Consider the following 72,089-nt stretch of genomic DNA (forward strand, 5'->3'; position numbering starts at 1 on the left):
TGGGGACACACTTTTTATGAATGAACTTTATAAGGTTCTACAGGCTGTATAAATTTCTACGGTCCGTAGAGTTGGCCGTAGACCCTAACGGGCAGTTAATTTTAGGGTATTCTGGATTTTTTTTCATTTTTTTAATATTGAAACCATGTCATTTTTGGACTACTTTTGGATGATCTATAAATATCCAAACCCGTTAAACAAACCCTATTCCCTCTGATTCACCTAAAATTCTCTAAAGATCACAATAATTTCTCTCTCAAGCTTTTCTTAAAGTCAAAGCTAGGATTTCAAGAACTCAAGTCTCTTTTTTCAGTCTAATAGCTAAGGATCATCGAGGTATGTGAGAATTTCATCCATGAAGTCCAAAAGATTTCTCCCTTTTTCTATCAATTTTAATTCAATGATTCTAGGATTTTGATGATTTAGTATTGAGTTCATTCAATTATGATTTTACTCATCTTTAATGATCTTATTATGCATGAATTGATGTTAATATCATGTTTTCAAGGATTTGTACATGAACTCATGCATTATGACTATTTTATGTCTATGAGCTATGATTTGAGCTTATGCATGCATCATGAACTTATGAATTAAGATTTAAGGATGCTTGTAGATGAAATATAAATATGAATTTTTTTCAAAGCTTATCATGATCTTGATGCTTTAGATAAGTATCTTTATGAATATATTATGACGTCATGGTATGTTGAAGGAGCTATTCTTATGATTTTCAAATATTTATGATGAACTTGATATTACTAAATTCTTACCATCTTCAAAGCTTATGATATATTACGTACGATATTCCGTTGAGAGTTGACCTAGCACCGAGTGGACCTTGGGATAAAGGTTCACTTGTTAGTAAAAGCGGAATTCTTTAAAAATAATCCCATTGTTCCATTACTACATGCCACCGTTGAGAAAGGACCACCTATTTGTATATGCTTGACTTAAAAAGGGTTAAGCATTAGTTAAGGCTTGATTCCTTAGTAGCCTAGTGGATCCATTTTGGTGATGTTACGGTTCTTACCTTGGCACCTATGAGCCCTCTCTTTTCAGTATATGAGGAAAACATCGTACTCCATGTTATAGCTCACATTGATTATGTCGGTTAATAGTATATCTCACAAAGACTTATGACTCTCATCATGGCTTATGATTCTCTCATTATGTTACATTTGACTTATCATTTTATTACAAGTTTGCAATGATCATTTATTATGTTTCACATGATGTTTTAAAGGTTCTTAACTATGTTTAGCTTGGTCATTGCATTATCATGATTCACGATATGCACTGTATATTCTTCATACTTATTAAAAGTATGAATGTATGTTTTTGCCTATATTTTCTCATAATGTAAGATCCGACTCTTATCCTGTCGCACATGGTTAGTTGGTGATCTACCCAGAGTTAGCTTTTGGTGAGTACTCAATATTCTAGGGCGAACTCGTTATGTGATTTCCATATTTTCAAATTTATGTTCTTTCATTATGTTTGGTGAGCTAGGAACTTGTCCTATGCCTCGTTTAAGTTTAGTAGAGACATTGTCAGACTACAGTAGTATGAATCAATCATGTTGACTATTATATTTGAATACTCTTTATTTCAAGATTTTCATGTAAAGACTATCTTCCCATTTATGTCTACTCTTGATTTCATATTGTTTATGTCATGCTATGTATGTTAAGATGCTTGGTTGGAGTCCCTCGAAATATTAATCATCGTGTTATACCTAGGGCCTAGTTTGAGTCATTTTTAACTTGGTATCAGAGCACAAAGTTCAAGTGTTCTAAGGTGTCTGGCATGCCATGTCAAGTAGAATCTTATTCATGGGTTTAAAGCGCACCACATTTATGAATAAGAGGCTATGAGTCTTTTAGAAAACTTCATTTCTTTTATCACTCTTGAGTCATGTAATAGAATTGAGTTCCATAAGGGTTTTTTTATTAACTATTATTCTTTGTGATTAGAGAATCATGCCTCCTCCAAGAGTCTATGTTCGAAGGAATGCAAAAGCTAATGTAAATGAGGAGCGTCAAGCTCTCCAAGTTCCTAATGATTCCCTAGCCGAGCAAGTTTCTAACATCGAGTTTAGAGCGGCTTTCCAAGTCCTTTTCCAAGCCGTGGTCACATAAGCTAATCGAGAAGTTGTTGCTTCAGTAAACCCAAATATGGGTATGATGGCTAGTAGAATTTGTGAATTCACTCGTATGAACCCTTTGGAGTTTCATGGTTTTAAGATGGATGAGGATCCAACAGATTTCATAGAGGGTATTCGCAAAACAGTTGACATCATGAGAGTTATCGCGATTGAGAAGATGAACTTAGCCACTTACAATTTGAAAGGTGTGGCCCAAATAGTAAGAGCTAGGGAGGCAAGTCTTTTAGATTGAGAAGAATTCAAGGGTGCGTTTTTAGATAGATTATTTTCCCTTGAGTTGAGAGAGACTAAGGTTCAAATGTTTATAAACTTAAAACAAAGATGTATGAGTATGAGATAGTATATTTTAAAGTTCACCCAATTGTATAATTATGCTCTGTTCATGGTTGCCGACTCTAGCGCTCGTATGAGTAAGTTTGTTTTGGACTTGGTGGTCAAAGAGTGTAAAACCGCCATGTTGATAAATAAGATAGATATCTCAAGGTTTATGACACATGCCGAACAAATTGAGGAATAAAAGCTTAAGGAGAATGCTAGGAAGATTAAGAGGGCTCGAACCAATAATGATTCATCTTTTGCTAGTGCTACGGTGCCTAAGTTAGTCAAAGATAGATGCCCCTTCCCCAATAACAACAACAACAACAAACCCATTATAGTCCAACCATGTGGGGTGTAGGGAGGATAGAGTGTACGTAGACCTAACCCCTACCTTGAAAGGTAGAGCGACTGTTTTCGAAAGACCCTTTAGTCAAGAGAGGAAAATAAGATAAAGGGTCAGATAGGGACAAGCATATCGAAAATAAGATAAAAATAAGAAATAACAAAAGTGAGAAAGTCATGATAGAATAGTACGTAAAGAAAGAGGCATTTACTACTATAAATAAATAATATAATCAAAGTACAATGACCCCGCACCTATAAATAACAATACAATGCAGAAATTAAATGACAATAAATATTGAGCAAAACTACAACTACTATGGTGTAAGAATAAGTCACCTAATATTTTATCATAATTTGTGTCCTCCACAAAATAAATTATAGTGTGCTACTATGCCTACGCATAGGAAAGTAACAGGACTATTTACTAACCTTCTACCCTAATGTGGGTCCTCCACACCCTCCTATCTAAGGTCATGCCCTCGGTAAGCTATAACTGCGCCAGGTCCTGTCTAATCACCTTTCCCCAATATTTATTCGGCCTACCCCTACCTCTTCTAAAACCATCCATGGACAACCTCTCACACCTCCTCACTAGGGCATCTGCGTCTCTCCTCTTCACATGCCCAAACCATCTTAGTCGCATTTCCCGCATCTTGTCTTCCACCAAGGCCACTCCTACCTTGTCCCGGATAACCTCATTTCTAATCCTGTCGCTCCTGGTATGACCACACATCCATCTTAACATTCTCATCTTGACTACTTTCATTTTTTAAATATGAGAGACCTTAACTGGCCAACACTCCACCCCATATAACATAGATGGTCTAACCACCACTATGTAGAACTTGCCCTTAAGTTGTGGTGGTACTTTCTTATCACAGAGCATACCGGAAGCGAGCCTCCATTTCAATCTCCCTGCTGCCTTGCATGATAGAACCAAGGTACTTGAAACTACTTTTCTTTTGGATGGCCTGGTCACCAAGCCTAACTTCTGCGCCAGCCTCCTGAGGTGTCTCACTGAACTTGCACTCTAAGTACTTTGTCTTGGTCCTACTCAGATTAAACCCTTTAGACTCCAAGGTATGTCTCCAATCCTCCAGCTTAGCGTTAACTCCACTACGAGTCTCATCGATCAGGACTATGTCATCCGCAAAAAGCATACACTATGGCACCTAACCTTGAATTTATCACGTCAATCCATCCATCACCAAGGCAAATAAAAATGGACTAATTGTTGATCCTTGATGCAACTCCATCACAACTGGGAAGTACTCTGAGTCTTATCTTACTATCATTATCCTGGTTTTGGCACCCTCATACATATCCTTTATCACCCTAATATACGCTATAAGTACACTTTTAGCCTTCAGACATCTCCATAGTATCTCTCGTGGAACTCTATCGTAAGCCTTTTCTAGATCGATGAATACCACTTGTCTAAAATATGATAAGAATCACCTAGGTAAAGAGAATGCTAGGGAGTATGCTTTAAAATTCACCTAATTGTCTAATTATGCTCTATTCATGGTTGTCGATTCTAGAGCTCGTATGAGCAAGTTTGTTTTGGATGTTTTGGACTTGGTGGTTAAAGAGTGTAGAACCGCCATGTCGATCAAGAAGATAGATATCTCAAGGTTTATGATACATGCCGAACAAATTGAGGGAAAAAAGCTTAAGGAGAATGCTAGGAATATTAAGAGGTCCCGAACCAATAATGGTTCATCTTTTGCTAGTGCTATGGTGCTTAAGTTAGACAAAGATAGATGTCCCTTCCTCACTTGTCCAAAATATGGTAAAAATCACCTAGGAGAGTGCATGTCCAGCAAGGATGATTGCTATGGGTGTGGTGAGGTTGGATATAAGATGAGGAATTATCCTGCGGCTTCTAGGAAAGGTAGAGAGATGGCTAGGTATACTTCTTTAGGTCGTCCGACTCATTTAAGAATGCTTCTAGATGAAATATAAATATTAAATTTATGCAAAGCTTATCATGATCTTGATGCTTTAGATAAGTATCTTTATGAATATGTTAGGATGTCATGGTATGTTGAAGGAGCTAATCTTATGATTTTCAAGTATTTATGATAAATTGGGTATTACTAGATTCTTGCAATCTTCAAAGCTTATGATATATTACGTACAATATTCCATTAAGAGTTGACCTAGTACCGAGTGGACCTTGGGATAAATTCTCACCCGTTAGTAGAGGTGGAGTTCTTTAAAAACAATTTCATTGTCCCATAACTAAGTGCTACTGTAGGAGAAAGGATCCCCCGTTAGTAGATGCTTGATTCCTTAAAAAGGGTCATCCGTTAGTTGAGGCTTGATTCCTTAGTAGCTTAATGGTTCCACTTAGGTGATGTTATGGTTTTTACCTTGGCAAGTATGGACCCTTTTTTTCTGTGTTAGGAAAATACTGGAGTTCATGTTATAGCTCACATGGTTTATGTCAGTTAATGGTACTTTTCACAAAGGCTTATGACACTCATTATGTCTTATGATTGTCTCACTATGTTGCATTTGACTTATGATTTTCTTACAAGTTTGCATTGACCATGTATTATGTTTCACATGATGTTTTAAAGGTTTTAAACTATGTTTAGTTTGGTCATTGCATTATCATGATTTACGACATGCATTGCATATTTTCAATACGTAGTACATTCCATGTATTAACGCATACTTTTACATATATTATCTCATAATGTAGGATCCGACCCTCATCCTCCTCCACTTGGCTAGTTGGTGATCTACTCATAGTTAACTTTTAGAGATTCCTCATTATTCGAGGGCAAACTCATCATGTTATTTTCATATTTTTAGATTTATGTTCTTTCATTATGTTCGGTGAGCTAGGAGCTTGCCCTATGCCCCGTCTAAGTTAAGTAAAAGCATTGTAAGACTACAGTAGCATGGGTCATTCATGTTGACTATTATGTTTGAATTCTAATTAACTCGAGATCCGATGTTCGAAAGACAACCAATCCTTGTCCAGTAACCATTCTGAGTGGGAGTGAGATTTTTATTATGAGACTAGCTTTTGTATTTATGTCTACTCTAAATTTCATATTGTTTATATCATGCTATGTTTGCTAAGAGGCTTGATTGAAATTCATTGGGATTTTAATCTCCTTGTCACGCCTATGGCCTAACTTGGATCGTGACATAAATTTTGCATGTTCTGATAAAATTACTTAAGTGTATGAAAACTCAGCTTTTTAACTATTTTAAAATTATTTACACTTATCTAAATGCTTGTTTTGTGTTAATAACTTTTGTAATTAGGTTGGTATTGGTTCTTCCATCAGAAGATTGTATGGGTGCCACTCACGATGAGAATGTTATCAGAGTTATAGGTTCATTAATCTCGTTGTACCAAGATGAGTCTAGTCGAGTCTTATAAAAATGTACGGAGATGTTTGTACTCTCTTTCGAGAGGCTACATGACTTTAGAAAATCTCCCAGTCTTCTTTCTCTTACTATAACTTGATTTCAATTGGTATTTATCGATTTAAATTGATATCTAATTTCTTTCACTATTATATCTGTATATTCTTAATATTCATCGCAATGGTGCATGGACAGTAGCACCGAAAGATGAGCCGGCAACGAATCCAACTGCGAGAGAACGTAGTAGAAGACGAGAAAGGACAACACACGACAAGAATGAAGCTCAGACTATGGAGGTACCAAGGGAAGCGACTCCATCCCCTACCCAGGCTGATGTGGAAGAGAATGTTGAGATTGAACTGAGAGGTGGCTCAACAAGTATTGTCTTTTTTGAGTGGGTTAGTTGGTATTGAGGTCACTCCCACTGTGAAAATTGCTCAAGTCCCAGCTACTCATCCTGCTGTTACTATGGTTCTAAGATGGATGAAGCATTGGGAATTAATGCCTTTTTCATCCACTTTTGGTCCCTTTGATGAGTGGCATTGAGCACGAGATGCTTACTAAGTTCTTAAAGAAACCTCAAGTGTTTCATGGTTTTGAGAATGAGGATGCTTATTAATTCATCTTGAACTACAGTAAAAAACTTCACAAGTTGGGTATTGCGCGTCAATATAGGGCTGGGTTCGTGATCTTTCATCTTTTGGTGAGACAAAATAGTGGTGGATAGCCTTTGTGGCATGTCGATCATTAGTCTTGTCTTTATTCATTAGGACCCAATTCCATGCCTTGTTTATAGTGAAACATGTGCCCCAAACTTTGAGGGATCGGAAAAAGAATGAGTTCATGGCTCTTGAGCAAGGTAGCATGACTGTAGCCGTCTATGAGGCTAAGTTTCATGCTATGTTCCATTATGCTATGCAGTTGGTAAGCACTGAGGAAGAGAGGATTCATTGGTTTGAATTCTGATCTGCAAGTTTTGTCTGTACACACGACTTCTGCAGGTAGGAGTTTCAATGAGGTGACTGACTTTGTTAAGAAGGTGGAAGGAATTCAGCGAGATGGCTTTGGCTAAGAAGTTATTGTGTTGAGATGTCCCGGGTTGAATTCGGTATACAATTTATTGTGTCGACATTGCATCTCATGCACATTGATTTATCGTTTCAATGCCAAAAATCGCACTATCTAGGGTTCTAAAACGAATAAAAACAAGAAACTAAATTAGGCTTCAACTCTTTGAGATCAATTTTTTAAAATAATTTCACTTACCTCATTCTATATCGATAAACCTAATATCTTCTAACAAGATTCCTTGGTGTTCAAAAGGTCAATAAAGGCGAAACAAATTCATGATTGCATTGCACTTTTTCTAGCTCATCATCTTTCACTTGTTTACGAAGTCTATTTGAAAAATGTTTTTTCCTATTGTTTAGTGCTTATAAAATGAGCGCTGACGTGCTTAAATATGTCAAAGCAAAAACACCTTTAGGATTGGGACTAAAAATGGTCTTAAAAATTCATTTGTAATATGTATAGAGAGTAATAAGTCGTTCAATTAGTTTAACTGTGTAAATAATTTATTGAGACAATTATAAAATGCCATTTATGATTTTCCCCAAATTAAAACAAAAGAGTGAGGTGATGGTGCATGATGTTGGGAGCACATGCATGCCCACTGTAAAGTATATTCTAAATCAGTAAAAAAATAAAATTAAAAAAACTCAAGTCTCATTCATAAACGTCAAACTCCATATCTAAGTTTATAAAAAGCAACTATCAACAACATCTATCATCTTAGTCAAATTTCTGCCAAAAAAGGTTTATGTAAGAACCACCTGCTCTACTGTTTCCTTTGACTTAAAGATATGACTAAACAATACTAATAAATAAATTAATTTCTTTTGTTAATGTAACATAATGTTATATATAGTGGAGAGACCCTTATAAACTCAAACAATGGAAACTAACCCAATTCTCCTTGGGACGGATTATTTCGAGTGAGAGAGAAAATATTTTTATTAAGGGGATTGAAAATAAAAAAAATTAAACACACAAAAAAATTGAAGAAGATTTAACATTTATTATATATATATATAAAAAAACAACTTAATCCAAATTAGAAGAAAGAATAATATGTGAAATAGATAAAATTGTCACCCGTTTATAGTTTGGTTCAAAAAGGTCATTGTCGTCAATACTTTGATCCAAATATGCTCTTATTGTTATTTAATGGATCAAAAATATCCTTTTTTCAAATAAATATATTATTTATTTTCTTTTTAATATACATTCTTATTTTAATAATATATTTTATTAGCAAATGTTTATCTTACTTTGATTGAAATAAATAAATACAAATATTTTTTATTTTATTATAATTGTTTTCTTACCATTATCTAAATACAAATTAATGATGGGCTTACTATGATCTTATACATATGATATATATCATGCTGGTACAAAAGTTATTCTATTTTAACTGATAAAGTGAGATTAAGAAGAAAAAATTATTTTCTACATTTTTATTAGTTAATTGATATTAAAAGAAAGAAAACAAAAATTGGGTCCCTTAAAAGTAATGTTTTTATTAGCAGGAAAATAAGTTTAAAAAGAAAAGAAATAATATATTTATTCAAAAACGGATGTTTTTGGATCAAATTATTGACGGTGAAATTTTTTTTGAACAAAATTATAAACAAATGACATTTTTGTTCATTTGTACGTAATTTAAGAATATTTTTGATCATTTTTCGAATTTTATACAATTTTTTTTTTATTGTCTATCGTCTGAAATTTATTGACTCAACTGATTTAAGATTTGGACCATAGAAAGTCATTTACATGAGATTTTAACATTTGTTTACTAACAAAATTTCATTTTCATAGTTGATGAAACCCAAAATTTTTAATTAATGATAAGGAAATCTTTATACTATTTCATAACACGCTATAATGATTGTTGGACATAAATTTATCTTATTTATAGCTAGGTCATGACTCTCATGGGTTCACTTGCAGTTCAATCAATTAGATGAAAGTTGAACTGGTTAAAAAATCAGTTTCAACGAGCACAATCCCTCCGATATTGTATTATTTTGATGATTAAATTTATTTATTTTATTATTTTTATTATAAAATTAATTATACATGCCCCTTTTTTTAGAGATATAAAATTAAATTACAATATAGAAACAAAAAATTACTTTTAAATTAGAATATAGCTGAAAAAATAATATTAATTTTTTTTCTCTTTTTTCTATTCACACTTTTTTTATTTCTCTTATATTTACACCAAAGAATGAAAAATAAAAATTAAAAAAGAATTAAAAACTCAAATAATGATAATCAAAGAAGTTAAAAAATAATCCATGCGTGAAAAAAATTATATATACCCCTAAACTTTGCTAAAAAAAAATCATACATGGCTTTATATATATATATATATATATATATATATATTTATTTATTTTTACTTTCTCAAAAAATATATATACCCTGTCCCTCCCCCCCCTCCCGCATACATGAATTATTTTTAAAATTAAAAAATCAAAAATTATTTTTTCACTTTCTTAAGATAAAAATGGTATATGTAAGCTATTTTTGTAATAGTGGAGGTATATATGAGCAACTTTTGTAATTAGTGGGGTATATGTGAGTCATTTGTGTAACAATAAGGGTATATATGAGATATTTTACTAACGAAAGTATACTAAGATAAAATTGAAAGATATATCAGGAATTTTTCCTTTTAAAAAAAATATTCCAAGACCTTTTTTGTTTCAAACTCCAAAATATAGTAGGTGGAAAAAAAGAAAGGACTGGCTGGCAACTTCATCTTTCATCATCATTATGTTAGTACTTAGTACTACTAATTTGTGTAGTATTTTTTGGTACTTTTATAAAAGCTACTGGGAGGCCTCGTGGGAAAAAACCCTGAATTTTCTCCCCAAAAGCAGCTCAAATTGAACAAAAATATCTCCACCTAATGCTTAATTAAAATAAAATTACACTTTCCTATAAAGATACCATTAGGTACTACTACTTTTAATTATTTTTATTTTTTTAGATAAATATATTAATAATTAATCATAATTGAAGGTGATTATTTACGTTTCAAAATTTCATTCAATGATCCAACTCAATTTAAACAACTGATTTATAATCAAGGGAATATATTAACTTATTTAAAAAGTAAGGGGAATATTATTTCTCAAACTAGAAAAATTAAGGAGATTTTAGCCAAAAAAAAATTAAGGAGATTATGGTTGTTTAGTACGAAGGAAAATGTTTTCTTGAAAAACAAGTTGGTTTCTAACTTATTTTCTTATTTTTGGTTGGTGAGTGAAAAATATTTTCTATTGTTTGATTGGTGAACGAAAAATATTTTGCAAAAAATATCTTTTATTATTGATTAGAGAGTAGAAAATATTTTTTTTAAAAAATAATTTTTGACATGAAAATCAACTCATTAATCAATTTGGGACCTAATCCGGACACACCCGAATCGGAATTCGGCCTTGATGATCAATTCGAGATCCAACCTCGATAATCGATCTGAAATTCGACCCCAATCCAACTTGGGAGATGACTCGACTCTCCATCCATCGATCCTAACTTTCAAATCGGAATTTGATTTTTTCAAAAATATTTTTTAATTTTTTGTTTTGTGGGGGAGGGGGGTGATAGGGTAGTCGGAGTAGAGGTGAGGTAAGAAAAATGAATTTTCTTTAAAATTTGAAATATTTTTCAAAAATAATTTCTAATTTTTTTCTTGTGTGGAGAAGGGGAGGGTCCTGGTGGTAGGGGTGGTCAAGGATAGAGGGGGGGGGGTTGTTTGGGGTAGGGGTGCCAGAGGTAAGGGTAAAAAAAATTCGAATTTTCTTTTAAAATAAATTAAAATTTTTATTTTTTTTAGATGGATAGGGTCGGGGTGCGGATAGGGTAAGAAAAAAAATTGTAATTTCAAATTGAAGGGGAGCTTTGGAAAATGTTTTCCTTAAATTTTGGAGGAAATTCATTTTTCTTAAATTTAAGGAAAATAAGTTGATTTGAAAAATATTTTCTAAAATATTTAAGTCAACCAAATATAAAAAAATAGAAAAATATTTTTCTTTCAAACCAAACACACCCTAAGTGAAATTTACTGATTATTTTACCTTAAATGTTGTAAACAAGTTTTCCCCCCTTTAAAACTGCCGCAATTCTTGTGATATGAAATGATAAAAAATCCAGACAGTAAGAAAAGGTACATGTGAAAGTTACTGTGTGAGTTTATGCAATCTAATTTTGCCACTTTATTTTAAAGAAATTTCAAAATATCTCATTGGATTTTTTTTGCTTAAACCCATATGGAAATTGATGACTTTATTAAAATAAAAAGTTGTTTCTTAATCTCGTTTGAATTTTCTGCGTTTAATATGCGGAATTATTTTTTTATTACTTTTCAAACGTTTATTAAATTGATCCTTGAAATTACTTGCTACATTTAAAAGGGCTTTATTTCGTGCTAAAAGAAATGGACTTTGTGCTTATCTAAATTCTAAAAGTTAGTTCAAAAGGAGGATTTTCGAAACATATTATAGAAATTACTCATTTCATAAAGGGGCGATGTGGATTTTTTACCAACACCCTCCCCTTCATGCTTAGGATCGGACATTTGGTGATAGGTGTGTATGTAATTTAATTAATTTAATATGGAGCTCAATATCAAAAATGAGAATTGAAATATGTCCACCATAAAAGCTAGTTCAAAATTGAAGATTGTCGAAGCCTTACTAAAGAGATCACTTATTCTGTAAACAATCATTGTGGGACTATGAACAACTCGGAACATCCCTCCTCCCCACCCTTACATCTAAGACTGGACATCTACATTGTGGACAATTTATTATAAAGCCCTAATATCATAAAACAATAATTGGGATGAGTCTTGTTCAGATAATAGAGGCACTTATTCAAGAATTAAACTATACGAGTTCAACATTTAAGACTTTTAAATTAACTTTGAACATGTTATATTTTAAAAATCATGAGTTCCAACCGTAATTAATATAATTTTATTGAATTTTTACCTATAAATTTATAATATATATTAAAAGTGATGGATTCAGATAAATTCAGTGCAATAATGTTGAATACACCTTTGTCTGATACATGTTAAAAAAAATGAATTTTATATCGATCTCAATCTTAAAAGTCAGCTCCAGAAATGAGAATTGCTCAAACCAAATTAAAAAGACCATTCACTTCTTAAAAAATCGATGTGAGACGACTCTTCACATTTTGAAGAAAAATAAAATAGTTTTAATTTATTATTATTTTTTTAAAAAAAAAAAATCACTTTAACAAGTTGAGTATAATGAGTAGAGTGAAAAATCATAACAATAAAAATAAGATGAATAGTTCGTAATTTGTCGTATTAAAAACAGTGAGACTTTAGAGAAGACGACATTTAATTGTAACGGCAACATACAAAATCAACGTGGGTCTGTATATTTGTGTGCCAACCTAACATAAGCAGCAAAATGTTTTCACGTGAATTTTCTTACGTAAAACAAGAATGTATTATTATGGTTAATAATATTTATATTTACGATAACTTCAAGTTTTTTTAGTCACACATGAATCATAATGATGCTGTACAAAATATCTAGTATGCTTGGCATGATTATATTTCTTCATTTTAATAGGACCCATTACAACCATTTGTGTTTTTATCGTACTTAAAAATTATTAGTGATTACCTGAACAGAAAACTAATATCTCCAAGTGCCAAATTATTGACTACTGTAACAATTCGATCCTTCATTTTGGAGATTTAATGCTTAATTTTGTGTTTGAAAGTTTGGTTCAAGTCATATTTACTATATAGAATCTTCAATAAGCATATTTTATTTGTTGATGAATTTGTGCCTGTAACTATAACCCTAAATAATTTTACAAGCAAATTTTGATGAAGCTCTCATGGATGATAGTACGTATGATACAAGCAATGTAAGAAGAACTTCATTAATTCGAATAAAATTAAAAATGCATCATAATTTCTAAACCTACAAATCATCATTAAAGAAATTCAATAGGTATTCAGAAACAAGTCGAATGAAGATAGAAAAGTAGTAAAAAAATAAAGCTCGACTTGTGGGCTAGGGCTATTCACGATAAGAAGGTATCGATCACAATGAATTATTTGCATCAATAACCAGGTTAGAATCTATCTGAACTCTCCTTTCCTATGTTCCCTTCAAAGGTTTCGAGTTATTCTAGATAAACATTAAAAGTGAATTTTTAAATGGCTTTATTAATGAGAAGATTTACATAAATCTTATCATATTTTTAAGTTGACTAAAACATTATATGATCTTAAACAAGTTCCTATGGCTTCGTATGAAAGACTTCAGGCTTAAAAGTTGGTCAAATTTATTTTTAAATTTGAAAGTATTAAACAAATATAAAATAAGTTAAAATAAGTTAAAAATCAAAAGTAGACCTCTCCCTACTTTTTATTTTTTGACTTAAAAATCATTTATATTTAACTTTTTTATTTTTAACTAAAAAACTATTTTTTTTTAAATCAATCCAAACGGGCTCTTAGTCAATCATGAATTTTGGAGAGATAAAGTTTTTACCACTTTGTTTATTAAGACATCCTCATCAAATAATTTTATTACTCAAAAATATGTTGATGATATTAAATAAGAATTTTATACAAGGGATTTTCCTCCCTTATGAACATGAAGGGGAACTTACTTTCTTCCTTAGCCTACAAAACAACCAAATAATAATAATATTTATTTATCAAATCAAATACACTAAGGAATTTCATTCAAAAGTTTGAAAAGAATGAAGTGAAAATTATTTGCATTTGACCAAAACAAGTTATAATTCGCCCCTTCTTATTCTTTCTGTTACTATTTGCATTTGGAAATTATTTTTTATAGGCAAGTGAAAAGAACATGAATACCTTAATCGAATCATATAAAATGATCAGTATATATAATCTCATATATTCGTCTATTCTCTATAAAAAATTTAATTTATCATCAAAAAGAACGAAAACCTACATTTAAGAAGAATATAAAAAAGTTGATTAAATTAGGTCCATCTATATTATTAGTACAGCTTTTAATAGTGATAATATTCAATCAATTACCCAAAGCAAATAATTAAAGCTTAGGTTCCTGAGGTTTTGTCAAAATGGCAAAGGGAAGATCTCAAATTTTAAAAATTTCTTGTTCAAGTCTTATTGATACTAGAATAGCTTAATGTTTAAGTATCATATTTAGCTTCTTTCCTTCTATAATTAAGAGTAATTTTACATTTTTTTAGGATCATTTAAATAACTTGTAAAATATATGAAGTAGGAGTGGGAATAATTTGGCTAAACCCTAAAGTCAAATATATGTGTTTAATTTATAAAAATTATTTCATTTCAAATTCCTAAGGTAGAAAACTTAAAATTAGAACTCCTAATAAACCTAAAAAACATATATAATACGTAAACAATATATTTAGGGTACAAAATAAAAATTAATGAAAAAAGTCTAAATTCTTAAAGATGATCATAATGAGTTGAAAGGAGTCTTTGGGACATGTTTAGTTCTAAAGCTCTCCTTATATAATTAGGATTCATGGAATTTTTCATTATTCTAGGATACCTTAATAAACAAAATCTTCTATTTAGGAGTTGGCCAATTATTTTAGGATTTATATTATAGTTCATATTTAATATCATTAAAATAATAATATAATAATAGAAGAAAAATGTTAAAAGACGATTTTATCTAAAGAGAAATCTTTTATGAAGGGCAAAAAGTTTAAATAATATTATTAAGAACGTTCGTTCTTTTAATATAGTATAGAGTACTAAATTCAATGTGTTCAAAATTTATTACTTTTCAAGATGACTAGTTTTTTTTATTTTCTAATTGTCAACATATTCTATGTATGACATGGTTTTACTATGTTGGATTTGTTAATTCATAGAAACTTATCAAAGCTTCTGTTACATTTCCTTAGTAACGGTTTCATTGCTTGTCTGAATACTTTATTTAGATGATTGTGATAGCAATGAAGAACTATTAAGATAATTTGACATAAATATTTTATTTGGATATTTATTTTTATTAAAAAAACAACTCAAATTATAGATCAAAACTGAAAAGTCAATTGTATCCAAATTGATTAATTCAAAGTTGAACTGCAAAAAAATCAATCCAATTTAAATTTATTTGAATCAAAATTGAATTACATTTTGCAAATTCCATAAACCAAAATATAAAACTGATTATTCTAAAATTCCATAACCCAAAATTACGAAGAATGTGAAAATCAAAATAATTACATTATTAATTTTAGAAAGGTCAACATGAGAATGATCACTTGTAAAACGTGTGACCAATAAATGTAAGAATTTTAAGGTGAGTAGATGAAAATGAAGGTAATATATTAATTAATTGTCAAAGGATATGGTACAGTAGATAAAGTTTTTTTTTTAAAATTAAATATCTCAATTTTGAATCTTGAGCATGAAAAAAGATTTGACAGAAAATATTTTTTCCGAATAAACTATAACCAATATAAATTTAAATTAATCAAATTTTAATATAAATATCAAATATCGAATAAAAAGAGAAGATTAAGATGTCCTAGAAGGTGGTAGGTGTCTTTTCCATAAAGAAGGAATGCAGAATTATAAGTTCTGGATCTGGAGATACAATTTAATGAATGTCTCATGTGACCAAAACAACTTTCCGTGAATCTCACCCGTTGAATTATTTGGTCCCTGCAAACATATTTTTAGGAATAACAACTCCTTTTTTCTTCTTTTTCCCCCCTCATTTGCATGGGGGAATCAAAAAAATTTATTTTTTTAAAAAAGAAAGAAACTGATAATTTAACTCACACTTATTTTATAAATAAAAAAAACTTTTCAATAGTACTAGTAGTTTATAAATAAGATAATCTCTCGAAAAACAATGATATTATTATTATTATTATTTTGGAAGACAAATAGTATTTTTGCTGCATTTTTCTTAAATATTTTTAAGTATTATATTATGACACATTGTTACATTCTAGACCTATTATCTCTTTATGTCTCAGTTTATATGACATATTTTTTTTAATCTGTCTCAAATAAAATATTATGTTTAACTGATAATTTAACTCACACTTGTTTTATATAAAAAAAACTTTTCAATAATAATACTAGTTTATAAATTTGGATGGTAAAATGTGTTGTTTTTTTTGAAAAAAAAAACCTTTAATGAGAAGTGTAGAAAACTGTTTTTCCAAAAAATTATGATACACATTTTAAACATTCTTAGTAGTAGAAGAAACTCTATGGTCTCAAAATACAGGAATTTAGACCGTTCAAATTGAAAAAAGTTCCTTTTATATCCACAGTTTGTTGGCACTTAGAAAATAAATAAAATAATCTCTCGAAAACAATAATAATAAAAATAATAATAATAATAATAATAATAATATTATTTTTGAAGACAAACAGTATTTTTTTAAAATATTTTTACATATTATATTATGACACATTGTTACATTCTAGACCTATTATCTCTTTTGTCTCAATTTATATAACCTATTTTCTTTGATCTGTATCAAATAAAATCTTATATTTTCTTATTCAAAAATAATTTGACTTTAAAAGAGTTGTACTTAAAAAAAATAGAATAAAAATTTATTTGAAAATATGAGAGAGTGATGATAAAAGTAACATGCAAAGGCTTTGGGTGTATATAACACATTAAGAAGTCATATTTGTACATGAGTTATGATTTGTGAAAAAGATACTGCAAACAGAGTTGTACTTTTTTGGCTAAAAGTACCACCAATCACACTTTTGTGGGGCCCATTAGTGTTGTACTTTGTCGCATTGTTATTATTTTTATTTATATATTTTTCGTATACACCCCTTATTTAATTAGATTTCCTTTATCATACTTGCTTATTTCTGCAACTTTCCACTTCATTTAATTAGTACTACAATAAATTATATTATCTTACACAAAAATGAGATCTTATTTTCTACTTTCTTTTTTTTTTAAGTCCGAAGGAGAAGAAAGAAAAACAATTAGACAGTACGTCTAATGCTTAAGAGATTAATTACTAGAATCAATTCATAATGCTGTAATTTATTTCGACATTTTAATTATTTAATTATCCTGTTATACCTTTTTAGTTTTCTTTAAAAAATAATATTTTTCAAAAAATAAAGAATTAAATCTCAGTAAAATACTTATTTAATGACATTAAGGATATTCTATCACTTACAACACTTAGTCAATGACAAGTGCCTTAGGGGGGGGGGGGGGGGGGGGGAAGGCCTCCTACAACAGGTCGACAAGCAAACAATGGGTGTAGGTCTCGCTCCTAGCTCGAATTCTGACTAGAAGTATTCGATTTTAATTTAACACACGATTGCACCACTAACTTTATAACCAATTGTGTGATTATTCTTATACTAGGTTGATTTATTATTACTACATTGTCTCAATAAGATACAATTAACATGTCTCGCAACAATTTAACCTATGCGTAGGGAAATTTTGTAAAGAAAATATCATGTTGTTTTACAAAAAAATCTAAGTTATATCTAGCACTAAATATAAAATATAATAGTTGCTATAATAAGTAAAAGTGATCTAATATCAAAAGTTCCTTCCACTAACGATGTAGGTAACTTAAAACTTCTTAAAAGTATTCATATGTAACTATACATAATAAATAATAATAACATACTAAAATATTTATATAAAACTATATTCACAAGTATTTTTTTCCTTCTTTTTGTAATGTATGTTATATAAAAGAGTAGAGAAAATGGTGTCAAAGTGTCAACGCCGTTAGATTTTTTGGATATAAAAAAAGTGGTAACTTGTCTCCATCACTCATCACATGCTCTCTGTAGAAATATTATCAGTACATTAATATTGCTACTATTTACATTCATGGATCTGCCTTTCCCCACTATACCCAATTATGCTACCCCTACACCTGGCTACCCCAATACTCTATTCTTTCTTAATTCTTATTCATAAAATTTAATCAATATTTAATTAGGACACACTAGATTGTTTTAAATACTCTATATTCTATAGGAAAATAGGCAAACTCTAAATTCCATCCAATCAAACTACACAACATAATTAGTATATCTTAATAAATCAATATTTAAAATGGAAAAGGAATTACTCTCTACTTTTCATTGCATATATATTTTATATAATTAAGTAGAAGCACTTCCTATAGCATCATATAATAGAATATTTTTCATATTAAATTTATTTTTGAGAGGGAGAGATAAGAGAGTGGATCCAACTAAGTTTTCATCCATATTCCATAATAATGAAAATGAATAGATTTATGTAGGACATGTACCCCACCATAATAGGCTCCCCTCCATTATTTCACTAACAAAATGGAGGACACTATAATAACTTTAAAAGAGCAGAAGCAGCAGAGATGATCAATTGTTTTAAACTATCACATACTAGTGAAAAGGACTAAAAGAAAAGCTTCATCATTGGGCATGGTCACACATCTTAAACTGATACTAATACATTTCCTCATATAGATCAATAAGAAGAATGTAAAAGAGATTTAGATTTTCTTCCAATTTTATTTCCTTTGCTCTTCTTGATAAAAGATATATAAAACATATACAAACATGAGACAACCATAATCCCCAACTTACAACATTCCATATTGTCCCTCCTCTCTCTCTTCTAAAGACTTCATATACCATTAAACTCTATCATGAAACCCCCTAATCTAATCTTAGCATTAAAAAAAAGGTACTTAAGAAAGAAAAATAAAGCTAAGGTAAGGTTCAAAGGGAAAATTAATCTCCTTTGTATATATTATGGCATTAAAGACTAAGAAAGTCATTAGACTATGATGAATGCACAGCAGCAGCCACCATCCATCTTAAAGAGGCCTCACATCACACTGCAGCTGTTGGTGTTTTCATCACTGAAGAAGGTGCTGTAGTTATCACTTGGAGGTGGTGGATGACCGTAGTAATACGGGTTGTAAGGCGGTGGTGGTGGCATGTAATTCACAGCTGGAGGTGGTCGAGCATACATCATTGGTTGAAACCTTTCGTTCCCGTTGGCACGCTGCTGCTGCTGCAACATAGCTGCCATTTGTTGCTGCTGGAAGTAAGGATTGCCAGCCATAACTTCAGAACCAGCACCTTGGAAGTAGCCACCACCATTACCACCACCGCCGCCACCCATTGACGCTCCTGCTGGTAGGCCTTGGACTGCCGAAACATGGCTCATCTGACCCACTGGATTACCCATTTGACCCATTGGTAGACCACCCATATGGCCCACTGGAAGACCACCCATTTGTTGCCCCATTTGCCCCATTGGATTAGGCATGTTTCCCAACAGGCCCATGTTTCCACCTCCACTCATAGCCATCATCTTGTTTGGCATGCCTTGCATCCCATCATTTCCTCCACCTCCTTTTTTGGCCCCATTGCCATTCATGTTAGGATTGCCAGCACCACCTCCACCGCCGCCACCACTGCCACCAACATTCTTGTTCTGGCCACCACCATTGCCGCTGCCACCACCGCCATTTGGTGGCGGCCCTCCGCCATTCTTGCCGCCACCCTTTTGAGCAGATCCTCCGCCTTGATTTGGATTTCCCCCATTACCACCACCTTTCTTACCACCGTTATTTCCGCCCATGTTAATCGGAACAGGGACATTTCCACCACCATTACCACCACCTTTTTTCCCATTACCACCACCAGCATTGGCTCCATTGTTACCGCCATTTCCACCCTTCATAAGACCATTCATCATCATCATATTAGGCATCTGACCTCCTCCTCCATTTCCACCCATCATTGGCTTCATCATCTGAGCACCAGGATTACCACCCATCATTGGCTTCATCTGAGCTCCTCCTCCATTACCACCCATCATGGGGAGCTTCATCTGAGCACCACCAGGATTAGCCCCCGCGCCCCCCATCATCCCTTTCATCTTATTCAAGGGGATATCATCCATTTCATCATCCAACTCATCCTCATCAAATTCATCATCCTCATCATCACTCAAATCATCCTCATCAAACTCATCATCAGTCAAATCATCCTCAGGCATGGTAAACTTGACAGCCTTTGGATTCATGTCTTTGCCCATTGGGGGAAGTTTCAGGTCCTTGAATTGTGGGGGCATCTTCAGATCTTGAAGTGCCTTCAACTGTTGTTGCTGCTGCTGCTGATTTGGCATTTGAGCTCCTCCTCCTCCACCACCTTTTGGCTGATTGTTCCCACCTTTCTGAACTTGCCCTTGGCCTTGGCCCTTGTTATTGCCACCTTTACCATTATTAAGCTGATTTTGTTGGTTGTTACCAGCCTTGGGAGCACCCCATACCTCTGCATGTTTCCCACTCTTGGCTAATTTCTTGATCAGTGTAGCAGGGTCTACATTTCCAGAAACAGTCACTTTTCCTTGTTCTGAATCTATGCTTGTCTTATAAACCCCTGGATATTTTTTTTTTAAAAAAAAACCAACAGAGAATCAGAAAAAAAGAGTATAAAACAAGCCATATATTCAGATAATAAAAATTGAGTCTTGGAAAAATACCTTCAATCTTTTGCAAGATTTTCTTTACTTTATGCTTACACCCATCACAGTGTATATTGACTTTAAGGACACAAGTCTGCATGCACAAGCAAAGCCAGCCAACAGAGAACAGAGTAAAGTAATTAACTTTCTCAGAAACGTCCAACATTCAAACACAAGAGAAACAACACACACAAAAGTAGAACAAGAACAAACCCATAACAAGTTTTCATCTTAGATTCAAACAGATTCTAATTAAATCATAAAAATGGGAACTGAGGATCTTGCGTTAGAAACTAAAGCAACCCAATTTTATTTTTTTATATCCGCACATTATTGGAATGAGTCAATTGAGAAAAGAAGCAAGTACCTGGATCTTCAAGAACTCTTCTTTACTCATATCTCCAAGCTAACCAAACAAAAGGGGTAATCTTTAAATGAGAAAAGGTGGGATTTTTATAGCTAATAGATCTGGAAAGACACCAAAGACAACTAAAAATTAACACAGAAATGGTGAATTTACACAAACACTAAAAAACTCAAAACACCCTCTTTCTCCATTCTTTTTCTGTTTTCCTCAAATGGGGTTCTGCCAAACAAACACAAAGAGCAAAATGTAAGGAAAAAAACCAATCTTTATTGAAAAGAAAAGAAAATTGAAGTGATTTAGAGAAGGGAAAAAAGGAAGAAAAAGAGAAGTTTTTCAGGGGCAGTGGGTAGTAGACATTGTAACTTCTCTGCTTCCTCTATTTCAGAGTTAAAGAAAAGAGAGAGAGAGAGAGAGAGAGAGAGAGAGAGAGAGAAATAGCTAACACTCAACAAAGAGCAGACTGGCACAAAGAGTGAGAGAAAAGAGGAGAAGGGTGGCCTATAAATGTTCTCACTCACACTTCTTTGTTTTTGCCCTTAATTTTATACAGTAATTTTATTAGATTTATGGCTTTCTTGGAATTTAACATCACTATTAGCCAAAGAAGAAAACTCTTTTGGCTTTTTCCTTTCTCTATTTATTTTCTTTTACTTCTTTTGGTTTAGGGGGTTTTGATGACTTACTTGGCTTGGCTTGGCTTAATGGCTTGTTGTGAGTTGGTTGTAAGTTGGTCAGCAAAGTATAAATAAAACTCATTAAGTGAACAAACTGATCCAAAATATATATATATATATATATATATATATATATATATATTAATTACTCGGCAGAAATGAATAAACTCTTGTCAGATTTTATCCCAATAGGGTAATAATGTAATAAATGAGGTAGGAAGCAAATATTACTCTCAAATTTTGGACCATATACAGCAAATTACTGTCATTTCTCATCCTTAAAATGTCAATTCTCAAACTTCCTTTGATTTTATTTTATGTTTTTCACACCGTGATTTAATCCATTGATAAAATTTTTGATTATTGTGTATTTATATCAAATTAATAACTATAAAATATATTTTATATATTTATGTGTGGTTAATAAATTATGTGTATTTTAATTTTTTGATAATATTTTGCCGTTGCCGTAAAACAAAATATGGATAATAAGTTAACAGAAGACGTTTTGAGTGTTAAACTTATTATATACCGCGCATGTAAATTGGATTGAGAATATCTTGCTAAAATATAATCCTTTTAGGACATAGTTAAAGTGAATACAAGTACTAATTTTCGACTATACCTTATTTAGCATCCCAAAATTAGGGATCTCACTCTGTTATTAGGCTAGTAATTAGAAGATAACTAGACTTCTTTCTTTCGTGCATAGCGGGAGATTAAGTGCACCGGACTGCCCTTTAGACTTCTTTCTTTGTATAAATTGGATGTATATCATACAGTTCTGATTATTGAACTATACTGCAATTCTTTCATTTTATATATATTGTACTGGATATCTCTCTTTATTTAACTAATCGATTTTTTATATTATATTTTCATAATTAGACATGGTGAAATACGTCGATTCAGACATAATATAGAAGTATGTTTGTTGTATGCATGCCCTAAAATCATTTGGCTACAAAGGCTATTATCAAATGAAATTTGGTATCAAAATAGATGGATCAACCACATTAATGGAGATAACACAAGTACAATATACTAGCAACCAACCCCGTTCATCATGAAAATATCGAGCACATTGACATAAACTCATTACATTGGAGAATTAGTTAAATATAAGAGAATTAATCTAATATATATATCATGTAAAGATCAACTAACTAATTTGTTCACAAAAGTCACGGCAAGAAGTCGACACAACATTAGTTTGAGGGAGAGTATTGACTATACCTTATTTAGTATCCTAAAATCACGTATCTCCCCTTGTCATTAAGCTAGTAATTAGGACTCATTTCTTTGTATAAACTTGATGTATATCCAACAGTTCTGGTTTATATTAAAATAAACTACAATTATTTTATCTTGTATTATTCTAGATCTCTCTTTATTCAACTTTAATGAAATGATGGCGCTTAATCCTAGTTTTATCTTTACGTGTGATAAATAAAACAATATAGGAAAAATCTAATTTTCTTTCCCTCTATTTTCATTCTTCTTAAAAGTAATTTAATTGACCTTGTCGACTATATAGAAGCCACTTTAATATATAAAATGGAGAAAAAGAAACAAACTAATCAACTGCATATTTTCCCTTTTTATATAACTTATATTAGTTCTTTCATTGACTACAATATAATATTGTGTCTTTGTAATAACAACTTATGTCACTATCAAGATCTACTATCGTCAATCCATCAAATAATACAAAATTGCTTCAAGCCTAACTTAGATTTGTTCATTTATCTAATTAATTCCCTTCATAATACATAACAATATAACATAATGCAATGAAACTTCAAGAAATTGAAAGGTAATATGAAGGGACTATAGTTGCTAAACTACTTTACCAATAGCTAATAAATGTAGGGAATTAAAAGAAAACAACAATAAACTATTGAAATAACCACTCCTTTTTGAGAGGATTTTTTTTTCTTTTTTCTCTAAATGAAGTAGTGCATGACATCTTTTTTGTTTACATACTTAAATCTTACAAAATAAAAATTACTTTCTTCATGAACTTGAAGTTCTACACATTTTGTCTGGCAGATCATCGATGAAAGACTTAATTTCAACTATTTAATTTGACAATTAGCTAGCTTGTAATTGTGACTCTGATTTTGTGTTGCATTAATTCGAAAGTTGGAGGGAAATATTCTTTCAAAATGAAAAAAAACCTTTGAAGTTAAATTTGTCGGGTAATGATGAAAAATTGTGTTGGAGAGTAACATTAAATCAAGTTGAATGAGTAATAAAAGATATTTATGATGAATAAAATTCCACGACGGAGATGGATGGGTACTTGAACTCTTAATATGGCATGGACATTAATCCTTTCCTCTTGATCTAGCTTTTGTTATTGAGTTAAATTCAAGTGTAAGTCAAGCCTCGGATAGATTATCCACGGGACAATGTTTGGGCGTACGTGCGGGATTAATGATGAATAATGAAGTCCCATATAAGACATATAGATGGGTTTCTTGAACTATTAACATGACTTTGGCAATTCTCCCCTTTTAAACTAATTTTTAGAGCTAGGTTGAACTCAAGTTCAATTTAACAATTTATGTCATGTTAAATTTCATTCACTATATATGACATTGTAAAATGAGAATGTTGATATTAATTGGCACTACATAAACTAAAATTTAAGCTTAGAAATTAGCTATATAAATATGTTTAATTTAATTTGTGCTAAAGGAAAAATATTTAGTGATCAAATTAAAGACCACAATTTTAATAGTTATACACGAATCTAATTGAATTCTTTTAGCCATTTTTAACTATGTGAAAAAATAATTATATTCTTTTGTTACTTTTGAATGCATGCACTTCTTGTTGTTGGATCGGTAATCATTAGGTTTATTCTTTTTTCTATAACTTTTGTGCATAATTTAGGGTATGCATGAAAAGTGGTTTAATTTTATTACCATACATAGACCAATTAGTTGATGATGCTTTGAACAGAATTCAAGATTTGCTCACATGTATGATGCTCCTATCCTATTTTATTTACATAGACTTAATCTTTCGTGTGACCTTAGTCAAAGTATATCACTAATTTTCCGCGTCTCTGTCACATTATAATATGGTCTCAAGCCAATTTTTTTATTTTAAAAAAGGTCAAACTTCTATTATTAAATAATAGTAATAACTATAAGAAACTCAATATAGGTTGATCAAATATTTGATTCAAATTCAGTATAGTATCTATATATACATAAGTATCTTCTAGTAGATCTTTCTTGATTTTTTTTCTTGTATATTTTATATTTTTTTCGATTTTAAAATAAGAAATAAGTGTCAAAAACAATCTAAGTTTAGATGTGTTTTTGACACTTATCTCTTACCTAGCAGCATCCCTATCTATAATAGTAAGAAGCTAAATTAAATTAGAAAACTTATTCCTATATGAACTAGGACAAACAACTCTTAATTAGATATTAATTAAATAAATACAAAAAATAACAAATCTTAAACAACTTAGGATTCCTACTCCAACTTTGAATTATTATTTCAACATTCACCTATAATTCAAAGTTGTATACTCTTGTCTTTTTCTTCTTGTTATTGTTGTTGTATTGGAAAACACTTTTCTTCAATCTTCAATTTATTTTTTTCTTTGGTTTTATTGGAGCACTTTCTCTTCAACTTCCAAGTGATGCAATACATAATGTTGTCCCGTAGGTACGGTCTACCCGGCCAGTAGGCTCAGTCTACCCGGCCCGTAGGCTCAGTCTACCCGGCCCCATAGGCTTGATCTACCCGGCCCCGTAGGCTCGATCTACCCGGCCCTTAGGCTCGATCTACCTAGCTGTCACGACCCAAAAACTGAGGTCATGATTGCATACATCTCAAAATCCAATCTGATGTGTAACCCTAAAAATAAAACTCATACAAGACTCTCAAAGGGGAAAGTGATGCCACAATTTAAATAAAAAGAAAAAAACAATGAAGAAATTATCCCAAAACCTGATGTCATAAGTATAAAGAGCATCTAATACAAGGTTCGAATCTGAAGATACAACATAAGTCTCTGAATGGTACAAAAGACTGAAAAATAAAGATAGACTAGTGACGATCCGAATTCTGGGACCTCACCACTAATCTGAGAATACACAATCCGCTAGAATATTAACTACCACGTGGGGTACCTCGACTAGTATCTGCATCAAAAAAGGACACAGAAGTAGGGGTGAGTACAATTCACATGTACTCAGTAGGTTTTAGCTGACTGAGTATAAGAAATTAATCAAACCTATGAAATAAACTAAGGAACGCTTCCACCTACATACAGAAAAGTCCCACTTCGACATCGGTGCCGCCATTTTATATATATAGTGGCACGAGTAAAGTAAACCCATAATAACAACTCATAATCACAATTAATCAAATAATTCAAGCAGCACAAATGTCAATGCAATGCAATATGATGATGTAATGATGTGGTGGTACGGTGGAATCAAGATTATCGCACAGCCTGTCGTATACACCTGCCGAGCTGTGCTACCAAGCAGGATCCATGGGGGTCTCGCAGACCATATACCTAAATCACAATATCTCATTATCCTTGTCCCCTCCTCGTGGTCAAGGGATCACAATGCATCCACTATCCTGCCGGAAAACTGCCTCGGTCAGGGACCCAAGATACAAAGGTTAGGATCACAATGCATCTACTATCCTGCCGGAAAACTGTCTCGGTTAGGGACTCAAGATACAAAGGTTGGGATCACAATGCATCCACTACCCTGCCGAAAAACTGCCTCGGTCAGGGACTCAAGATACAAAGGTTTAAAGGTGTTTCATTTTCTTTCTCAAAAAGAATTTCCATATTTCTCAACTTCCCATGTTTCATGATATTATGAATGAGGATGAATGCATCAAAACACATATGCATGGAAGTAATAATCAACTCACATGTGGTATAAGGTTCAAAGTTCTCAAAAACTTAACCTACACATGATATTCACCCTCAATAAATAGTAACGGGAAGAACACACTTTCATTTAAATATTCACCCCTTTCTCAATAACATTTCAATACTCAAGTATGCTCAAAACCCCCAACTCAATCTCTCAAGCGGCATCACAAGTCAAATAATATACTCAAGCCTCTCTCTTAGGCAAATCATAATTCACATGCTCTCAAAGCAAATAAGATAACAAATAAGGCCCCCACACGGGCTATGTAATACAAATAAACCTCGTCACAGTAACACATTAATAAATAAGCCTCCACACGGACATCACAATATATATAACATTCTCAACTCATACTACAACCCTATCCCAAAGTCTATAACATATGAATGACTAATTACCCCATCTCAATCTATCTCAATTGCCGAAACCGCACTCGAATACCTCCACCGGACAAGCATCATTCGAATTCAGCGCTCAGAATGACAACCCACTATCAACAATGAAACATACACGTCACAAGGAGTCCAATGACACCCATATTGATAGGTTTCGGAATCGGGGGTAAAATGGTCCAAAAATTAACTATTTTCGAAAAGGGTCAAATCTAGAAATTTGTTGAACAATACCATTCTATTGGTAATAAGAAACTCATGGTTGAAAACCCATAAAAATAGAGCTCAAAACGAGTTGAAAATCACAATTTTCCTTAAATTCGGATTAGTGAAGAAACAAAGATTTTTGGGGTTTGAAACTAAAATTTAAGAGTTAAAATCGTCAAAAACTTAATGAAAAAGGAAGGTTTTAGGTCAAAAATCACTTACCCAACACTTTGCCTCAAAAATCTCTTCTCAAATCACCTCAAGGAGTTCAAGAACTCAAATAAATGATGAAAAATATTGAAATGGGAAGAAAGGGGCATTTTCTGCCCAAAAAGTTACTGTTCACGCGTGTTACTGTTCACACGTGTTTTGTACAAATTTTCGAAAATCACCCTCAAGTACATTACACTAGCCCTTAGGCTCGGTTTATCCATCTTGTAGACTCGGTCTACCCAACCCATAAGCTCGTTCTATCCGGCCCGTAGGTCCGATCTACCCGGCCCATAGGCTTAGTCTATTTGTCTCCAACTCACAATATTTTTTCTCTTGGTTGTGTTGGAGCACTTCTGTTCAACTTTCAAGTGTTGGGGGACTTTGTCTCCAACTCCCATTGATGCCCTTCCCACCAATTATTTTTTTTTTAACTTTCTCCAACTTTTAATTAGAGAAATATTTCTTCGTCTTGTGTTATGTTTGCTTGCATTTCTTTAACTCTGCAATATTTTTGTAAGTCCTTTCTTCTAGTATGATGTTTTCATGCATATATCATTCATCTGACGCTTGTCATCATGATCATTGGTCAGACGGACAACATATATGAGTCATAGCCGCCCGCCAACTATGAAAATTCTTTAATTCCTTACCAGGATGGTAGAACAGTAAAAGCTCTAATACCAATTTGAAGAAAAATATTTTATTCATAAACTCAAAATCTCTTGTATCTTACTACAAGATCTCTGTTGATCTTTCTTTCTTGTATATTTTGTATTTTTCTGTATTTTAAAATATCCTAGCAACATCCTTATTTATGCTAAATTAAATTAGGATTAGAAAATCTATTCCTATAGGAATTAGAACAAACAACTCCTGATTAGACATTATTAATTAAATAAATACCAAAAATAACAAAATCTTAAACAACTTAGAATTCCTACTCCGACTTTGAATTATTATTCCAACATAAATAGATTCGATCACAATTTCAAATATGGAATTCAAAGATATCAACAACAAAGCAATCCCCTTAACCAACTCCGAAAAATTATCATATTCTTTTCCATTTTACATAACATAGTGTAAGGGGTCCGACCAAAATGGTCTATTGTACGCAGCCTTATCTTGCATTTCTGCCAGAAACTGTTTTCAATGCTTGAACCCCTGACCTCCTGATCACATGGCATCAACTTTACGAGTTACTCTAAAGGCTCTCCTTCTTACATAACATAGTGTAAAGGTGTAAACTATATTTTTAGTAACATTTTTTTATTACTTTAGAATGTAAAATCATAATTTATGTGTTTAGTGGCAGAGTGTTGGCCAACCAAGAACTCTCATATTTAAAAGATGAGGATTATGAAAATGAGGATACTGAGTAGATGTGTGGGCATAGTAGGAGGAATAAGATTAGGACTGAGAACATCGGGATATGGTTGGACTTAAGAGTGGTCTCCACAGTGAATAAGATGACGGAAGTGAGAGTGAGATGGTTAGGTAATATAAAGAGGCTTCCCTAATTAAAGAGATGTGAGAGGTTGATGATTGTGCGTTCAGAAGGGGTAGAAGTAGTAAGGAGATGTGATTAGACAGGATATGACATGACACATCTTCAGCTCACCGTGGACATGATCTTAGATAAGAGGATTTGCAATTCGCTGATTAGGGTCAACGGCTAGTAGATAGTTGAGAGTTGTCTCGCTTTTTTATGGGTAGACTTGCTGTAACTTTGTCATCCCGTACCTATTTCTCCTTTATACCGATAATATTAGCAGTTTTATTAGTTTGATATTTTGTGATTTATGTTGCTATTGATTGTGTTTTGGTTATCGCATTACTTTGTTGTTATTATTACTTTCTTTTTATTGTATGTATGCTATGTGATGTTTTCTCTAGTACTTGTTATATCTCTTTTCTTTAGCATAATATTTGATATACGTTACTTGAGTGGGGATATTTGGAAATAATCTTTCTATCTTCTATCTTCATAAGACAGGAATTATAGGATATGTGTACACTTTACCCTCTCTAGAGTACTCCATCGAACTTGTTATCCTTCCCTCTCTTTCTCTCGGGATTATACATGCCACCAACTGCTATGAATATCCCTATTTCAAGATGAATACTTTTTTCTAGGATTGGTATTGCTGGCTATAATCTTCTGGGCCTTAGAATGAATGGATAAGAGTTGGCTCCTTTGATTAGACTATCCCAAGATTTATCTGGAAGGGTGCCACTCTAGAATCTCGCTCTGGACTACATTAGGGTTTGTTATTATTGTTATAGGATGTCTATTGAAGAGTGTTATGCTATTACGAAATTCCATCGATTTGACTATTAAAAAATAAAAATGGCAACACAATCTTTTCAAAAGCAAATAAAATAAAAAACCTTATATTAGCATTAACATGTAAAACATACATTTTTGTAATATAATTTTCTCAATCATATGTAAACTTTTCAATTTAATTTTTTTATTTTGATGTTTTATCTTGACATACTTTATATTATTGTTTCTTCATACTCATATTTTTGTGGATGTTCTTCACACTCATAATATTACGTTATTGTTGGATTTTGCAAAAGAAATTAAAATTATACTTTTGAAGATATGAAGAATTAAACAACTAGATAAAAGAGAAGAGATGGATTAAAAGCAAGAAATGAGTAATTTGCATTTGGAAAGAAGATATAAACCCCTTTCTCTTTGATCATGTGTTACACTTGCACCTTTCACTTTTAGGAAGAAATTATTTGAAAAAGCTAGCCAATCCCATAATTAAATTAGTGTACCATAAGATATTGATGAACAAATTAGCCTTTCTCTACTTCTTTTTTAAAAACTAGTACTATACTACAGTTTTTTTCTTCTTAAAAGGCTAACTAATGATGAGACCCCATTGTAATTTTGTCCTCAGTTATATTCAATTTATTTTAACGCCTTTCGAGATCCTTCCCCATATATACCTGGAAAGTAAATTAAACTGTACTAATTTATTTGTGAGCTACAAGCACGTAAAAAGAAAATTTCTTATTTTATATTACCATATGTATATAAATAACAGCTAGAAAACTTTTAAATATAATATAGATATCTTTTTCACAATAAGAAATAAATCAATAAATTTACCACAATTTCACCCAAAAAAATAAAATCACATTTCAATGATATGATTAGTTTCAATTTTCAAACTTATTGAACAAATATAGTAGTAATTGCCATGAATATTGCTTGTACGTTACTCTAACAGAATGACTTTCTTTCTAACTTTTCACTTTCTGATCACATATTCACACCCTACTACGTACGATCTAGTAAAAAAGATTAAGAGGTCGCAATAAATATAGTTGCATAATTAATATTCAAATCACCATTCATTCTCTAATTCACTCTAAAAGTAATCAAGTAATGTTATTTACCAAGTAACAAAATTTAAACAATTTCTGCATCAAAACAAGGATGATTTTTTATTTAACTAATAAAATAACTACAAGTAATAAAGAAATAAAAATAGGTAAGTAATAAATAAAGGGGTGTGTTCCATGAGTAAAAAAAATATCTATGATGATGATTTGTGGAAATAATTTCTAATAATCTTTGAGTTTTCCACTTTCCACTTGTATCTTCCCATTAAAAGCAATAATTTTCTAGACACCTTCAATTGAGATCACTTCAATTTAATACAGACAAATTGTAATTGAATTACAGTAAAATAAACCCTATCAAAATGATTCACCCAATAGTTGATTTCATCAAAATCCTAGATGACAAGTGTAGCTACTCATGTTCACTGATCAATTTCACTTATTTAAAAACACACCAAAGTAAGGAGTAATTAAAATGCATTAAATGATATGTCAAAGTATCACAATTATCACTTTTCTTGCTAATTAAACCTTGCATGCCATTCTTAGTTAAGGGCATTATATTAGGGAAAAAGTGGTGATGTTCTTAAAATTGAACATAATAACTATTCATTTTTGGAACTTTTTTCCTCTCAAGTTATGTCTTTCTAGAAAATGATCAACCTTCTTCCTTTGGTAATCTAACCATCTTCGTATGCCAGCAATAATATTGCTGTAATATGTTGGAGCATATATAGGAGTTTTAGTACATTAACAACGTGTTAAGAAATTTACAAAATATGTATAAATATTAAATTCTGAATCCAATCTATAAATTTCGTACCTAATTTCATGTTTTCTAGTAGTACGTCTTGTCACTACTTGTTTAGAGAAGACACATGAAAAGTTTGGATTTGAATTTGAATTTGAAATTTGAAGTTGTGTTTGTCTTTATCGTTTTATAGGGAAATTAATTAAAGGGAAATATATAAATGAGTATTCATATAAAGAGAGATTGTGATTGATGAGAAGCTAATGAATATATTGGGTAACATATTACTGCAAGAGATGTATACTTGCATCCCATGCTTAAACATTCTTTTGTAATCAAAACATTCAATACTCATCACATGGCCTTTCACAGTCCCCTTTTGCTATAATCAATTCATCACCAAAGTGGCATCTTCTTTTACTGCTCCAAGGAACATTGATAATATTCATACTAGTTTCAAATGTGCCTATACTTGCATTAGTGTTTCTTATGCATGCTACTAGAGTCAACACTCAACACTAGCTAGGCAAAGAGGACCCCGATCGATAGGAAAGTGAACCAAGGTGTGTCTTAGGGTGTACTTTCTTTTTCTTTTTGTCGGATATTCATATCCAAGTCAGACTAAATTTGGATTCGTACCGAAAATTATCACATTAGCAGTAAAGCGATCTCTAAAGAAACTCTATACCTGACCTATGAATCGAACTCGAGACATTTGATAAAGAATGAATTATTCCACTACAATCCTTGTTAGTGTGTGTGTAGGGGGGGTCATTTTCGATGAGCAAAAAAAAGACATACTGTAAGAGTGAAAACATTAAATATTTGTTGAGTAACTCCTTTTTGGGTTATAAAATAAAATCGGGTGACTTTTTAAGAGAATTGCCCTTAATCGAGTGATCATCTGAGATATTATCTCTATCGATCAATCCTTCCATAACTAGAAATGTCAAGCTAATATTAAATTTCATTTTGATTGATTAAATACCTAAAGTTTAATTTTTCTCTATTGGTCTAGGGTGTGGGTTGGTGAGAATCGAATATTTCATCCTTCATGCGTTCTACCAACTAAATTACTATCCAAATTCTATTCAAGAATATCTTATAATTCAAGAATCCAAACTATTAGTTAGTCCTATTTTTTGTTTCTCATTTGAAGGGATGACGAGACTGTTTTGTTGTGTGTTGAGCCTAGCGTCACAATTTCTATACCATAAAAATAAGAGCAAGATCTACGTATATCTTATATTCTCCAGCCCCCATATAATTTAAATCTGTCACACATATAACACATATATCGAAAATATCTTGATTGATATACTCATATTATTACCATAGGTTTCTATGTATATATATATTACCTTTTTCTTTAGTGGGAATATTGGATTCATGTAAATTTAACAAGAAAGGATGTATAACACTAGTAGCCAAAATAGTGGTAAAGTTGTATAATTTGAGGGGGTCCTACATAATATATATAGGAGTATGTAATATGGCAGTATATACATCCAAGATGGGTAAAGACTTGTGTAAGTGAAACTCCCCCAGAATGTTTACACATAAACTTCAACAATATTTTAGAAAAGATATTAAAGCTAAAAGTCAAAAACAGATATGAATTTTATTGCAGGCAGAAAAGGAATCTGTAAGGATGAAAAATAATTGGCAGCACAAAAAAAGAGGGAGAGTGGGGGGAGTAGGGGCTGGTCCAATTCTCTCTGTAGGTCAAGTGATCCCTTCAGTTATCTGTCAACTTTCAAATAGTTGGCATTTTGGATGTCACTACTACATTATTTTTATTAACCTCCCTACTCATCTATTATATATTATGCTTTAGTATGATTGAGAAAAAACATCAAATGCATTCGGAATTTGTTCGAAAAATCAATTACACGCTCAAATTATTGTGACTATCCATAGCCGGAGCGGCAATGAGTACACCATCACAATACGCAATAGCCTATTGATTGGTGGAAGAAGATTAATTTAAAACAAAACATAAAATGTGCACGCTATAAATTAAAACATATACATTTCAAACTAATTAAGTACTAGTTCTAATTTACAAGACCTTTAGAACATTTAGACGGAAAAAAACACATTTAGAGATTTCACTTTTATTTACCTCAATTTGCTTTTCTTCCCAAATATAAGCTCTACAATTGACCAAATAACTTAGCTTGTGGGGAGTTAAATCCTTTTCCAACTTCGATTTTTAACTTCCTTAGCGCCTATATCCATCTAACTTAGTTTGAAATCTAAAGTGTATGCAAATATGGTTTCTACCTCAGAGGTAGAGCTATTATTTCGATAGACTCTCTGCTAAGATAAAATAATCTAGAAAAAAGAAGTAATGGAAATTAAAGAAAAGATAGACAGCAATAAAACAACAGATAGTATCGGGATAATACTACAACAAAAAAAAACTATAATCAAACTAACAACATATAACAACAGAAATCGAAGAATAAGAAACAAGAGTAATACTACTAGAATGGACAAGTTTATACACATCTATCTATTAGTATGGACACACGTCTACCTACTACACTTCTACCTTAATATGTGTCCTCCACACTTTCGTATCTAAAATCATATTCTCAATGAGCTGTAACTACATCATGTCATGTCTAATCTTAAATGATATGGTGTCCTCAAAGATGTAAATTTGTGGGATTGTACAGTATATCACTCAAAGGACAATAGAATTTTGTCCAAGGAATATGATGAAATTATCACTATGTCACTATATAGTTGCAGGCAAAAGAAATTGTACTAGTTACTAGGAGAATTTTCCAGCTTTCACACACAAACCAAACCAACAATCACACTCCCCACCTCACTCCTTCATATGAGCAAAACCATAGTAAATTTTGAGAATAAATTTGACCCAGGATCTTTTAAAATCTTTAGTAGGTTTTGGTGCTCCTTTATTATTTAGGCGTAAACGTTACATATAAATTAATTTCTTAAAAGGATTATTTTGGCCAAAGGATATATATCAGTTGACATAATTAGATTTTTTAAAAGAAAAGGTCTATATAGGCTTTTAAGAAGAAATAACAAGTTGAAAGACATCAAACATATGGTGAAAAAGATTGTCATGGGATGTGATATCTCCATAGTGTTTCCTCCATAAAACAAAATAGAGTGCATGGCACTACCAAACAGCATAATGAAGTGCATTAAATCTCAAAAAGAAGGTACAAATGTAGATGATTTGATCCATCGTAGTCTCTCTATTTCAATTTGTTTTTTTTAAGAAAGTAAAGAAATTTTTTTGAATTTTGTGATCTTAAATTAAAAATCTGTAGATTATATCAATATATTTTTTAATCTTGTGATATTAAACATGTGAGGGTGAAAAGTTAGAAGTAAAGAATTGTTAAAAAAAGAAGGCATTCTTTGTGAAAGAAATTAAAAATGAAAGTAAGACAAATAAATTAAAACAACCAGAGTAATAAAGAAAGGGAAATGAATGAAATGATTGAAACAACCGACTTGAAATTTCTCCAACTTGAGCTTCAAAATGTATGATATGATGTATGAAAGATAAAAATGAGGAAAAAAGAAATGAAAACACAATCAATGATGCAGAAGTGTCATCTTCAAGACTCAAAACACTGAATCAAGCAGGCAGAGAAGTGTAATCTTCAAGACTCAAAAAACTATGTATGGTCCCCAAAGAGAAAAGCCAGCGCATATGTACAAAGTTTGTAACTAAGATACAAAAAAGCTATAAATGTTACGGTTCATCTTCTCACTTTCAGACATTTTGGGGATGCTGCTCAAGTTTGTCTTGCTTACTGCTAACTTCCATGCCAAATATTCTCCCACAGACCACCCTTTTTGGCTGTTTGTAAGAGTAAAAGAAAAAAGTAAAATAAAATAAAATTGTGTCTAGAATGTTCAAAGTTATTCTTGTGACCCTATCTAGAGCTACTCTTTGTTGATTTTGAATAGCCATCTTTGGTGATCTTGACCAAGGAAAAAGGTTACCAAATAACTGAATCTGCAAGCAATGGATTCAAAAGTAGGACATTTGGAAAGGTAAGCAATAATGTTAAAACTTTAGTCATGAGATCAAACATACATGAATGTGTTCATGCACCATACTTCCAGTGCAGTGAAACAAACTCATCCGGACCATTGGCCTAGGTTTATATTTACATTGCAATATAACACGAGGAACGAAAAAAATAGTTGGCCAACAAAAGCGATTGACTGGCCATATGAAGATCTACAAATATATAGGGACACATTTACGAATTGAAAACAGAAGACACGTATGATGAGATTAGGAGTGCTACTTTGTTTCTGCGAGAAAATGCTCACTCATCGATATCACCATTGTTAATCTTGATCTCTAAGAGCTCTTCAAATGGTTGTCGACATATTGGGCATCTGTTTGACTGAAGTCTCAATGTGTTCGCACATCCACTGCACATGCACTGGAGAACAGGAAAGTTATTAACAAGTTAAGCAGCCAAGATGTTGAAGGCCGAAAACAGAAACCATCAGAACACTGGAGAGACTTTCAAATGTAAAATGCAACTGGTGCAATGGAAACCAGCTTGTAAATCGGTACTTATCAAAAAAGCATGACGGAGTTTAGTGGTTCTTACCATATGGCGGCATGGAAGCACAGCTGTATCTTTGGGTTCGGTCATGCATATTACACATTCTTTGCCTGAGCCATTGTTTTCATAGTCTGGGCCAGAGTTTCCAATTCCATATATCTCATGCAGCTCATAGCGAACATTATCAACCCATAAAATCTGCCTGATGATTCTGACCCTGAAAGCCCCTTCATTATCCTTCCCCAATACAGCTTGACTAATTTGCATATGGAGGGAGGTTTTAGGCTGAGTATCGCTTATATGATCCTCTGTTAAAACAGATGGAAGGCAGGTTGTAGCAGTTATTACAAGGGGAAACACACTATCTTCTGATGATAGTTCGGAAAGACCGTCCATTTCAAAGAACCTTAAGTCAATGCCCGTCCCAGAAGGCTGGTGAAATTTCTGTCCAAGTCCTCTCTGAAAAGGAACTGTTATAGGTACATGGACATGGGGATATATTGGAACAAATCTGCAATGAGGCTCTTCCTTGACAAAATAAAACACTGTGATGCTGTACAATGGAAAGGAAAAAAGAAGAGCAAGTCATTTCATGATCTAAACTAGATGGAGAATTCAGCAATAACAATTACTTATCAAAATAAATAAAGCATTAAGATGCAATCTGTAAGCTATTGGACAAGTAGTATCTACTGGTACTCCTGCCAATTTGGAGCACATAATTCCCACTGAACACCCACATATACTACCCTAAATCATATGAACCACCTCACCTCTATAAAAATGAAAGATCAACAAATTAAGAGACTTTACACTGTTTCTTTTGAGGCTCCAAGCAGTTCTTTCATTATCATCTGACTAATACCCCAATCAAATTATAGAGAATGAGAGACGTGATTAGTTTAAATATAGTTCTCAAATAGTATATGAGAGACATGATTAGTTTAAAAATAGTTCTCAAATAATATTCAGCTAAAATCTTTTTGAGGTTTTCAGTCCCAACACTGAATCTGTAAAAATGAAGATCAACAAATGAAGTGACGCAACATTGTTTCATTTGAGGCTCAAGCAGTTGCTTAATATCACCTGACTTATATCCCAACCAAATTATAAAGAATGAGACGTATAGATTTTAAAATACTTCTCGAATAAGTATTCAGCTAAAATCTTTTTGAGGATTTTAGTTCCAACTTTGATTAACAGCATCAACTATCTCATTAATGAATATTGTTCTTACCTGATCTCAAAAAATAGGTACATAAAGAGATTCCCTGAATCTCCGAAATGTACTAAAGACGACTTGCACAGAAGTTCATGGCCAAATTATGTTTCAGGGTACCGTTTAGAAGTTTCCCATATGAATAGTATCAGTGTCACAAATAGGGACATGGCAACTCCAAAAGGTTGTGTTTCATTCGATTAATTTTCCTCCCTTTCTTTTTCTTCCCCAAGTTCCTACCGTTATATGACTTGCCACACAAGCTCCCCTTCTTTCTGAACGTAGTAGTAGGACAAGGCCTTGTTGGCAATCAGATACAACAGTGAATTTCTTTTAGATAGGTTCAATCACATACAACATCGATGACAACAGCTTGACATTTCTAAACTACAAACACATAATAATGCAAGCAAAAACGAACAGTGTGAAGAACATGCCACTGATTTTGAAACCAAAAAATCTTCATCAAAAGGACCTCAGGTGACAAGTTCATCATGCAGTTTAATGTACAAAACAGGTAGGTCTCTTGTGGATGTCATAAGGCTGAGCATTCTGTTGGAGATGAGGGTGAGGAGGGGCGTGGCTATTTTCGAGAACCAGTTCAGATTCATGTCGAGGCACTCAATTACAAAAGTCATTCATCTTGTAAGGAGACTGGTGGAGCAGTATAAGGACAGGAAGGACGTCCACATGGTGTTAATCGACCTAGAAAAGACTTATGACAAAGTCTCTAGGGAGGTCCTATGGAGTTGCTTGGAGGCTAGATGTCTATATGTAGCGTACGATGGAGCCAAGACCAAGGTAAGGACATTGGGAAGATACTCATAGAACTTTCAAGTTTTGATGAAATTGCTCCAGGGCTCAGCCCTTAGCCCATTTTTATTTGCCTTGGTAATGGATGCATTTACACAACAAATTCAAAGTGAGGTGTCATGGTTTATGCTATTTGCGGACGACAAAGTTTTGATTGACGAGACTCGCGGCGGGGTTAATGCTAAGTTGGAGGGAGGCTAAAGAGTAAAGGTTTAGTATGACCAAGACAAAATACTTAGAGTGCAAATTCAGTGATGTAACGCATGAGACTGGCATGGAAGTGAAACTTTATACACAAGTCACCGAAAAGAAAGGATGTTTTAAGTATCTTGGATCTATTATTTAGAGAAATGGAGAGACTGACGAGGATGTCACTCTTTGTATTGGTGTAAGGTGGATGAAATAGAGGCTCGCATCCGAGTCTTGTCTGATAAAAAGGTGCCACCAAAACTTAAACGCAAGTTTTACATAATGGTGGTTAGACCAACTATGTTGTATGGGGTAGAATGTTGATCAGTCAAAAATTCTCACGTGCAAGAGATGAACGTGACAGAAATTAGGATGTTGCAATGGATGTGAGGGCATATTAGGTAAGATAAGATTAGAATTGAGGATATCCGATGCAAGGTGGGAGTGGCTTCTATGGAGGATAAAATGCTTGAAGAGAAGTTGAGATGGATCAGGCTTGTGATGAGGAGATGCACAGATGTAATGCAGACGCGTGAAATGTTAAATATGGATGGTTTCAAAAGAGGTAGAGGTAGACTGAAGAAGTATTGGGAGAGGTGATTAGACAAGACATGACGTACTTTCAGCTTATCGAGGACATGACCTTAAATAGAAAGTTGTGGAGGACACGAATTAGGATAGCAGGTTAGCAGGTAGGAGGGAATTGTCTTGTTCGTTCGTACTAGTAGTCGTAGTATTACTATTGTAGTTTCTTTTTCTTCGAGATTTGATGCTATCTGTTGTTTCTTGTACTTCGACTATCATGTTGTTTTGTTGTAGTACTATTCTATTACTACAAGTTGTTTCTTGTACTTCCATTACTTCTTTTTTCAGGAATGTTTTGGATTGTTATTTTCTTGAGCCGAGGGTCTATTGGAAACCACCTCTCTACTTCTAAGGTAGGGGTAAGGTTTGCTTACACTCTATCCTCCCAAACTCCACTTTGTGGGACTACGCTGGGTATGTTGTTGTTATTCTTCTATGTTCTAATCTATTGGAGTAAAACACAAAAAGTTCCTTCTCGGGGTGGTCCATCAAACATTTAAATGATGCCTTTATTAAATTTAAAGGTGTAAAACTCAATCCTCTTTAACTCAAGTGAATGAGATAAACACCTCAGGAATACTTCTTGTTCCAAGACATAAAAGACCACGGACTAACCAAAAGTTACACTAAAACATGATATCTAGAGCAAACATATGATGCTACTATTGAGCAAGCTGCAGATATATTCAGTTTTTCCTCAACATAATTTTAACAAAGACAAATGGGAATGAGCTTTTAAAGAGCTAGGAAGAGAGCTTCTATATTGAAAACTCAAAAGTATTACCAGAATGATAGTGAAAGAAACAAATGTTGGTAATATTAATGGGGGATGATGGCTAACAGAAACAAAAATTAAAGTCAAGGCATTCAAGATAACCGGACCGCTCTCTTTAGGATGGTAATTTTAACCATACGTAGTTCGATAACAGGTTAAGATAAGTACTCTCCCATGATGCAGTAAAATCTTATGAATTGTGTAGTTAGCAATACTAAAGCCTGTTTAGCAGTAAATTTTGGCTCAAAGATTTAAAATAGCATTTGGAGATTATTTCAAATATTTGTTTGTTTCAAATTGACCCATTATTTCAACTTCAAATTTGAATTATAGAATATGAAGTTTGAGTAACATGTTTAAGGTGTTTTTCGAGTTTTTTCAAGTTTCACTCTCAAAATTTCAGTTGTTTCTTCATGTTCAAACACAATTTCAATTTCCAAACTCTTTTTCAACTTCACATGCTACTCTTTTTTAGATCTCAACCAACTCATATCCAAACGCCTACTTAAAATTCTCTAGTTATGGATAAATTCGCAGGGAATTCACTTCAGATTTCTGGTAGTAATTTACTACTAACTCTCCAATACTCATACCATGTCATAATATTTCATCAATAAGGTGGTCTTTCTGTTTATAAACCTCCAAAGACACTTCCATGAACAGTAGTGTCTTCCAAAGGCTTATCATGTCCCCACAAATGTATCTGGATCATGTAAAACATGTTCTTCCAAGTGACACATTTTCATAATGACGGATCCTTCTGCAAAGATATGAGATCAAACATCCTTACTGGTAGTTATATTGATTTCTTTAACTGATCGTCACTAAACTAAACTGGTTATGAAATTTTAAACTACTATATATAACACAAACACTTCAATTCCCGTCAATGGGTTATAACCCAATTGAAAGACTTCAGACGCAGCAAATGGAATAAATCTAGCTGGACCAAAAATAAATGTGAGCCAGATAGATAAATCATTCTAATGTTAGTGCTCGAAATTTAATTTATTTTAACAAGGTGCTGGAAAATTAATTTTCTGTGAAGTGTTGGTTGTTTTCGCTATATTCATTTTTAATAATTCAGGAGAGGGAGGGGAAGGGACGAAGATCTCATTAGTGGGTAACGAATGAATAATGAAGCAAGCATAAGACCTCTTCGACTAAGATAAAACTTATATCCAAACAAGAGAGGGATAGCCTAGTGGTTTAAGGACTCGCTACCGACATCCATAAGATTGTTGAAATCGAGTCATCAAGGGAACTAAAAATTTCAACTGGTGGCCCTTTAAGGGCCTAGTTTTAAGTAGATCCCGGTTTTATATTTTTTGCAGCATATGGACCTCCTTTAATTTTTGGTCTAAAGTTTGGTACAAGAAAACACATCTTTAACCGCTAGCCTAATATAAAGCACAGAATAAAGCACAAGGAACCACTGAACCACACCCTTCCAGATGCAAACTGTACACAAGTTAGTCTCTAGCATGAGCATCGATAGGTTGGATGAAAGGAGCAGTGTACCTCTAGCCTACACAAGTAATCTCAAAGCTTTTTTGTTAATGGTGTGTATATATGTATAAGAGAACACTAAGGCAGTGCAAGGCCATATTTACAAATATCCAAAACCATGCGAAAATAACTTAGAGTTCACAATGAACCAAGCATGTCTACTTGGGATTCTGCCTTCTCTACACTAATTCTTTACACCAAAAATGAAACAACAGTATACAATTAATCTTCAACACTCTGCAATGGATTGTATTTACCTTAAAAAACTCTTGCATTTCTCTCCTTCCAAACTGTCCACCATATGCAGGTATGCAGGTAGGCAGGTACCGGTCTCCAATTCTTCTGTTGCACTAAACGCCCATTGTGATCAATAAGTTCCAAGTCCTCAATTATGTCAGAGTATTTCTTCATAGCTCTGGTAATGCCATTGTTGTTTCTTCTTTCAATCTCAAACTTGGTAGTACTAAAATCTCCACAGACCACACAAGCCCATCTAATAGAAACTAGCTCCCACTCCCTTATGCAGTTTGGAGCGTATTGGAGCCTGAACCCCAGAAAGGAACCAGCTGAAATTATTGCTGACAGAAATGAATTTACAGGAAATGGAATGAACACCAGTGTTTACTAACTCTCCCCTCCACATCCTTTTATCCCATGTCACTAAGATACCTCCAATTCTCCCATTTGCCTACAAACCAACATATAGTCGGCCAATCTATTGTTGCACAATTATTTGACAATTGCACCATATTTCCCTTCCATCTGTACAATATATATCTGTCCTTCTCTCTTGTATTAAAAATTTAATCACCCTCTCTTTTCAATATCACTCAAGTCACTTGCATTCCATGAGATAATGTGTATCTTCATTGGGAATTATTCCAATTGTTTCTTCTCTGTTTATCAAACCACCATCTTTAAAAAACATTGATCGTTAAAAAGGTATTGTATTTAAAGTCCAGCAACCAGAAGGTGCTGTGGGGAATTTAAAAGGGGTAGCTCCATTACATAGTGTATTGAGCTCAAAAAATCTATCATGGCCTCTATATCATTTGCAATTGCCATGTTACACCAAACAACAGTTTGGGAAAAACATCTGTACTTAGTACTAACTACAGATTCTGATTTACTTTCTAAAATCCTTGCATTCTTTTCCTTCCAAATGGTCCATCATACTGCCGAAGGGAGAGTATTCCATGTTTTCATCTTTGTCTTGCCCAAACTTTTTGAGTACCATCTTTAAATTGAACTCCAAATTGTAGATTCTTCACTTCATTCTGGTCAATTGGTTTCGGGGTAGAGGGAGTAGAATTGCTAGCTTCCTTTCGCTTCTCTTGCCTCTTCTTGTCCAGTTTCAGGAACAACCACACCTCCCATTCGCACCCATGAAACTCAGTTAGCTGAATCTGAATATCCCAAGATTGAATATCCTCTACCGAAAATTGTTGTGATTGCTCCACACAAACCATCTACGAACAGCTGTCCTCATGATTATCCACACTCTCTTCCCCCTCATACATCTCTTCATCACTATCCTCTTCACCATTTCCGTCTAGAATTTGAAGTATATGTAATTTGCAAGAATTTACTAGAACTTGAGCATCTCCGACTACTACTGACTCTAAAAACGTAAGCGAGGCACAACTTCGTGAATCATATAAGTTGTTAGCTTTGATCTTTACAAGTAAATAATCGTTATCAGGCCCAACCTCTTTCTTCTTTAAGAAAGAATTGAGCCTGCGACCCGAGTCCAAAGTTTGGTTTAAACCCCTAAATTGAGTCCAATATTATTCAGTTCACTCACACGTCCCAAAGGTATATCCACATGTTTAAAATTTAAAAATGATGGCCCCACATGACTAGCCACCCTACCCTCTATAATATAAGGCTTTGGATGGGACTTCACACAAAGCATACCCATAGGCTTGTCAATTGTCTTCTTAGTCATTCTCCCGACTTTCATTCACCATCGGCAAACATTCACACTAGATTGGTAAGCTGAAAATCAAACCATCATTCTCCACTTCTATAAATGTAATGACCTTGAGGGTGATTTTCAAAAATTTGTACAAAAACGTGTGAACAGTAACACGCGTGAACAGTAATTTTTGGGCAGAAAATGCCCCTTTCTTCCCATTTCAATAGTTTTCATCATTTGTCTGAGTTCTTGAACTCCTTGAGGTGATTTGAGAAGAGATTTTCGAGGCAAAGTGTTGGGTAAGTGATTTTTGACCTAAAACCTTCCTTTTTCATTAAGTTTTTGACGATTTTAACTCTTAAATTTTAGTTTCAAACCCCAAAAATCCTTGTTTCTTCCCTAATCCGAATTTAAGGAAAATTGTGATTTTCAACTTGTTTTGAGCTCTATTTTTATGGGTTTTTCAACCATGAGTTCCTTATTACCAATAGAATGGGATTGTTCAATAAATTTCCAGATTTGACCCTTTTCGAAAATAGTTAATTTTTGGACTATTTTACCCCCGGTTCCGAAACCTATCAATATGGGTGTCATTGGACTCCTTGTGACGTGTATGTTTCATTGTTGATAGTGGGTTGTCATTCCGGGCGCTGAATTCGAGAGTTGCTTGTCCGATGGAGGTATTCGAGTGCGGTTTCGGCAATTGAGGTAGGTTTGGCTATCTTTCTTTGAGATTGAGATGGGGTAATTAGTCATTCATATGTTATAGACTTTGGGATGGGGTTGTAGTATGAGTTGAGAATGTTATATATATTGTGATGTCTGTGTGGAGGCTTATTTATTAATGTGTTGCCGTGACGGGGTTTATTTGTATTACATAGCCCGTGTGGGGGCCTTATTTGTTATCTTATTTGCTTTGAGAGCATGTGAATTATGATTTGCCTAAGAGAGAGGCTTGAGTATATTATTTGACTTGTGATGCCGCCTGAGAGATTGAGTTGGGGTTTTGAGCATACTTGAGTATTGAAATATTGTTGAGAAAGGGGTGAATATTTAAATGAAAGTGTGTTCTTCCCGTTACTATTTATTGAGGGTGAATATCATGTGTAGGTTAAGTTTTGAGAACTTTGAACCTTATACCACATGTGAGTTGATTATTACTTCCATGCATATGTGTTTTGATGCATTCATCCTCATTCATCATATCATGAAACATGGAAAGTTGAGAAATATGGAAATCCCTTTTGAGAAAGAAAATGAAACACCTTTAAACCTTTGTATCTTGAGTCCCTGACCGAGGCAGTTTTCCGGCAGGGTAGTGGATGCATTGTGATCCCAACCTTTGTATCTTGAGTCCCTGACCGAGGCAGTTTTCCGGCAGGGTAGTGGATGCATTGTGATCCCAACCTTTGTATCTTGAGTCCCTGACCGAGGCAGTTTTCCGGCAGGGTAGTGGATGCATTGTGATCCCAACCTTTGTATCTTGAGTCCCTGACCGAGGCAGTTTTCCGGCAGGGTAGTGGATGCATTGTGATCCCAACCTTTGTATCTTGAGTCCCTGACCGAGGCAGTTTTCCGGCAGGGTAGTGGATGCATTGTGATCCTAACCTTTGTATCTTGAGTCCCTGACCGAGGCAGTTTTCCGGCAGGGTAGTGGATGCATTGTGATCCCTTGACCACGAGGAGGTGGCAAGGATAATGAGATATTGTGATTGAGTTATATGGTCTGCAAGACCCCCATGTGCCTTGCTTGGTAGCACAGCTCAGCAGGTGTATACGACAGTCTGTGTGACAATCTTGATTCCACCGTACCACCACATCATTGCATCATCATATTGCATTGCATTGCATTGATATTTGTGCTGCTTGAATTATCTGGTTAATTGTGATTATGAGCTGTTATTATGGGTTTACTTTACTCGCGTCAATATATATATAAATTGGCGGCACCGATGCCGGAGTAGGACTTTTCTGTATGCAGGTGGATGCGTTCCTTAGTTTATTTCATAGGTTTGATTAATTCCTTATACTCAGTCAACTAAAACCTACTGAGTACATGTGAATTGTACTCACCCCTACTTCTGTGTCCCTTTTTGATGCAGATACTAGTCGGGGTACCCCACGTGGCAGTTAATATTCTAGCGGATTGTGTATTCTCAGATTAGTGATGAGGTCCCAGAATTCGGATCGTCACTAGTCTATCTTTATTTTTCAGTCTTTTGTATCATTCAGAGACTTATGTTGTATCTTCAGATTCGAACCTTGTATTAGATGCTCTTTATACTTATGACACCAGGTTTTGGGATAATTTCTTCATTGTTTTTTTTTCTTCTTTTTATTTAAATCGTGGCATCACTTTCCCCTTTGGGAGTCTTGTATGAGTTTTATTTTTAGGGTTACACATCAGATTGGGTTTTGAGATGTGTGCCATCATGACCTCAGTTTTTGGGTCGTGACAATAAATTTTGGGCTCTTTCCCTGTGACCCTCTGACTCTGATTCTTGCCCATTTTAGGCATGATTTTTTAAGAGTCTCCTCGTCCGTTTTGATCCATCCACCACATTTCCCCTTTATCTCCTTCATAACCTCCTCTGACCAAAGATGTAGAAGCAGACCAATGGCCATGATCCACAACCAATCAGTGATAGCTTCCTCCTGAGCACAAGCAATCTCGGACGACCACCATTTCAGCTTAAGGGTTCTTGTTTCCATCTCCAGTCACCTAGCATTACTTGTTCGGCCATTTTCCTATTAGAAATTCGAACAAAAACTACATTGAGGTATACCTGAACACCATAAGCTCATTTCCATTTATCCGCTACCATCTTCCCAGTTCTGACCGAGTGGGAGATTCCAGCTTCGCTGAGTAACCCCCTTACAAGACATCTGCTAAGCAAGTCATTTTCCATGATTACAGCAGTACCACAGATACGTTCACTCTGATCTTCGACGATGAGATTCCCCTTCTTTGCTTGCCATTTGCTCTGCATCGCTATATCAGCGTAAGAGATGTTCTGATTCTACGATTGTCTGGTGACTGGGTTTACTGCACCTTCGAGCATGAACTTCTCAACATTTGCTGCTATATCTCCCCATCCTTTTTTCGGGGACAGTTCAGGACCAATAACTGATCTCCTCTCCCCTTGAACTGCTACTACACTAATGGCTCTGCCACAACTGTTGTATGTTTGAGATAAAAAATAGTTGCATAAATGGCCATTTAATTTCCAGCTATTATACTTATTCCTCTTTGTTGCTGATGGCAGGTGCATTAAATCACAAATCCACATCAAGACCTTCTTACTTATTCCCCTTTGTTGCTAATGACAAGTGCATGAAATTCCTCTCTCTCCACCAAGTCATACCAGATTTCAGCCCCAGAGAAGTCCTCAGTGACTTCAAAAGATTTATCCCCAGCTGTAAGTTAAACTTTTTAAAACTTGTTAATGAAATCACAAACCGTTTTTAATCAATCAGAAGAGATTGAAGAAAAACTATCGATGAGCTTACATGATTTCAGTTGGATTTTAGAAAATTACCTCGTTAATCATGCCTGGGAGCATTTCCTCTCAAGTAATCTCAAAGCTTTACACCCTAGTCTTGTGATTAGGTACAATTTGCAACCCAAACAAAACCGTCTTTTTTCCCGGCCTTAATAAAGATTTATAATAAGAAAGAGTGGTCTAGGTCACTTTATTTTTGGGTGAATAATAAGATTCGATCCTTATAAGAATCTAAGATCACACTTTCTTTTTGAAACTGAATCTAAGATCACACATTACCTTCTAATTACATCTCAAAAATTAATTTTAGAAGTTCACTGGGAACTTTCGACAATGGCCTAAAGTTGTAGACGAAACTAAACTGCCTATATAAAAAAAAAATCAAAGTTTATGAGCAAACATTACACCACTGTGTAGAGTTATCCATGGGGTTGAATTCACATAAGCTCTGTGAGAAATATAGGGGGGAAATATTATTGAAATTGTGTATCTATATTATTAGACACACACCTTATTTATAGACACTACAATATAATCTTTTACCAAATAAGATACTATTTATTATTCCTATTCCTACTCTAAGTAGGATTGTATATACCAATTCATATTCTAACACTCCCCCTCAAGCTAGTGCATAAAAGTCATATGTACCGAGTTTGTTACAAATGTAATTAATAGGAGAACTAATGAGGGGCTTGGTGAGATATCTGTAAGTTGATCACTAGACTTCACAAAATTGACAGTCAATCTCAATGTACTCAGTCTTCTCATGAAATACTGGATTTGATGCACAATGCCAGTCAATCTCAATGTGCTTGGTCTTCTCATGAAATACTGGATTTGATGAATAATGTCGATAAAACACAGAGATAAATTCCTGAATTGCGGTGTTGAACTTCCCAAATCAAGCTTGAAAAGATTGTTTCAGACCATAGAGTGACTTACACAATCGACATACAATGCTACCAGACTCCCCCTGAGCAACAAAACCAGGCGGTTGCTCCATATAGACTTCTACCTTGAGATCACTGTAGAGAAAAACATTCTTAATGTCCAACTGATTAAAAGGCCAATGACAACAACAACCATTGATACGAAAAGGCAGGCATATGCTATTTTAGCCACGGAGAGAATCTCATTGTAATCAATCCCAAATATCTTAATATACCTTCTTTTTTTTGTTTTGGAAAAGTAAATTTGAAACTGAAAGTGCTCGAAATCTGATATAAAATATATGGATCGTCTCGAAATCAAGGGATGAGTAGATCTTAAACAAGAAAGTCTCCGTAAAACTGGCCAAAACATGCTCATGCACCGAATTACTAGATTTGATGGTTGAAAGTGGTCACAGTCTGATCAATAAAATTATATGGGTAAGGTCAGAATGATAGCATGACCCTACTGAAAAAAGAGAATTATATGGGTAGAATCGGATTGACGGCACGACCCTACTAAAAAAGAGAAATTATATAGGTAGGGTCAGAATGATGACACGATCCTACGCAAATCAAATTTGAGGAGTCACCGAAAAGACGCATGGAACTACGCAAATCAAATCAGAGTAGTCACCGAAAATACACACAGTGCTATGCAACTCAGTTATGACAAAGTAGTTCTGAAAAATCCACGGTACTACGCAAATTGAATATGAGAAGTAGTCCGAGAGATGCACGGTGCTGCGCAAATTAACCGTTCACTTTCAAATCTCAGAAAATTCTCAAGACATACGAGTCTCATTAAACAATTCTCTCGGCAAGCCTGATTTATCTGGACATATCATATGTCCTGAGATCTGAAAATTAGAAGATGCATAAAGCAGGCATAGAAAAGTCTTAATCATTACAAATTATAAGGAAAAAATGCTCTCTCTTGGGAAACACATCACTCTCTCTCTCTTCTCTCATTTCTCAACTCTCCTATCCCGCATACACTTTTCCGATGGTAAATCTATCATTGCCTAAGTTATGGAGAGGGAATTTCTTTTACGTCGAGTGGAAAGCTCTTTAGACTAACGAGCAGTGGGGACAGTTGGTTCATTTTAACTGAATATAGCAGAAGGTTCACGAGCAGCATCAGGATAAATAAAAGCAATCTCAGATGGCTATGTGAAGCCCTAAAGCAGGCCTCTTTGCAGTCAGGCAACAAATGCAGAAGATGGGGAAGGAAAATCCAGGCTTATACATATAGAGCAATACAAATTTTCAATAGTTATGGACGCTTTGTGAGAATAGAGACTATTCTAGGGGACAAAAAGGCAGCAGTCATCATTCTAGAAGATAGATACAACAAGGGATGGGATTATATTGCAGGAAAGATACAAAAATATCTGGGCCCTTTTGTGGATCCAAGGTTCCATTTAGCAGATGAGCAATCCAAATCTTTCTTGGAGGCAACAAGGATCCCTATATGGCCAAACACAATCAGTTCTGGAGCAGGATATGCCAGTCACAAAGGATTGACGGAAAGGGAGCACTTCCTTCGAGATGTCTTGTGGCAGAATTTAATGACCCATTCAATACAAGTCCAAATGCAGATATCATCCAAAAAAGGTTTTTGGGCAGGTGGCAAGTCACTGCAGGACTTAAAGTCACACCCATTAACCATAATCAATTTCTTTTTGAGCTTTCATCCAGATCGGAGGCATGTAGGGTAAAAGAAGGTGACTGGTTCTGGAAGGGATGGAAGCTGACTCTTGAATGGTGGTCGCCAATGGCCAGCTCAAAGCTAACCTCAAAGAAATCAGATCATAAATGGATTAAGGTTTTCGGAATTCCACTACATGCATGGTCTTCAGAAACCTTTAAATTTATCGGGGATAAATGCAGAGGCTATACCGGTGTTGATGAAGACACTAAACACAGAACACACATGTTATGGGCTCGAATTAGTGTGGAGAAGAACATGAAGGTGATCCCGAGATCCATAGAGTTGCTCAAACAAGATTGGAGTTTCGATCTTACGGTCTTGAGGATTTGCACACGGTCATTATTCTCGTCGAAAAAGCCAAACATTCGTCTCGAGAAAGGGAAGTCAAAGGAAGTAGTTGATACCTTGAACCTCGTATCATATGAAGCTCAAAGGGACAACTTTAATTCAAAAGAGGACAACTTTATTTCAAAAAAGGACAGCCTGGATTGTCCAGTGGACAAAAGGGCAAAAGTTAAACAATCTAATAATCTTACTGGGAGTGGGCCAGTGCCAAAACAAATACAAGTGGGCCTAGAAGCTGATCAAATTTATTACAAACAGGCACAAATGGTAAGAAGGGAAAAACTAAAGTTTTAAATGAGGCCAACCTCTTTAAACTCAAAACCATCTGGCAAGTTAAAAAGCCCAACCCAACTTCTAATAGACCCCAGTGACTTGGATAATCACATGCAAACAGATTCTGTAGAGCAAATATCATGAGAGGGGCAGTCAGATGCAGATGACAAAAGAATTCCTCTTGAAAGAATCCATAGTCCATTGCAACAACACACCTCAAGCAAGGAACTGGTTGCTTTTTCCAGCTCAGATACAGATTTCCCTTCTATAGCAATGAGAGAAGCTTTACCATTGGCTTGGTATGAAGGTAACCCCAATCCACAGGTTATAGTCGAGACATCAAAGTAGACAAAAATCACAATGGTTAAGGCATGCAAAGCCTTTGGGATCAATGCTACAAGTTTTGAACATGATCTCTTAGATTTAGTTCTAAGAATGGAGCAAAGAAGACAAACAAGTTCAGAAGCAAGAGTTAATTCAACAGGAGTCTGGGAGTAGGAAAAAAAAGAAAAGGAGAAGGGGAGAGAAAAAGATTAATCTGTGGGATTAATTATGACAAAAAAGAACAACAAAGCAGTGGAAGCAGGGGCAGGCAGCACACCTCACTGTCTAGATGAATTTGAAAGTCCTTAGTTGGAATATTAGGGGGCTGAGTGAGGAGGGGAAGAGAAGCACTATCAAATCCCTCATTCAGAAGTGGAAGGTTGACATTTTATGTTTACAAGAAACCAAAATCCAAGGCTGCAACAGTAGACTAATACAACAATTATGGGGGAACAGATGGGCTGATTTGGTGGAACTTAAAGCAGCTGGTACAAGAGATGGTATTATAGTGATCTCGGATAAAAGGAAATGGGTGAAAATGGACACACTACTGGGCTGCTACTCAATCTCATGTATGCTACAAAGTACACTTGAAGAGTTCAGATGGTGCTTCACTAGCATTTATGGTCCATTCACAAATCCAGAAAGGGAGGAGATGTGTGATGAATTAGCAAGGATAAGAGGACTTTGGGAACATTAGTGGGTTATTGGGGGTGACTTCAATGTATGTAGATTTGAAAGTGAACTGTTAAATTGCAAAAAGAGATCAAGAGCCATGGAATCATTCTCAGACATAATCCAAGACCAGGGGATCATCGACCTACTACTGCAGGGAGCCCAATTTACTTGGTCCAAAGGTGAGAACAATCAACAAGCTTCTAGAATTAATAGATTCATCATATCCCCGGAATGGAATGACTCTTTTCAAGGTTGTGAAACAAATTGCATTGCCAAAGGTAATTTCAGACCACAGACCCAATTTACTGGAAAGTGGGGATTGGGATGCCACTCTTTCCTACTTTAAATTTGAAAACATGTGGCTAGAAGTTGATGGCTTTTTGGATAAACTAAAATACTGGTGGCAGAGCTACAATTTCAATGGGAGGCCTGATTTCATCCTTATGCGAAAATTAAAGAGTCTAAAGAAGGACATAACCACATAGAACAAGGAGGAATTTGGAAAATTGGAGACCAGGAAAGGCAAAGCACTAGATGAGTTGATGATCTTGGAACAAAACACTGAAGGCAAACAATTGAGCACCGAGGCTAGTCAAATGACAAGCCTGAAAGCTGAGATACAACAGTTAGCCAAGATAGAGGAGATTTCATGGAGGCAAAAATCAAGGTGCCTCTGGCTCAAGGAAGGGGATAGGAACACCAAATATTTTCAGAAGATTGCTAATCATACTTCTGGTAGACAATGTGGTCATTGAAGATAAGGAGACAATTAAAAATAAGACACTGGAGTTCTTTGAAGGAGTGTACACTGGACAAGAAAATTGGAGGCCTATAGTCATGTTTGAAGGAATTGCCTCCATCACAGCAGAGGAAAGCAGTAACTTAGAAGCAACTTTTGGAGAGGAGGAAGCACTAGCAATCATTAAATCAAGTGCCCTTGACAAAGCCCCCGGGCCTGATGGTTTTACCATGACTTTCTTCCAGAGTTCTTGGGAGTTTATCAAGGCAGATCTATTAGCAGCTATGCAACACTACCATCAGCATTGCTCGATAGTTAAGTCTTGTAATGCTTCATTCTTATCACTTATTCCTAAGAAAAAGGGGGCAAGGGAGATAAGGGATTACAGGCCAATCAGTCTGATTGGAAGCATATACAAGATCATTGCAAAAGTTCTTGCAAATAGATTGAAGAGAGTAATGGGGAAACTAGTGTCAAACCAACAAAATGCTTTCATCAAAGGGAGACAAATCACTGATGCCTCACTCATAACAAATGAGGTGCTTGATTGGCAATTGAAACAGGGGAATGCTGGATTACTTTGCAAATTAGATGTTGAGAAAGCCTTTAACCATTTGAATTGGTCTTATCTCATATCTATTCTCAGGCAAATGGGGTTTGGTGATAGGTGGATTAAATGGATTAAGTTCAACATTTCTACAGTGGAGTATTCAGTACTTATCAACAGAAGCCCAGCAGGCTTTTTCTCTGCACAGAGAGGCCTAAGGCAAGGTGATCCTCTTTCACCTTTTTAGTTCATCCTAGCCATGGAAGGGTTAAGTAGAATGTTGAACAAAGCCAAACAACTGCAATGGCTCAAAGGTTTTGATATAGGAAGGGATAGAGCAGCTAACATCTCACATCTACTTTACGCAGATGATGCATTGATCTTTTGTGGGGCTGACAGAGAGCAAATACTATATCTAAACCTTAAACTACTCATATTTGAAGTTGTTTCAGGTCTCCATATAAACATGCTCAAGAGTGTGATCTATCCTGTTAATGAGGTGCAGAACATTGAGGAGTTGGCAGACATATTAGGTTGTAGAACTGGATCTTTCCCAACTACCTACTTAGGCCTTCCATTGGGGGCTAAATACAAGGCAGAAGGCATCTGGAGTGGAATGATTGAAAAGTTTGAAAAAAGGCTTGTTGCATGGCAAATGCAGTACCTCTCTATGGGTGGCAGACTAACACTGATAAACAGTGTACTTGATAGTATTCCAACATATAGTATGTCACTAAATCCCATATCCAGTAAGGCTTTGAAGCAACTGGACAAAACTAGAAGGAATTTTCTATGGGAAGGGAATAGCAACAACCATAAATTCCATTTGGTCAAGTGGCCAACAGTCTTGTTACCAAAAAAGTTAGGTGGTTTGGGCATTAGAGACTTAGCACTGCACAACAAATGCCTACTTATGAAGTGGTTGTGGAGATACACTCAAGAGGAGCAGAGCCTTTGGAAGGATGTGATTATTGCTAAACATGAAGCCCTAAACCACTAGTATTCTAATGTTTCAACAGAGCCATGTGGAGTTGGTGCCTGGAAAAGTATAAGCAAATTATGGGAGGAGTTCTCTCAACACAAACACTTAATAGCAGGGAATGGACAACATATCAGTTTCTGGAGAGACAAATGGATAGGCAACTCCCTTTTAATGGTTTATTATCCTAACATGTTCCAGATAGCAAGGGAGCCAAACTCTACTATTCAGCAATATAGAGAAGGGAATTCTTGGAACATCATCCTCTGAAGGAACATACAGGATTGGGAAATGGAGGAGTTGGTCAGCCTACTAGCAGCACTTCACAATGTTGCAATTAACAGTGAAACACCAGACCAACTCAATTGGGGAGAAAAAAGGGGTGGGAAGTTCTCAGTTAAAGCAGCATTCAAGCTTCTAGGCCCACAAAATGCAATTACATACCACTGGCCCTGGAAGCTTATATGGAAGATCAAACTGCCCCCTAAGATTAGTTGCTTCAGCTGGACTGCACTTCATGGAGCTTGTCTGACCCAAGACAATCTGGCCAGAAGGAAGTTTCAGATGGCTACCAGATGTTATATGTGCATGAAGGAAGCAGAAACACACAACCACCTATTTCTACAATGTCAAATAGTAGCAGACTCGTGGAGTATGTTTTTAGCTCTTTTTGATCTCAAATGGGTCATGCCTCAGACTATCAGAGGATGTTTTGATAAGCTGGAGTTGCTGGAAAGTTGATAGCACCATCAAGAGAATCTGGAAGATGATACCTGCAGCCATTATTTGGAGTATCTGGAACTTAAGGAATAGAAGATGCTTTGATGGAATATCAACTACCTACCAATTTTTAAAAGCTAATTGTCTCATGTTTTTGTATAGTTGGGTTTATTTATCCCCTCTAGATTCCCCTGTTTCATTTCTGAACTTTGTCAGCTCCCTCACTCTTAACTAACAATGTAAAGAAGATCTGACTTTTTGCTACTTTGCTTTTGTAACTACTATGCATCTACTTGATGCCTGCAATAGAACTAATTACTTCATCAAAAAAAAAAATTGGGGAATTTACATCCATGGAAATGGAGTTTGCTAATCCTTTTCTAGCCTTCACGTCTATCAACATTATTTAGCTTATTCCTTAGTGACAGCTGGGACCAGAAAGATGCTAAGATACAATCCTCTTAACAGCGCATAATCTTTATTAGATAAGTTTGCTACTATACTTTTTTGAGAAAGTTAACTGGTATTATAAACAGAGAAATACACCAATCCAATAGTGTACTTCTGTAGTAATTACATCAAAATTGTAGAGGGACAGCCAAAAAAAAGAGATTTATCATCTATCTCCCTCAAAAACTATCTAAAATAAGGTAATGTATCCCGGATCCTTAGGTACAGTATGGACACACCAAAAGTAAAAAGTCACTAGACAGTTCATTTTTCAAGCTTTGGAAGGGAATGCTCTTGATATGTTTGCTACTATATCAAGCGATATGGCATACCACAAAAATTGCATACCACAAAAATGGCATACCACAAAAATGGAGAACCAAACGACAAAGACTTCATTAATGGTAGAAGTACAAAACCATGCTTTAGAAACTACTCAATGATCTAACCACTTTTAATAATGTTGCACAAATGTGGATGTCACTTCACTTTTGGCACATGCGAGACGTAATTAAGGATATATAATGCTTCAAGTCAAGAAAACAAATTAAGGAGTAAGAATTAAAGAAAAGTGTGGCTTAAAAACAATACAACATAATAGAAGAAGATTTACAAGGAAATGGTGAATACATGAGAATCACAACTCTCTATGAGTTCTTTCACTATCTCCATGACTATTTAAGAGTACTTTTCCATCTAGAGAATATAGTTTTATGAGGGTTACTACAAGCATTTCCTGGCAAAGTCAATAGGTTTCAAAATAGAGCAGTTAGACTATCAAAATTTTAGAAAAAATGCTACAAGTGATGAATGCCTTTGTTGATTTTCAATTCATTAGGACAAAGAACACAAAAGAATAGAGTCCAAGGAAGGATCATATGTACTTGAAGGGAAACAACAAGGCAATGACCAACTTCTATAAGAAAGAAACATGCAGTCAACAAGTAAGATTCGTTCCAATTTTTTGATTGGGATAGGCCATATGAAACTTCAGTATTTATTCTACTCTATTCATATCCACTTCATCCATTCTAAATAACTTGTTCATAACAAATTCATCATGCTGAACTCAAAGAAAACTTTTTTCTCAAAGTGACGAAAGTCATACAATATAGTCCAATTAAAACAAACTTAATTCTCCCAACAAAATCTTAACCAATTAAACAATGAACAAAAAGCAAGATTTGCACAATCCCGAACTTCAAACTCTACCATGTCACTAAATGGGTAAAGCAATTCAATTTCATGACCATTACAAGGTCTAAAAGAGAAAAACTTTAGGCCTCTATAATTTCTTACCTTTTTCATTTCATTTCTTCTTTTTTTTCGATCACAAACCTATACTCCACAATCTCTCTTGATCTGTAATGAATATAGCATAGCTCATGTGAGCTGAGACATGTGTGAGTCTGTAAATTTTGACAAAATCATTGACCTATTAGGATTAATTAATTTAGAGGCCAAATTGGAGCACTTCAATCCATTGCGACACAAGTGGAAAAAACAAAACTTACATACAGATACCAAACTTTAAACTATACAGAAGAGAGTACTATATATCTCTTTTGAGTTTTATATCTTCCCACATCCATTTCACATGAGTTGTTGTCTGTTCAGACTTCAGACTCAAACCCAATGAGGTCTTTTGCTTGAACTGAAAATCACATGCCCGTTTCTATACCATTGTTCTTGTAATGATTCTACCCCTTATTCGTTCCTGGATCAGTCCAATTATTGCTAAACATAAAGAGAAGGGTAGACAATTCCCATATTAAATTACATACTCCTTCCACCCCATTTTATGTGGCACCAGTTAACTAGGCACGGTGTTTAAGAAAAAAGGGAGAACTTTTGAAACTTGTGGTCTAAAACAATCCTTAGATATTTGTGTGGCTGTAAATCATTTCATTAAGGGTAAAAGTGAAATTTTAAAGTTAAATTGTTTCTAATCATAGTAAGGTAATATTCTTTTTGGGATGGACTAAAAAGGAATATGGTGCCACATAAAATGGGACGGAGGGAGTAATAGAAAACATAGCAATGACACAAATATTAGTGCATGGCAAACCAATTTACAAGATATAGAAGCAGTGTAATTTTGGCTGACCTTTTGTACAAGTCCATCAGAATTTCTAATGTTTGGCAAGCTAAGTTAATAAATGTTGTTGCTTGCTTATCAAGAATAATAATAGAAAACAGAGCAGTGACACAGATAAGCTCAGATGATCTTTTGGTCGGGCATCAAGCAGTTAAAGATGTTTTCAAAAGGATAACTGAAGGTGCAAGAGAGGAGTCGTTTTGTGCACTTGACAATACTTCAGCAACAATTATTACACCACAATCTCAAACTAGTTGGGGTCAATTATATGAATCATTTATATCTATTCTGTTGCATTTGGGTCCATTTTGCTCCAACTACTTAATTGTCTTTAAAGATAAATTTGGGTTCCCTAAAACTAGATTAGTCTCCAATCAAATTAAAAGGACCCCAAGAAAACACAGGACATAACATATGTGTACCAATAACAATGGAATTTAATCTCTACTAGTCAATATTGCTTGTATGGACCTCTTGCTTCAAAATTCACATGTTACTGCCATTTCTTTAATCAAGAAGCTCTAATTTGATAGCAACAAGCAACTCTGGAGCAGTATATGGGAGCTAGTTATCTTAGTATGATGTTCATTAAGAAATGAAACTTGATAGCAATAATGCGGAACAAGAATAATAACATAACATCTTTTCTTCTCTGGGAAGGTAAAGTAATGAATAATCATATAACATCTTAAACTAGTAATCATAAGCCCACTAGACTTCACCAATCCAAAAGTAAGATACAATACCCTGATGAATCTGCAGATATAACTTCAATTTTTCGCAAAAGTAAGGCCACGGAGAAAGAGCAAAGAGCTAAGCAATATCCATTAGCGGCATAACAAGCAAAAAAATCTTTCTGCCCAAGTTGGACAATCTGTTAACTCTATGCTTAAGATAAAGAGAATTTTGGGATCTTAATGAAAAACATACACTTCCATCAGCTAGAAGTACAGACGTTCCCGGGGAAGGAGATCCGACAAATCATACATTGGTATAAAACAGCAGGGGTAAAGTGAGGTGCCAGGATTTAAATTCCTTAACTCGAAAACTACAAAAAGAAAGAAAGATCTCATCTTTCATTCTTGGTATCAATTCATTTGGAACAAAGTCAATTGGGTTACCATACCTAAATTAATGGGCTCAATTGGGTTCATCATTAACATCAGCCTAATTCCAAAACATCTACAATTCAATATATTAACTGAAACTAACAAAAACAGAGAGCATGTATAAAATAACAAATCTTGAAACAAGGGAAAGGCACTTACTTTCCATCAAATAGAGCATCAAAGACAAAAGAAACCAACTGGTGATCTGGGTTCTGCTCATCAATCTCAAGCTTTAACGAATCTTTATGCACATTTACACCACTCTTAACTTTCTTGGCTTGTTGGGTCTCAACATAGGGTGATGGGGTCACCATCCCCACCACCTGTGAAGGAGGAGGGGGCAGGTAAGAAGCAGCCCAGTCATTGTTATGATATGGAGTAAAAACAGACCTACCCACAACAGGGTTAGTGCAGTGGCAGGTAGAGGGGTAGGAGTAGGAAGGTGGGGGTGGGGGTGGGAGGAGATGAGGTGGAAAAGGGAAAGGGGGAGGGGGGTGGGAGTGGTAAGGAAGGTCAGAGGAATAGTAAGAGTAAGAAGAAGAAGGGTAGGAATAATAAGCATTCCAGTTATGATTTCTTCTTCTGTTGTTGCTCTGTGAAATGCCCATCACTAATTTGCTCCACCTTCCTCCGCCACAAACCACCGCAGCTCAGCTCTGTTGGACTTTGGAGTGACAAATGCCCCTCTCTCTCTCTCTTTTGGGGGAAAAAACAGTGACCACCTCACTCTCTTGTTTTTTTTTCTATTTTGGGTACATTATTCTAATACAATACACATAGCTTTTGATTGACTTATAAGTCGTTTTCAGTTTTTGAGTGTTAGATTGGTTAATTTAAAGTTATTTTGTGCTTAAAATAAGTCTCAATAAATAGTTGAATTTATTTGGATGAACTTATTTTAAGCAGTTTATAAATTGAAAACAGATTATAAGTCAAAAAAAAAATAGTCTGCACCTACTTTTTTTAACTTATAAGCAGTTTTCAATTTATAAACTACTTATTATTTTTAAGTCAATTCAAACAGCCTAGTAGAAATTTGTCAAAGTTTGGTTGAGAAGTGTTTTTTATTTTAATGGAAAAAAGACATTAAATGCATTTGGTAATTGTTTTAACAAGTTGGTTCACGCTTAAACTAATTAGTAAAAAAAATTCAAACCCAAATATATGTCTCTGATGATTTCATGTATTAAATAAAATAATTATCATTCATGATCATCTTGATAGTTTAAGCCACTATTCTTTTCATTTCACCCACCTATAATTTCTATTTTATCTCATTAAACAAGAACTTCAAAAATCTAATTCATGATCGTTTAAATCGAATAAAGCTCCAACATCCATCTAATTTCATAGTGGTTTATAGTTCATCTTCCTCTTTTACATTGTTAATCAAAATTTCAATAACATATTAAAAAAAATTCAGTGATTTTAATTGATAAGTACAAGATTGTCACGATCCAAATCCGGATGTGATGGCACATGTCCTTTTCTACCTGACAAGTCAGTCTAAAATTCAACATTTATGAAAAATAAAGTGAAAACAGTCTGAATAAGTAAGTAATAAGTAAAAGCGGAAGTCTTTCAACTTAACTACCCCAAAAAAATTGATTGTCACATGTACAAGCCGCTAAAGAAAATAAAACTGAAACGAAATACAAGTCTCAATATGTCTTCAACTCTCAAATAGAAAAGCATAAAAGTACAGAAAAATCTGAGAGTCCGCTGAATAACAATAGTTACCTCTCTCAAACTATTGAAAGCCTTAAATGATCAGAAGGGGGCGGTGATCAAAGTCCAGACTCAAAACCTACACAAGTGTAGAAGCAAGGGTGAGTACCAAACAACACGGTACCCAGCAAGCTAACTAAAAAACTAAGTAAATCTGATAGAATACACGAACTCCTTTCCAACCCAACTGAACCTCTGTAACTACAACCTGCATAAAAATCAGTTCAACCTAACAGTTCATACTAAACAGTTTAATAAAGTTCAGATCTCAGCTCAATATCACAAGATATATCATACAAATAATCACAAGTCATAATTAGGCATCAAAACTGTCACACAAAGATATGCAGACATGTATATGCACACTCAATAATCATGCATGTGTGCAATTGACGGCAAAGACCTCGACATAAGAAACTCTGACCGAAAATGACCTCGGTCTCATAATCTTTGACCAGAAATGACCTCGGTCCCGCAACCTCATCGAAAATGACCTCAGCTACATAATCCCACCAAAATTGACCTCGATAATACAATCCCACCGAAAATGACCTCGGTAATATAATTCTGCCGAAAATGACATTGGCAATATAATTCTGCCAAAAATGACCTCGTCTTATCAATCTCTCACTTGAAATAACCTCGACAATATCTTATCTCTAATCGAAAATGACCTCTGTCTCACAATCATATACCTCTCATCACAGCATTTCAGAACCAATGCAAACAGCATGCTCACACAAGTAATGAGGAATAATCAACTCAAACAACTGCAATCATAATTAGACTATCAAGTATTTCATCAAATACGCATAAATATCTAGATCACGTTATGTAATATTCCATTCTCAACAATAGCACACATCATCTTTTATAAACCCCATCGATTTAAGTAGATTAATTCATTTTACAATTCAACCCATAACCTCATCCCCATTACTCCTCAACACATATATACTCGGGAAATTTTGGATTCTAAAAGATTCACAGAGTTTTAAGAGTCAATTTGCCTTATCCAATACGCGATCAATCAATCTACATGAGTCTTATATCCCTTATGATTATACTCCAAATCATCACAATCTATTCAAATATTATTTCAAAATCAGAAACCAAACCCAACGATACTAAGAATACGAAATTCGGTAAAAAAGGGGTCAAAGTCTCAAAATCCGACTTCAAAAAATGGGGGTTCAAATCTGAAAATTTTTAGATGAAATTGTTCCTCTTAGTCTTAGGAACTCAAAAGTGAAAACAGTTTCAAAAATCCAGCCCAAATCAAGTCACAATCAACATTTTAAAAAATTCTCAAAGTTCTTGAAAAATAGTCATTTTCACCCATTGAAATCTCCAAATTCATATTAAAATCAACAATTAATCATTGAGAAATGACGAATTAGGGTCAAAATAACTTATCCGATGAAATTCCATGACAAATTCCTCTCCAAATCGCCCCTACCGAGCTCCAAAGTTCAAATATGGAGAAAATAGCATAAATCCCGGCGAAAATTCCTCTTAGATGTCGCTTAAGCAGACACTCGCTTTCGCGAGAATTGAGTCTCTTTTGCGACCCCCGCCTCTTCGCTAAAGCGGCCACATTAGTCTCTTTCTTGACTCCCTCACAGGCCATGACCTTTGCTTTCGCGAAGGGGTTCCCGCTTAAGGAGTGTCGTGAAAGCGACCTACCCCTCGCAATTGCAAGATCTGCATCAATTGCAAAAACCAGCAAAATCCTCCAAGTCTCAAAGTCTCCGAATGACCCTCAGAATTCGATCGGAATCACGTATACACAAATCATCTATGCACCCGAAAATCAAAAAATCGCAACTAAATCAATTTTATCCCTCAAAAGACCAAAACGCCTTCGGAGCTTCCGAAAAAAATACAGGAACTCTCCATAGGCCTAAAATCACCCTTTGAATCTAACAGAGTCGTCGAAATTTGATTCCAATCATCCAATCCCCAAATGTTGGCAAAAGTCAAACCTATGGCCAAAAACTCAAATATTTCCAACTCAACACCTCAAATCCATTATATAACCCCGAATATGATTCCGTCAACTCTCTTAGACCAATTTCAACGTTCCAAAATTGATGGAATCAATGGAATTTTATTCTGAGACTCAAAACTCTGAATGACCTCAAATACCACTTTTGAGCCATTTAAACCTCTAAAACTCAAAGTTTATCAACAATCTCTATTTTTCACAAAAACTATGGATCATACACCAGATATCAACCAAATATGACTCGGAGACACTATCGAAATGAGTAAAATGATCATTTTATGAAAATTTCCAAAAATAACCTTCAGGGTCATTACGAAGAGACCTTTTTATCACAATATGTGATTTAATAAGCATTGTTTGATGAAGAATTTATTGTGTTACATCTATTTCACCATTTCAAACTAAACGGTTAGCTTCATATTCCATTTTAGTTTTTTCATGCAATTGGAGCTATGATTTTTTTGTCTTTAATTTTTTTCAAATTCATAATTTAAATGATTGGTAAAGACTTCTATATGTAATAAAAGAAGTTGTGTTACTTATAATTATAGCACACTATAATTTTTTTGTTGTGGCATGTGGTGTTGTTTTGATCGTGGTTAAGAATCCTACTTTCATATAAAATTGATGTGTTTGTACTATATTTCAGATTGTTAAACTATTATTCAAGTTGGTATTTTGAGATTTTACCTTGATGGAATTTTAAAAAGGAAAAAAAATCATATGTTAATGTAGAAATTGTTGAGATTTTTATATTGGTAAGAATACACTGTCTTATTTTGACTTAATGGATTATGTCAAAAAATCTAAAATATGATCCTCGACAATGCCTATTGTTTGTGAGAATGCCTAATAGAGGTACTTTGATAGAAATTATATCAGCTATTATTATAGAAATTTGTGAATACTTATTTGTTTTTTGAATTGCATGTGGCATTTATGCACCATTGATAAATCGTTAAGCAAAGTCATCTCAAGCCTAAATTATGACATTAGGTATCAGTTGCACCCCTTGAATTTGAGGCGTGACTTAGTCATTATCTAATACTTTGTATTTTTTTTAAGTGAAAATGCTCTTTTTTCTATGTGAGAGGCACATAATTTGCAAAGAAAAGATGATGTTCTCGAATTCTTTTTGTTAAAGAGTGAGAAAGGGTGAGAGTCGAGTTTTGAGACCAAGAGGTTGCAACAAGGTGCTTGAATTGTTTTAAATGTTCTTGGAAAAATTAGTTGAAAAAAGTGTGGAAAAAATCATCTTTTGCTTTTTGTGTAGTTGTTTGATCAAAGACGAGCAATGATCTAAGTGTGGGGTGTTGATGGTAGGCAAGAAACATGATTTTTTAGATATATTTTTGTCTAATAATTTGTTGCACTTTAATTGTGGTTCAAGCATAATATTTATGCTTGATTCTTATGACATAATTTTTTTAATACATAGTTTATTTTCGAGTTTTAAGCATTTTGGGGGTAAAAATAGATGCCTTGACAACTTGAAGTTTGAGTGATGGTCAAGAAGGAATTAATCAAAATTGCATCGAAGTTCGAGGACCAAAAATGCATGAGAATCAGAAAAAGTTATGGCTTGAAAATTTGGTCTAGCAAGACTCATGACGAGTTTTTGGCCAAAATCATCCTTAAATTATACGTTATACTTAGATTACATCCTTAAAATATCATTTTTAGCGGAAAACATCATCCAAATATTTAAAAATTAACAACTTTCATCCTTCTACTAGAATTTGTCATGAAACTAACAGATCCCACAAAAATTAAGTCACTCCTTCGTATTTATTATTCTGAGATAAGCCAAAAATATTATCTTGCACTTTTTCGCCAATTAAGTTTAGCATTATGCAAAATCTTTTAATTAACAGATTTTCATTTATTTTTTCTATTATTTAATATTAAAAAACTTGTCAGTTGAAATATGTTTCTTCTCCATTGAATTTGCTAGAAGGAGTGTTTTGGAGACTTCCACTTCTAATAATTGAGAATGAAACTTGAATGCGAGACATAATTAGAATTTTAATCACATCAATATTAGATTGCCCCCAAAAAATATACATCTAACTACAATCTGGCTTTGAAAAAGGTGAAGATAATTAAGCTCCGACTTCTTTCCTTTAGTAAATGAGGAGAAGAGCAAATCATGTATCCCCACACCTTCCTTAACATTTTTTGTTTTTCTGCAAGCACTAAGTGTCCAAAATTTTTAATATTCTTTTTCTTTCGGAGTTTTTTATAGCAGGTAATGAAATTATGCATTAAATTTTTTATCGATAGTCACGTGAACTGCGCATGTTTTTGTAGGATCCCTTAGTTTTTTGACAATATCTAAAGAAAAATAAAAATTGTTAACTTTCAAATACTTGAAGGATGTTTTGTGCCAAAAAAATATTTTAAGAATGTAGTTTAAATTTGGTGTATAGTTTAAGGATGTTTTTAGCCAAAAACTCACGACCCAACCGCAACGCGTTAGGCATAATTGTGTCAGATTTTTTATTCATCTTTTTAAGGTTATCTTAATTCAGGATTATTTGTATTTCACGACTCAAATCTAGGGCCTAGACGTGACACGACGAATGAGGAACCCGAAGGTACCTCAGCCAAGCCTCTTAGCATTCATTTAGCATTTCATCAGTAATGACAATAAATATCAAGCGGAAGAAAAGGGGAAAACGGAACTAAGGGAGAACATCACAAAATAAGAGTCATCATCAACCTTAGTTCATCATACATTTATGTCCAAACATACCTCTACTAATTGAATTGCGCGGAGGCTAAGACATGTCTCTAGCTCACCCTCAAATAAACTAACAATGAAGTACCAAAACAGGTGTCTTAATGCCTCAATATAACATATTCTAGAAAGGTGAGGAGTATTGTCCCCAAAACAATGGGAACTCACCAAAAGTGGACTTTAAACGATCCAAACTAACCACGTGGAGGAGGAGGAACACCGGTCCCTACATGGTGATAACATATAGACAAAAGAGTATGTGTTAGTACTTTGAATGTACTAAGTATGTGAGATATGCATGAACAAGTAAAAGAACATAATCAATATGCCAAAAGGTGTATGACCAATCATAATGAGCATGAGTATATCTTAAAATCAATCTTTAAACATAAGAAATTCTTGGTCAATGCATATTATAAAACTTCAAAGTAACACTTACTTCATATCATATAACTTGTGAGATAGGACCTTTAACCTTATAAGAGATCATGGACATATGAAATATATTAGTAGTCATAGTAATAAATACCTTAAACATCGAGAAAAGGACCTTGTAACTTAGTGAGAGCGACCGTTAACTAACATAAATCATGTGATCCATAACATGGAGTCCCAATGTTTACCCATACATAAGAGGAAAGGGGGACACTACTTGCCAAGATAGACTCTTATATGCCTAAGTGGATCCACTAAGCTACATGAAGGATCAAGCCTCAACTACGGGCGATCCTCTAAGGAATCAAGCCTCTTCTACGAGTGATCCTTGAACCTACGGTGACACATAGTTATGGGACAATGGGATCTTTCTACGGGTATCTTGCCTTTGCTACGGGAGAGAATGCCTATCCCAAGGTCCACTCGATGCTAGGTAAACTCTCAACGGAATAGACAAACCATAAAACATAAACTCAATCATCATGTGGGAGGGACCATAGCTACTACCCGTCCACTCTTCATAAGAAAAAAATCATAAAATAGCTCCTTAACTTTGTCTCATGTGATGTGAGTGTAGACATTTCATCACCATATATCTTTATTCATAAAATATATTTAGGGCCTTAACTTACTCTATTATTAACTTGCTTGAACATTATAAAATCATCATTCACAAAACTTATTTGCAAAAGGCACTGTTAAACTCATTTGTAGACATTGTCAAACATTCATTTGGAATCAAACTTTATTTCAACTTTGCTTTATCATAAGAAACTAGGTGAATTCATTTCATAAAGACCTTCAAATACATTTAAAGAATACTTGTATGCATGAGAATGATATAAATGCATTAAATCAAACATCTTAGGAACAACCCACCATATGCACTTTAAAATTACCTTTAAAACCTTCATATAAGAACCTTGATAAATCATTCATTTCATGTAAATAAGAATCAACATAAGTTAATATAGACAAATAAACTTCAAATATTCAAGAATCTATACATTTAGAATCGTAGTATGAAAATCCATAAAAACTCATCATTTGGAATTAAGAGTCAATATATATATATATATATATATATATCAATATGAGTAAATAAACTTCAAATATACCATAATCTATGTATTTGGAGCCATCATGTAAAAGTCCATAAGATTTCATCATTTTGAATTGAAATGCTAGGTTGAAAAAAATATTTGGTCTCCATGGGTGGAAGGACCCATGGATGAAAACCCACATACCTTAAAATAGAACTTGAAGAAATCTTGATGTTAGGTCCTAAATAGGAAGCTTGAATCCTTTGAGTTTGAGAGCAAATTTATTGGAGATGATTTGAGAGAGAAGAGAATTAAGTTTAGGGTTTTGGGGAGGCAAGACTGCAAAAATGACCCCAAAACGTGTTCAAGTTCGTTTGTATATGTTCAGGAAATTGTCCAAGTTTCCCTTACTTGAAACTGGAAATTTTCGCTAAATTTTGAACTAACTGGGAGCATATCTGCGACGTAGAGGTGTCCCCCTTCAGTTTATTTTTTTCCTAAAATTAAAATTTGAGCCAAGATTGACCAATCCGCGATGCGGACTTAGCGCGCACCCTTATGGTTAAGAGGACACAACTTTTTAATCCGAACTCCAAATAATTCAATCTTAGTGAAGTTGGAAAGAAGACTCAAATACCTTTAATTTGATTAGTCATGGTTAATTCACTATATGCTAATAGATATGGTCGTTTGAAATTGACCCTTATACGGACTCGATAGAAATTTTTTGAACTTGGTTTGGTGTTAGAAATCTCTTATAACCCTAAACCACATCTAATACACTCTAAATACTTAGTAAATGATCATAACTCATATATACAATTAGAATTTGATGAGTTAGAGCCTATACGCCTATGAAGAATGGTTCGGATCTTGACATAGAAATTTTTGAGATATTACATTATAGATGACATAAATAATTCAAAAAAATCCATAAAAAAGATAAACACACCAAGAACACAAAAAAATAAGGGCTAAAGATTGGAGATAGCATATTTTCACTACTTTTATCATCTTTTTGATTCAATACGACAATGGGAACTAAAAGTTGATTGTAATAAATTCTAGATATCTTTTTTTCTTGACTATTTTTTTAAAAGTTATTATATAGTAGTTTCACGTACAATTTTGACAAATATGATGTATCGATTGATATTTTTAGATTCGATTCGTGTTTAGTTTGTTGAACTTATGGATAGTAGTTCTAATGAAACGTTAAGATATTTTTGAATTTTTTAATCAAAAAAAAGAATATACTGATATATCTGTACCTAAATCGAATTTAGCTCAAGTTGAATATTTTGTGAGTAGTCAAAAGAGGTCCTAGAACTATTTACCGTGGGTTAATAATTGTGATATTCATGAGAAATCATTCGAAGATCCATTTCTATCCATAGTTTTAAGACATTTTTGGGCTTTCATTAATTTAATTTGGTGAGTCTGAATAGATAATCGAAAGAGGTTTATTAGATTCTAGAATAATTAATTATTTATTAAATTCGTTAGACTCAATAAAATCTTGAAGAGAATGACAAACTGAATTGAAGCTACTTACTAAAATCTTACATCTATCTAGTCATTTACCCTTACTTTTCTTCCAATTTGTCACTTTTAATCAATAATACTAGTCAGGGACGGATCTATTAAGCCCCGTGGGGTTGCCACGCCACCTACGGACTTTGACGAAATTTGTATGTATATATAGGTGTGTGTATGTGTGTGTATATATATATATATATAAGACATATATAAATAATAAACGTGTCACCTAGAAAACCAACATAGTCTCTAGTATTTATATATATTTAATGCGAGGTTGAGCGATCAAATCCTAATGGCTGATTTTTTAAAAAGGATTTGACAGCAATACAACACATCACTCAACACAAATCTTTTTTTTTCTAATTGTAACTGACTTTTATTAAGTAATAATAAATAATTATTGTTGACTAAATTAACTCATTAGTCTTTGCTTTTCTTTTATTTCTTATTAGTTAATGTTTTATTCTCTCCTTTTTTTCTTCTCAAATATGGATTTGGCTCTTCTCCTTTTCTCTTCTATCCATTTTTTTGCAAATTTCTATTTAAATGTGTGACGCATATGTTTCTTAAATATTAAAGGTCTATATTAATTAATTTTCTTAATAAATGAAGTTTACTAATTAACCATGACTAAAAGAAGAGATTTTGGTATTTAAATTTTTCAAGTTTGATAAGAAAATATCCATTTTTCAAATTTTGAGAACAAATGAAACTACTTCAATTAAATAGCATTAAATTTTTCATATAAAATGAAGGACTATAGTTTTACGATTTGAGTCACGATCAAGATCTATAGACATTTTCTTTTCTAAAATAAAAAAATTTATCTATTTCTTTAAAAAATTGCCTCACACAAAATTACTTTGTTTTTCTTTGTATTTTATGGAAAAGTAATTTTCAATACTTTTTATTTAATATCTAAATGCTATAAATTCTATTTTATAATTTACAATATTTTTTCTTCGTAAAATAACTTATTTAAATGATTTTGAATTGGAAGAAATTTGTCTGTGAAGAATTTGTTTTTGTGAATGGAAAAACTATAGATAACTAAAATAATTTAAATAATGGTGCTAAATTGTGATATGACTTAATTTATGGCTAAAACTAGATAGATTTAAATAATAGTATATATCCTTTAATCATGGTTAAGATACTTGATTACTTAAAAATTTGCATCATTGATATATGAATAAGACATAGAGAGGATCGGTATTCTCCAAATATCAATCTCCCTCGCTAGTCGTCTCAGCCTCGCACTGCTTTCTTCGTCAACAGCGGACGGTCGACCCACTGAGGCCCACAGAGACTTCAAATCCTAGATTTGCCTCTGATCGTAGTTCATAATCACAAACAATAAAGTTATAATCACTTGAGAAATAGAAGCAAGTTTTCTTTAGAAATTTTATTTGAATTAAATCCTTGTGGAAACTATTTTTATACTTTATTTTTGTTGACTAGTGAACACTCAAATTACACTATGTTTTGCGCTAATCAGTTGCACCAGAACAACTGAAACCAACAATCAACTCCAATATTTCAATTTTGCTTTCAACACCCGAAACATATTTGAGACCCTCCAGACATAAATCAAATATGTAAACCACTCCTAAAACGTGTTTCAAACTTATTGGAATCATCAAATCACCCATTTGAGGTTGTCTTGATCAAATGTTGATCTTGGTCAACTTAAATTCTTCAAATGAACTAGAAACTCAATCAATATTATAAAATACTTCTGAGCTCCTTGGGATCCATGCAAAACATTGATCCGAGTAATAAATCATGCTTCATACCTAATGAAATCGTCAAAACGCGATTTCGACTTCGTATCCCAAAATATTGACTTTGACCAAACTTCTCAATTTCAAACTTTTAAAAGTAGAACTTCTTCAATGAAACACATTTATAACCTTTGGAACTGTGTCACTCATCCTCGCATGTTACAAACATATAAAAAACTATAAAAAAATCAAACTGGGAGAACAAAGTCTAAAGTACAAAATGACCATTTGAGTAGAGGTGTGCAAAAATTGAACCTATCAAAAATCTAATCGAAAAAATGCTATTGGGTTATTGCTATTGGATTATTAGGTTAATGATTTTTTAATAATTTTATAAAAAAAATTATTGAGTTATCGGCTCGATATTGATTTTTTAATGTTGAGTTATTGGGTAAATCGGTAACCCATTAAGACAGTAGTATCTTTACCCCTACATAAATATTAAATATTAATATCAATACCTTATTGGTTACTACCTTTGCCCTTTGCCTTCTATCCTTCAATTCACATTATTGTCCTAATTTTTATATTTGTGTTGCACTTGAATAGTTCTTTTCATGTTAATTATTATTGTTTCTATTTTATGAGCATTTTATAAAGTTAAATTATGTTCTTGTCACGTCAAATTATTCGAAAAGTCATATAATTATTTTATAAGTAATTTTTTATTGGTTAAATCAAAAATTGAACCGTTAAGGATCAAAAGCTGATAAAAAATATTTTATTGGTTTAGCAAATTTAAAATCGAAAATTGAAAATCGACAAAACTAAATCGATTATATATAAAAGCAAACCTATCGATGTACATGTAGTGACCTGACTCCATAGTTAGGAAAAGGCCAATGGAAAAGAATATCGTAAAAGAAAACTTCGGGTATTAACTTCGAAAAAACTTAGCCTAGGCCAGACTTGAACGAATTCTGAGTTAGGTAAAGTCTAGGGTGATCATGTGAATAATAAGAGGTTAAATCTCTAAATTTATTGGAAAGGCTGATAGCTAAGACGATACGAAGCATTTACGGCTTCGTGAAATCGCATTTGGGTGGGTAAAACTTTCAGAATCAAAGTTGGCGTGAAGGGTATATTTTAATATGTCCTTGGAAGGGGGGGTGTTGTGAAATGGGAGCTTGGAGCACAAACTTTGAGCTCACTATTTTCGCATATCCCACTAGAGCAGGGCCACCAGAGCAGGATGGGTCCCGTCAGAGCGGGACAGTCGCAACTTAAGTCGTGACAAAGTCCAAAAATGATCTTTTTTTACAAAATCAGTTTCTAGGACTTTGACAGGCAACCTAGGGCAAATTCTATGGATTTTCCACGGATTTCCTTAAAGGATTTTACTATCTAAATTCATACATGATTCTTAGAAAATATGGTTGGTAATCATTGGGAGAGAGTTTGAACTGAAAACTAATAGTGGAAAATAGCCCTAGGGTGGGGTTAGGATCATGGGTTTGGCCTAGGGTGTGAGTTGTGTTTTTATTTCATGATAGTTAGGCCATTATGTTGATTCTTTATATGTATTTACTATTTTCTAGAACAAGAACGAGAATAATAAATCTGGAAAGGGAAGGCTCTTATATTGTAAGGTTGTTAAAACGTGAATTTGAGGTAGGTGATAGTTTAGTTTTCCATATGTATTTCATATACTCGTTATAATATTTCATGATATGCATGTATGTATATGTATAGGAAAACATGCTAGATTATGTGTGAAATAATTACTTACTAGCTTATTTTTATGATGAACCTATTCTTGGTGATATAAATGCTGTAAATATTGAATGTATTTGTGATTGTGGTATCTTTGGATCGGGTGTTATGTTCTGACACATAATTGGATCGGGTGTCACGTTCTAACACATATTTGGATTGGATATCACGTTTCGACACAATGTTGATTGTTTGTAGGTCCCTTGAGAGGACCTTTGTGTGAAATTATAGCATATGGAAGACAATGAGTTGTGATATTAATAAATATGGTTGAACTTGAGATTCTGATATGTATATGCCTATTGTGTTGAATTTACTTGTCTATGATCCGCTTATCGGCTAACCGTGTGATCCTACTAGTAACTGTTGTTTTGTGTACTGGTACTACTCTTGCTCTACCTTTTATTGAGTACGGGGCATATTCAGCCATCTTCGGAGAGACCTTGTTTAGAGGAGTGATTGTGCTTATGAGTTCAAGGGTGAGTTGTTCCTTCAGGCTACCGCAGACTCTATCATTATTTCTAGTCCTTTTTTTTCCATAACTTAGATGTTCAGACAATAGTTTATTGTTACTGGTTTCTATTTGGAGTCGTACTCCTGTTCTAGACTTGTTAGTTTTACAGTATTGGTATGATGACTTTTAGTTCCTAGGATGTATTTACTTTTGCATATTATTGTTGTTGGGCTATTTAGAATTGTTCTCCTAATAGAGAGTTAGAGTGGGTGCCAGCCATTGTGGATCGGGGTCGTGACAAAACTGGTATCAAAGTCTAGGTTCATCATACCAAAATGAGTCTAGTAGAGTCTTGCGGAATGGTATAGAGACGTCTGTACTTTTTTTTGAGAGGCTACAGGATTTTAGGAAAAGTTTCATTGTTTTCTTTCCTTCGTGCTATAACTTGATTACAATTGGTATCTGGTGATCTAAATTGGTATTTAATCTCTTTCACTCTCTTGTCCGTAAATTGTAAACACTCATTATAACGGTGTCAGGCCCGTAGCTCCAGTGGATCTAGAAAAAGCGCCAGTCGTTCGAGGGTGTAGCAGAGGAAGAGACAGGAGAAGGAGCCAAGGAAGGGGCAGAGGTAGAGTAACACCTGCCAGAGTGGAAGTTCCCATTGAGGAGGTGCCGGTAGGCGAGGTCCCTCCTGCTCCCTAAAATGAGTTCGAAGGAGAGGTGGAAGTTGGAGAAGATCAAAAGCAGGCTAAACAGGAGGAGGACTTCCAAACCGAGGCCACTGGTATTCCCCCTCTGGATCCATTATTAGCTCAGCAGATCATGGCCTTTCTGAGTAGGCTTACTGGCACTGGCACCATCCCCATCATGCCTGCAACATCTGCTCTTATTACTTGTCCGTTTGCTATTGAAGATCAGTCAGCAG

At 34.0% G+C, this 72,089-nt stretch overlaps 2 protein-coding genes across 2 annotated transcripts; both read right to left on the reverse strand.

Moving 5' to 3' along the window:
- Positions 1-18,822: 18,822 nt before the first annotated feature.
- On the reverse strand, positions 18,823-21,715 carry LOC129887165 (heavy metal-associated isoprenylated plant protein 33). Its single transcript, XM_055962143.1, has 3 exons — positions 21,188-21,715; positions 20,839-20,914; positions 18,823-20,735 (listed from the first exon to the last, which is right to left on the reverse strand). The coding sequence occupies exons 1-3, from the start codon at positions 21,215-21,217 to the stop codon at positions 19,171-19,173; spliced, it is 1,671 nt and encodes a 556-aa protein (XP_055818118.1). The 5' UTR covers positions 21,218-21,715; the 3' UTR covers positions 18,823-19,170.
- A 14,034-nt stretch (positions 21,716-35,749) lies between these two features.
- LOC129887166 (probable E3 ubiquitin-protein ligase LUL4) lies at positions 35,750-58,449 on the reverse strand. The gene is made up of 3 exons (XM_055962144.1): positions 57,874-58,449; positions 36,341-36,848; positions 35,750-36,166 (listed from the first exon to the last, which is right to left on the reverse strand). Exons 1-3 carry the CDS (start codon positions 58,320-58,322, stop codon positions 36,047-36,049), a joined length of 1,077 nt encoding a protein of 358 aa, XP_055818119.1. The 5' UTR covers positions 58,323-58,449; the 3' UTR covers positions 35,750-36,046.
- Between the last annotated feature and the right edge of the window lie 13,640 nt (positions 58,450-72,089).

This window comes from Solanum dulcamara, chromosome 4 (assembly GCF_947179165.1).
Source record: "Solanum dulcamara chromosome 4, daSolDulc1.2, whole genome shotgun sequence".
Taxonomy (NCBI): Eukaryota; Viridiplantae; Streptophyta; class Magnoliopsida; order Solanales; family Solanaceae; genus Solanum; species Solanum dulcamara.

Coding starts and splice junctions, on each gene's coding strand:
- LOC129887165 (XM_055962143.1), bottom strand. CDS start 21,217: ATGAGTAAAGAAGAGTTCTTGAAGATCCAG. Junction 20,915..21,187: donor AAGAGTTCTTGAAGATCCAG/GTACTTGCTTCT, acceptor TTGTGCATGCAG/ACTTGTGTCCTTAAAGTCAA. Junction 20,736..20,838: donor AATCTTGCAAAAGATTGAAG/GTATTTTTCCAA, acceptor AAAAATATCCAG/GGGTTTATAAGACAAGCATA.
- LOC129887166 (XM_055962144.1), bottom strand. CDS start 58,322: ATGGGCATTTCACAGAGCAACAACAGAAGAAGAAATCATAACTGGAAT. Junction 36,849..57,873: donor GATGCTCTATTTGATGGAAA/GTAAGTGCCTTT, acceptor TCCATTGTACAG/CATCACAGTGTTTTATTTTG. Junction 36,167..36,340: donor TGCTTCCATGCCGCCATATG/GTAAGAACCACT, acceptor CCTGTTCTCCAG/TGCATGTGCAGTGGATGTGC.